This window comes from Paramormyrops kingsleyae, chromosome 7 (genome assembly GCF_048594095.1).
Source record: "Paramormyrops kingsleyae isolate MSU_618 chromosome 7, PKINGS_0.4, whole genome shotgun sequence".
Lineage (NCBI taxonomy): Eukaryota > Metazoa > Chordata > Actinopteri > Osteoglossiformes > Mormyridae > Paramormyrops > Paramormyrops kingsleyae.
Window position 1 is genome coordinate 1,742,742 of NC_132803.1, and position 60,948 is coordinate 1,803,689.

The following is a 60,948-nucleotide window of genomic DNA, read 5'->3' on the forward strand; positions in this document are numbered from 1 at the left end:
CAACACTGTAGATATATACTATTTATTAGCACTTATGCATTGTGTCTCATTAAATTAGTCATACACAAAGTACTATCCAACCTCTATTTGCAGTCATGTTGCTATGGTGTTTGTATGGGCAAAATACCATATGATGCATTATCATCAACAGGTATTGCTAACAATGGTTAACAATGAACTTGTATAGAACTGGTTTTGCTAAATGCCTTTCCAACTTCTTGTTCTGAAATACAGTTAGCTTGGGTGTGACATCAGTCCCAGCTCCAACTTTTGACCTCCAAGGTAAATGGAACGCAGCATTAGCACAGAGTGAATCATGGTACACACCATGGGAACAGTAGATAGGCGCTGCTTCGGTTTTACATCACAATTGCTCTCAAAACTCAGCAATGCCTTTACTGAGCTGACCCTTCTGTACTGGAAAATCAAAACAAGCTGGAACTGCACTATAGCTAGTGTCTGTTCGTGGCATGGGTCGGGTATGGTCTGGTTCCTGTACGTCAGTGGAAAAGCACCATAACAGAGCAAGAATTCAGTAACACTGTACACAGCACTAGATATCTGTGCATGATGCAGCATGTTGAATTTTCTGGATGGTAGAAGATTTTTCTAGTCACCTGGGTTTGGAGGTCTGACACTCCCATCCAGCTTCTCCTCAGTCACGTCCTGAAACACTGTTTCTTCTTTCACCTCCCCATTAAAGACGGGACACACTGTACTCTCTGCTTTCTGAGGAAAGGAGAATACAGTCAAAAATTCTTCTGTAAAGAGTTCAACTGGTCTATGGGACTGAAAGCAACATTTTTCAGCATCACACAAAGAAGCAGGGCCAGATCTACCAATGTCTTTACCAGGTATCATACAGGACACATTTTTCCTGACTGATACTGAACACAAGCTGCCCTCAAGCTGCTGCTCTCTCTCCACTCCTAATCCATCTAAGCAGCTCACTGCTGAAGGTACTACAGGGTAAAAGCACAGGTGACATGACAGCAGGCCTGTGAAGGTGTTTAGATGCAGATTCACTGTCATAGTTACACTGCAGGAGGCAGGACACACAGAGACTGTGTAAAATCCCAGATGACTTCAGAAAGGTCAAGGTTCATGCAGTTGCCTGGATACTAACAAGCAAGACGAGCAACCTGTGAGTGCAGAAGGCAGCTGGGCCCCACACCAGCAGCGCTCCATTTCGCCTTGTCAGGGCTGCTGTGCCCGGCCCCGTCCACATCCGATATGAGGACGTCCTGTGCTTCCTCCTTCACATCTGCCACACTTAGCTGGGGAGGTTTCTGGTCCATGCTGCAGCTGGCCACAGCCCTGCAGGTGGACGTCTGTGAGCAGAAAGGGAATGAAGGACATGCTTCGAACCTGTTCAAAACTTGTCCTGTCTAATGTAGCCGTGTGTGACTACAGGATTGGACTCTGTGTCTGTGATCAGAAGGTTGCCAGTTGAAATCCTTTTGTCCACACAGTGTATATTCTCATTCAAGGAATCCAAGACTAAGAAACCCATAGTAACAATGGAAGGTTTAAAACTGGCTGCCGATGAGGCTGGTCTACAGGGACAGATCTAAGGGATCATCCCACATCAATAAACCTGGCTGATCGATCCGCCAGCACTGATCTCCCACCTCATCGGTCACACGCTGATTAACAGATTACTGATGTTATTTCGTCTTTAATTCTCCCTCGTTTCTCTTTTGGCTAACAATAAACAACAGACCCACCCATGGCCACCCCCAGAAATATAACTGGCCCCTGATGGACACCCCAATAAAATTTTCTGCAGGCATCTCTGCTGCGTTATATTCACTAAGGATGTACAGATCAACAATGAAATACTGATTCTTTCCATTTGACTATTTAATTCCAATAATTGATTCTAAAATTAAAATATCGATATGTCACCAGGTAATTAAAAAGTTTTTACAATACCAAATTAGCAGCGTAAACTTCTGTTCCAGAAACCAAGATTAGACTGAGCATCATGCAATCACTGTGGCAACTAATTCTGGAAATTAACCCTTTGGGAGTGCAGGGTCAGCTGACAGAAACGTTGCTTTAAGGGGCTGCCACAGCAGGGTTCGGTGGTTGGAATTGGCGTGCTCATATCTCCACTTTGACATTCTGTCATTTCCTGGGGAAGAGCACCGCTTCTCATCCCAGTCCAGGGGTGTCGGTACGATTTTAGCTCCCTCAAATAAATGACATTTATTGGCTTAAGTCATGAATAGTTTGCCATTTGCCCCACAGTAAAGATTCAGCCCCCTGTACATTCATCTCTAATCATGCCCCTGTCCTAGTCTATGTCTATGATTTATTCAATAATTTTCACCTGCCATCAGTCAAATTTAATTTGATTTGATTAAAGTTTATCATATATCTGAGCACTTATTCTCAGCCTCTCATTTCACACATCACACACCACGGATCTGTACTCATACCTTCACAAACTCTATTCATTTCCCTCCATTTTTTCCTGCTGGAAGCCAGATATATAATTCGCATTTATTGGACTACTATATATTTCTGTCTTTTTCCCTTGACATAAACCTCTGAGAATAATTAAAAGATAGTTCCGCCAAATTCCAGGTTTACCATTTATTACAGAAATGTTTAATGGTGACAGCCCTGAATTATTCAATGAATTAATTAATATAATTCCCGAAATTCTGCAGGACTTACTACTACTTTGAATGCCTAAATGCAATTCGCATTCCAATCACTGCTCCTTTAGTAAAAAAAGGAGATCGTGTGAACAGCGCTGCCCGCACTTCTGACGGGCGACAAAAAAAAAAAAAAAAAAAAAAAAAAACTTCTGACGGGCGACACCCACCTGTGAAGCTGGCCTATTCTGAATAAAAGTTAACCATAAGACAAAATCTAGTTAAACAAATGTTGGGATTCGTTAAAAATCTCCAGTAATATTTCTACAATTTTTAACTATGTTAGACATTATATTAGGCATTGCTGTCGGCCACACGGGTCTATTGAATTTTAAGTTGAGTGATCTACCTAGGCTTTGACTAGTTGCACTTCTTTGCAACGCCGTCTCTCTCTCCTTTGCTGCAGTGTTGCTTTTTTATTTAAAACTAAATTATAAACGGCGTACACAGTTGTTAATCTCTCCATTTCCAGACACGGAAAGCACGGGTCTGTACACATTTTAGCGTCCGTTTCCATGGCGAATCCTTTTTCAGCGATCGGCTGATGATGGCTTTTTGTTGTTCCACGAGGCATTAACACTCAGAGCTGAATAAACTCAGACCCCTAAGCAGTAATCAGCGTTTCTGGAACCGATAATTATGCTTACGTCATTCTGGGGGCATTGAAGTGATAGTTAAGGTTTAATCCCCAACTCGCTTTCAGGAATACAACCCCAGTATATAACCTCCAACCAGGCAGGGGCGCCCTTAAAGAAAGCAAGCCCGGCGGTGTCCCCCTCTCCTCTCCTCCCCGCTCGGCAAATTTCAGGTCAGTTCTTTGTTGTTGTTATTGTACATGACAACACAATTAGAAATTAGTCGGCAACTCCCTGAACGGTGCAAACAAAGACATAAGAAAAAACGTAACATGTGAATAATATACACAAAATAGTCAATAAATATTTGCACAAGTATAAATGTGATAAAGTGTAGCGGTGTGTGATAGTCCCTCAGTGCCCGGAGTGGCTTTTATCCCCCGCCGCAAATTTTATCCGCCCACTAGCCAAATGTTGCTTTGGTCCCCGAAAAGGTTTGGGTGGCACCGAATATTGGCATCGGAATACCAACCTTGGTATTATTTGGTATCGCTCGTCTTAAATCTCCTCAGCCTACATCCCTCACATTCCTCCCCGCTACTCCGCTGCCGTGCAGGATTCGCGTCTTGACGTAACGCAGCGTAATGCGTTTAACCACATGACGTCTCCCAGCTGTGTGGTTGGCCACGCCCCATTCCTGCCGAACTGCATGTGTCAAATAAAAGTCAAGATTTTAGTTTGTCATATCCAATATTAGTGAAGTTCAACCGCAGTTAAATAATTCCATATATTTTTACCATTACTGCATGGGCTTTTGTACGGTTCTGCATTTTAGTAAAGACATATATTTAGAAATTGTATTCCTGGTTTATATGCATTTAAACCTAGACATATTTCTGTTAATATTGTGCAGTGAACTGAGCCAGATGACATAATAATGAACAAAAGCTTCTACGTTGTTGAGATTAACGCAAGAAATCTTGCGGCAAATATATGTTATTCCATTATGAACAATTAGGGTAATATAAACCCTATTATTATTATTATTATAAAAATTAGCTATATCAAAAGCGTCGGGGTACAGACTATTTGCAAGGTATAAAACTGATACATACATGTAAATGCATGTGCATGTGTGTGCAGACTTGCCTCGAATTGAAAATCTCTCGCCAGCTCACTGACCAAAGATGACCCGGTCTTATCGAGCTAAATATACGGTTATAATCGATAAAGCAATTCGCGATTGAGCTGAATATACCTTTCAATGTAGTGGAACACGTCGGTTAAACTATCAAGCGAAATGTAAACGACTTTTTACAATAATAAAAATCGCCTTTGTAAAACATTCGTAAACGCACTTTATTGATGTGAATGCTTGGAGCAGCGGTAAAAGTGAACTTGAAAGTACATCTGCCAAAGAGCACACCTTACTTGAATTTTTGATGCTGCTTTTCGATTGATGTAACGAGATTGTATGTGCGTACTTCTTGTTTTTTGTCTTTTTTTTTTTTATCCTTATATGATAGGTCACTTTACTGTACCTGTATGCTGCCTTATAGTATTCCTGGCCTATACTATTCTTTTAATGCTCTTTTTTTTTTACAACTGCCTTGTTCTTAACCATTTATTCTTGTATATTGCTTTTTGTTATATTGTAAATGCACTATATTGTTATCTTGTTTGACAAGTTTAATTAAAAAAAAGAAAAAAAAATCTGCTAAAGAGCCCGATGGCTGCGCATGCGCCGATGGTAGGGTGGCGATAAAAGAGCAGGCACAGGAAAGGCATCCAGGGCCCTGATGGATTTCGTGGAGCGTCGGCGGGCATGTTAACTTCGCCCCGTATCAGCCCTTCCGTTTGCTTATTTGGTTTGGTATGTATTTTTTTGTGGGATTGGAGCTTGTAATGATAATGGTGTGTGTTTAAGTGGTTAAGGTTTGTTTTGGAGTTCATCATTGACACAGATTATAAAGCTTGCTACACTGCAATTATTTAACAGGGCTGAGAAGAGGTGAGCGCTCTCCTAGGCCTAGTGGCTAAAGGAGTACATTTTCCCTAAAGCAGATATAATGCGTGGTGGCGTCATTGCTTTTAAACCACAGCTTAGGATAGATGGAACAGATCAAATCATTTTGCTCATTTAATATTCAGATTTTTAAGCTAAATCTTTAGATACCAAGGTTTATTATCTGGACACCTACCACGATCAAGGATGGCATATGCCACTCTTATTAATGTCTACCACATTTTATTATTGTTCAGTGGCTTTTGGCTTGCCTGAATTGATGTATGCCAGTTTGCTTGAGTAGTGTAGTGGTCTTGGTATATGTGCAACTCCAAAGATATTTGGATGGGTTCTCTTCAATGGGTCAGGTATATTAAGTCCTGTTTTTTTTCCCCGGAGGGGTGCCAAGGTGAAGGTGGGAGAAGAGACAGGATAATCAGTTCTCCATACAGGGTACACTCGGTCATGGAAAACCTGGAAAAGTTTTGGAAACTAGCCTTAATTTTTGTTTCCCGCTTCGTTCCGCAACGCTCTAACGGAAATGTGCAAGCGGAAGTCAGTAGTTGCGTACCTTGGTAAACATCCGCTTCCGGCACTTTTACCGCGCAGATTTCGCGTGTTTGAGATCGCTGCTTTTTTGCTCGCCATGCCATTATTTTATTTATTTGCATTTTATTGATCACTCCGTTGCCTCTACCAATCATAAGGTACGTATAATTATTTTAATATTGGGATTAATTTTCTTAATTGAACGTTATTTGCACATTGGCGAAAGTTGTCCACCGTCTGTGTTTATTTGGTAAGTAGATTGGCTGTTATCGTACCGAAAATTGTAATATTATTATCTGAAACTGCATGATCATCAAATCAAAACAAACCTGTGGGTTTTGGAAAATTCTTGTGGTACTGGAAAAGCCATGGAAATTTATTCTGCCAGAATTGGGGGAACCCTGTCTATACCATTTTTTAACACAACAATGACATCTCTCTCCTACCGAATGTTTTTTTTTTCCCCAGCTGCTGGCTAGTACATAACAGCAGATCCCACCAAGATCCATTCCTATAGCTGTAATCAACAGCAAACATCTTTTAGTTCAATCTGGCGTTTTTGTTTTCTTGCTTCTCTCTGCCTGCATGCACTGTACTGTAAAGCCTGCAGTTGATTCCTCCTCAGTCAGCACCTCTACTTTGGCCAGGAGCAGCATGGACCACGGCAGCTGTATCCACACTGTAAGTGTCCCCAGGGAGCTCAGAAAGCACTCCACCCTGTCTCCAGGTGAACAACTTTTCATTGTGAATCAGGTTCGTGATTTTTCTGCCCATAGAATACTGTGGTTGCTGAGGCTCGAACCCAGCTGAGTAACCCTGCTATCAGCTACCCACATCCAGCAATCCCTCACAGGGCTTGGACAGGATCAGATCCAGAAGAAACATCAGGCAAGCTCACGAGATGCAGGCCATCATCTGTGGCTACAGTCTACACGTAATCCTTCTTCAGAGCTATAGAACTGTTCATTAATGACCTTATCACTACTTCCTCTGAGTCTGCTTGTCTCTCATGTTCTCCACATTGACTGAAGCTCCTCCCATACTGGGAGCACTGGTAGGGCATCTTGCTTGTATGAGTTCATTGGTGTCGCATCAGTTCTGATGATTGACCAAACGTCTTCCAGCACGCTAAGCAATGGTGTGGTCTCACCCATGTATGAATCCACTGGTACGTCTTTAGGACTCACTTCACTGAATCTCTTCCCACACTGGGAACTTTAATGTGTCTAACTCAATTAATTGGCAAAAACTCTGCCTTTGCACACTCTAAGCAATGGCAATGCCTCTCCTCTGTGTGAATCCGCTGGTGGATCTGTAGGTGACTGACATGAATAAAACTCTTCCCACAGTGAGAGCACTGGTAGGGCCTCTCCCCTGTGTGAATCCGCTGGTGGATCTGTAGGTGACTGACATGAATAAAACTCTTCCCAATGTGAGAGCACTGGTAGGGCCTCTCCCCTGTGTGAATCCACTGGTGGATCTTAAGAGCTCCTACTTGGCTGATCTTCTTACAGTAGGAACGTAGGTGCTGCTTTAGTTTCTCTAAAACGTTTAAGCCCACTGGGAAAATTTTCTTGTTTGTGTGAATTTCCAGCTCTTCCAACACTGGGAGCACTGGTAGGGTCTCCTGTGTGAGTTTGTTGGTGTGTCTTTAGTGGTACCACATTCCGAAGTGGTAAGGCTTTTCGCCCGTGTGACTTTAATGTCTGTAACTCATCTGATTTTATCCCCCCCCCCCCCTGCAAATTTAATACGCCTGCTTTTCAAACTATGTTAAGGGTCCTGAAACCGCTTGGGCCAGTACCGAATATCAGCATCGAGATACCAATCTTAGTATTATTTGCTACCGGATTAAAAGGGAAATACGTGATATTGCCGTCCTTAATACTCACCATGCATCACTCTGCTGCAGTAATGACTGTTATGATGTACCATGCTATATGTTTACACCACGGTGCTATGCCTGCTGGCCCTCTGCTTGGCCACGCCCCAATTCTGCCGAATGTATTTCTTATGTTGTACGGAATTGTATGTTTTTGTAGGAGTGCCATAGAAAAACTGTCTGTAAAAGAATATGGAAATTAATGAATTCATATAAAAATGAATAAGAATTATTTTCTTTATTGCTTTTTCCTTATTGCTTAAATCACAGCCAGAGGAATTATTAGCAGAGGCCCCTGGGTTTCAGAGTAGGTAAGGCTGATCTATATTCAGTAACGTAAGTACAGCATAGCCATGAACCCCACGCCGTAGCCTTGCATGTGCCTCCTCAGAAATGTAACTACACGTTGCAGCAATGCATGTCGCAAGAACTGTGATTAGACCACTTGGAAGCATTAGTTTTTGTTATGGATACAAAGAAAGCATACATACCTGTGGCCTGTACTACAAAGCGTGGGTTACTGGCTTATCGGGGTAACTTGTTGGATTTAAGGTAGCACCGTTTAAATGGACCTCATATTCATTCATGTACATTTTGCCCAGACTACCTTAAATCTGACACGTTACCCCGTTAAGCCAGTAACCCCGCTTCGTAGTACAGGCCACTGATGTGCTCCTATCGCTGATTGAAACTGGCGTGCTATTTATATCTAGAAATAAATAACCCACCCTGGGCTTCATAGCAACAGATCTACAAAACACTCAGGATGGCTATGGCTACGCCACCTTCACTTATCACCATCATTTTTCCAAATTCGTCCACGGCATGTTTAAATGTAACCAGGACTTGATGAATGGGTACTTTGTTAAATGTTTTTTTTTTTTCCCCAGTTTCAATTGTTATTCAACAACTGATTGTTGCAGGGTGGGAAGACAATAAATGCAGCATCCAAAACTATGTATGACCTGGCATTTTGATCGTGCGATTGTGGTGCTCCCTAACACTGGGGCACAAATATAAATGCTTGCAATGGCATAGGCTCAATCCAGAAGTATAGTTCAGGCTTTAAAGTGCCCCTGGTTGTCATGGCGATTGCCATTTGGAGAGCTGTGTACTGCCTAGTGCAATAGCAATGGGCAAACATGTGCACTGACCTCACTTCCCATCATCCTGTACAGCTGAGTGTCCGTGTACGAGTTCTGCAAGTATGAAAGGCCCTGACTGAGCGAATCATCCTCTAATTAGTAATATAATTAGGGAGCTGCGGCGAAAACCCGCAAACACACCGGCCCTTTGCGGATAAGATTGGCCACCCCTGTGCTACAGTATTATACATCTCGTTTCCTGTAAATTATCCAATGTTATGGCTGAAAATCTACATTGTACACGAACCCCAGGCACCTTGATGAAAAGGTCAAATCTGATGGAGATTTTGCCTGTTACCAGCTGTCAGGGTGGATGCACTCCGATTATTGAAGGATGGACATTCACATTGTTGTTTTAAGTTTGAAATGATATTTAAACAAAAATTCTGGGGTATACCCAATGATAGGTGACCTGTGTTGGACTTATTTATATTATTGTATGATGTTTGCTATAAAAAGGTGTAAGGAACACTAGAGAGTTAGAGGCAGAAAACTTTGACTCTGGGATGTAACATCAACTTTATACTGTCATAACTTCCCTTCATTATGCAGATTGGAAGCAAGAAACTTTAAACACTGCTGCAAGTAGTTTTATACACTATGAATCAGACAAAGATTTGTATATAGGTGCCATTTGTAAAATGGTCCACTTTGACCTATGCAGGCGGGAGCCCCCCCTTACGATCCCTGCTGCTGTCATCAACCAGGGGTGGGGGCAAAGGTCCCTTTTTATAGGAGCCCCCTGGGCTTCAGCCTGGGTAAGCCTGTGCATTTAAACAACCTTGCACCCACCTGAATCATAACTGCCTGTGCTGTGTGTATATAGCTTTGAGTTCAAACCCAGCTTTGTTTTAGGCAAACATTCATTATGTCCAAACTGGGAAAACATGCTGTTGCACGCTTGTGATTTCCAAGAGACTGAAATAAATTATGTTTTGAAACAAACGTGGAACTGAATTGGAATGAACTGAATGATTCGAATGCGAATCAGAATTAAATTGAATCAGGGCATCTGTGTCAATACCCAGCCCTAATACATGGTAACCAAGTGCAAAATAAATTCCTTTTATGGTCGTAACAAACATTCATTCAGAACAAAGGATCACGCAATAAATGAGTAACAACACACTTCGCAGTCCGCCTCATGATCTCTTTGCCACATAAAAGCCACAATATTTTATTTATTCAACCTGTGACATATACTTTATTAAACCTGGCCAGCGGAATGATCTTTTGTTTCTCACAGAATAAAAAAACTAAGCTTATCCCGCTAATAAGCTGGGAAGTTGCTTCACTGTCAGCTCTGCCATTATTAGACAATCTCAGTTATGGATTGAATTTTCTGGGTATATGGAAGGTTTGTCTGGTAGCCTTTTGGTGATGGTACAGTGCCACATTCTGAGCCCAGCTTTTCTGTGACGCCATGCTGCAACCATTTTTTTCTGACCCAGGGCCATTTATTTGCGTTGGAGACGCTAGGAACCAGTGCCGGACTCTGAAAAAATCCGGCACCAGACTAAACATGCAACTGATACTCCTTGTGGTCCAAACGGAGCCCTGGAGGGACCATGGGCAGTTCTTACAGTTACATTTATCTGATGCTTTATCCAAACACACCAGAGGGAAGGGCTACAATTCATACACACTCCCAGGGATTTCAACATGAGCACTGCACTGTTTACATAATGCTCTCTTTTTGTTTAGTTACAAGCACATGCAGCAATGGACCAGTGACAAAATGGACCAGCATTCCTCGTCCAGAGCATAGAATTATTTGTACTTTTATTCATTTTTCCTGTAACTGTACAGCTTGACACATACATTTGAAATCACCTTGGTAGAAGGTTCTTTAAGCTTCCTCATATGGTTCAAAGCTCTGCAGCGGCAGCACACCGTCACATCCCGTCTTACACCATGTGACGTGACCCATTTGGCTGCTTGGCAGAACCGAGGTCCACAAATCTCACTTCCTGTATCGAAACAGTACAGTGTTGCTTCCCTTCCACAGGGGTTCCTAAGTGATGCCATACACTCTGTGGCCAATTTGGCATTTTTGTTACTTACACTGGTGTCTCTACAGCTCCTGAGTGAGTGAAATTCCTTCCTCACTGCGTAGTGGTAAGACGTCTGTCCTTGTGTTTTCGTTGGTGTTTCTGAATCTCTCGTAAACGACCAAAACTCTTCCCACACGGAGCACAGACATAGGGTTTCTCTCCTGTATGAGTCTGTTGGTGAGATTTTAGGTTTCCTTGGTGAGTGAAGCTCTTCCCACATTGGGGACACTTGAAGGGTCTCTCTCCTGTGTGAATGCGCTGGTGCGTCTTTAGGGCTCCTAACTGAATGAAGCTCTTCCCACACTGGGAGCACTGGTAGGGCCTTTCCCCTGTGTGAATCCGCTGGTGCATCTTTAGGGTTCCTACTTGACTGAAACTCTTCTCACACTGGGAGCACTGGTAGGGTCTCTCCCCTGTGTGAGTTCGCTCATGTGCCTTTAGAGTTCCTACTTGACTGAAACTCTTCCCACAGTGGGAGCACTGGTAAGGCTTCTCACCTGTGTGAATTTGCTGGTGCATCTTTAGTTCTTCAACGCATGTGAACCTGTGACCACACTGGGAGCAGAGGTAGGGTTTCTCTACTATGTGACTTTGTTGATGTGTTTTTAGGTCTTTGAACCAAGTGAAGCTCTTCCCACACTGGGAACACTGATATGACTTCTCTATTCCATGGGTCCGCATATGCCTTTGTAATTCACCTGACCGAGTGAAATTTTTCCCACATTGTGAGCAGTGATGCGGTCTCTCCCCTGTGTGAGTCCGCTGGTGTATCTTTAGGCTTCCTAACTGACTGAAACTCTTCCCACACTGGGAGCACTGGTAGGGCCTCTCCCCTGTGTGAATCCGCTGATGTCTTCTCAGGTCTTCTAAATGATTGAAAGTCTTCCCACAGTGGGAGCACCAGTGAACTTTCAGTATCACACCGGAGCCAAACTCCTCAGGATGGAATTTCTTAATGTGTCTGTGAAGGTAAGTCTCTAATGTGTAGGACGAAGGACAATGGGAACAGGGGAACTTGTCCACTCTCTTTCCTGGTACGAGAGCTTGGACTGAATAAAGAGGCATGGAGAAGAGCAAACATAAGCTTGGAATTGGGCAATGGGAACAAAAGTGATGGATTCAGGAGAAATAAAGTCCATGGCAGTGGAGTCTAATAGAGCAATAATTCAGTAACACAGATTGCATACAGCACTAGGTATCTGTGTGATGCTGCATGTGGAATATTCTGGAAGCTGGAAGATTTTTCTGTAGTCACCTGGGGTAGGAGGTCTGACACACCCTCTTCTCGTTCTCCGTCTCCCTTCAGTATCGTCCACCTGAAGAGGGACAGTCACCTTCTCCTCAGTCACATCCTGAAACACTGTTTCTTCTTTCACCTCCCCATTAAAGACGGGACACACTGTACTCACTGCATTCTGAGCAAAAGAGAACAGAGTCAATAACATTATTCTGTGAAAAGTTCAACTGGTCTATGGGACTGAAAGCAACATGTTTCAGCATCACACAAAGAAGCAGGGCCAGATCTACCAATGTCTTTACCAGGTATCATACAGGACACATTTTTCCTGACTGATACTGAACACAAGCTGCCCTCAAGCTGCTGCTCTCTCTCCACTCCTAATCCATCTAAGCAGCTCACTGCTGAAGGTACTACAGGGTAAAAGCACAGGTGACATGACAGCAGGCCTGTGAATGTGTCAGATACATATTTACTGTCATAACTACACTGCTGGATGCAGGACACACAGAGACCGTTTAAAATTCTCATCTCATCTCACTCCATTTCACCTTGTCAGGGCTGCTGTGCCCGGCCCCGTCAACATCCGATATGAGGACGTCCTGCACTTCCTCCTTCACATCTGCCACACTTAGCTGGGGAGGATTCTGGTCCATGCTGCAGCTGGCCACAGCCCTGCAGGGGGACGTCTGTGAGCAGAAAGGGAATGAAGAACATGCATTGAAGCTGTTCATTATGCAGATGATGTATCTGTCCTGCACCATCAGGCTTTGAGCTCTCAGTTCTGCTCTAACTGGGTCATCATGATGAAGGTCCGAAGCATCTGGAAACTTGTCCTGCCTAATGTAGCAGTGTGAGACTCTGCAGGATTGGACTCTGTGCCTGTGATCAGAAGGTTGCTGGTTCAAATCCCGTGACTGGCTGATTGGTCATATCAGTGTTGGGCCCTTCAGCAAGGCCCCTAATGTCAAAAAATGCTACAGAAGCTTGCAATTAATGGCTAACGATGGCATCGCAGAGACAGAGGACATGTGTAAAAACTGCAGAATTCCTTTATACTTGTGCAAATGGCAAATAAAGTCCAGTTCCACCATCATGGCTGGATGGACTTCTGAAGAGGATGCAGTCCTGGAGGTTGGAGCTGCCTCTATTCAATATGTCCATGGCCTGATCTGAAATAACAAAACTAAAACTGATCTTACCTGCTAGGGGTTCAAGTGCAGCCAGTCTTACTGTGGCTTCGGTGAGAAGCCCAAGGTTCACGTTCACGCTGCTCTGTTAGTAAACACTTTTCATCTCCTCTGTCTGTGGTCATGGGTGGAACTAAAGAAAAGTAAACTTGGTATGACATACACACCAAACTAAAAACTATTAATTCATAGTTAGATATTATTCCTCCAATGCACTAAACGAACCAGAATCCCTAAAACAATGGATGCTGTGGAAATGACAACAGTATAGGTCAATTCCCTGGATGGCTCCTTTACCGGGTGGTAAAGTGGGTGTGCTGCCGCTGCAGAGCTTTGAACCATATGAGGAAGCTTAAAGAACCCCATACTCATTCCACACCCCCAAACTAGGGCTGGGCAATATCATATCCATATTATATCACAATTATTACCAGGGCTTCAGATGATGGGCGAAGCCAACTTTTCGCTACTATACGGACATTTATTTGCCCCCTGTTTGGTAAGTGGATTAGAAGTACACTTAAAATATTAATGAGGTAATATTAATGGCCAAAAAAAATCAACATAAATTTGGCATATCCTTATGTTTCATAAGCATGTCAGACTTTAAAGTGCAAAAAGTACCACCACATCACCAACTCTTTCTTGTTTATCCACAAGATCTCCCGTTTTAAGATGTCATAGCTGCTGAGCTGCTCCTTTCTCCACTACCACCTGTGGGCATCATCCTGAAGTATACCAAACCATAGTATACCAACAGTATCGTGGTGTGCTCTGCTACAGTGCATATCGCCCTGAAGTATACCAAACCATAGTATACCAAGAGTATCGTGGTGTGCTCTGCTACAGTGCATATCTCCCTGAAGTATACCAAACCATAGTATAACAACAGTATTGTGGTGTGCTGTGAGCACTACAGTGCATATCGCCCTGAAGTATACCAAACCATAGTATACCAACAGTATCGTGGTGTGCTCTGCTACAGTGCATATCGCCCTGAAGTATACCAAACCATAGTATACCAACAGTATCGTGGTGTGCTCTGCTACAGTGCATATCGCCCTGAAGTATACCAAACCATAGTATACCAACAGTATTGTGGTGTGCTCTGCTACAGTGCATATCGCCCTGAAGTATACCAAACCATAGTATACAAAGAGTATCGTGGTGTGCTCTGCTACAGTGCATATCGTCCTGAAGTATACCAAACCATAGTATAACAACAGTATTGTGGTGTGCTGTGAGCACTACAGTGCATATCGCCCTGAAGTATACCAAACCATAGTATACCAACAGTATCGTGGTGTGCTCTGCTACAGTGCATATTGCCCTGAAGTATACCAAACCATAGTATAACAACAGTATTGTGGTGTGCTGTGAGCACTACAGTGCATATCGCCCTGAAGTATACCAAACCATAGTATACCAACAGTATTGTGGTGTGCTCTGCTACAGTGCATATTGCCCTGAAGTATACCAAATCATAGTATAACAACAGTATCGTGATGTGCTCCGTTACAGTGCATATCGCCCTGAAGTATACCAAACCATAGTATACCAACAGTATTGTGGTGTGCTCTGCTACAGTGCATATTGCCCTGAAGTATACCAAATCATAGTATAACAACAGTATCGTGATGTGCTCCGTTACAGTGCATATCGCCCTGAAGTATACCAAACCATAGTATACCAACAGTATTGTGGTGTGTTCTGCTACAGTGCATATTGCCCTGAAGTATACCAAACCATAGTATATCAACAGTATTATGTAGTGTGCTCCGCATAGTGAATTTAATAAACATAAAGACACGCCCAGTTTTGGGTATGATAAAACTACCATAGATCTGTTTACTAATCCGCTTAACAACTTCCGAGTGAAAACCTCCATATAGCATCGGAAAGCTGGCATCCAGCCTAATGTTTCGCCTGTCATTTGAAGCCCTGCTGATTATTGCGCATGTGCAATATAATATCATTGTATCACACACACTACCCCAAACAAGCTCTATCCCCCCTACATGCTCTCCCCCTCTCCAAAAAATCTGCATCTCTGGCTGTCTTTCATGTCCCACCAATCAGTGAAAATGCTTTAAGTGCATTTTTAGTGCGATTTTTCTCCAAAAAAAAAAAGTTTCAGATCTTCCCCCATACAACGCATGTGTTACCTTCAAAAAAGATCCATCAAATAGTTTCTGAGTACCACACTAACGGGATAAGAGTCCACATCGCTGACTGTTCCCAAAACCATACACAGTGTTTCCATCCCCATCTCACAAAACTCTTTGTATTGTGTCATGTGTCCGTCCTTAAAACGCTTAGCTAAATTTGTGGCGTTTGCCCCCTTTGTCAGTATTATTCGGTGACACAACTTGTACGCAGGCTTACATATGATATGTGCTGTGGTTTACTGTCTTTATATGGCACACCACCAAAGTATTTCCAGACACCACTCCAGCTACACTGTTTATCTATTAAGTGAAGTGATCATCCTAGTGGCTGCGTTCACATTACCAGGCTGAAGTGACTCAAATCAGATTCTTAGCTTTAATGTGACACAGGTCGTTCTTTTTTCAGGGCTGTGTGAAAACAGAAATCTGATCTCTTCAATTCAGATTTCAGTCACTTTCATATGTGGTCCTAGATCGTTTAGATTCGCGGCCATTGCCACATGAATGAGAACGGTCAGATCACAATCCATGTGTTTTGTTTTCATTATTAACATACGCTGAGCGCTGTCATTGCTAGCCAGCACGGGCAGCACAGCTAAATAACAATGGGGGAAAGTCACAGCTGTGATAACACGTATCCGACCTGAGCAAAAAAATGCCATGGTAGTTAATACACGCTGAACGCCTAACCTGTTATGAACAAGTTTAAGTGCAGGATTTGGGCTTAAATCGCTCTCACCAAACACACATATACGGCCTGCCTGACGAGCGGGGCATGTATTAGTCTGGGTATGTGAAACTCCTTTGGTAGTACACCACTAAGGGGGGGTTTCAGTGGCCCAGCAGCAACCCCCTCTCCTCCCATCGACAAATTTCAATTCAATCCAGTCTTTATTGTTGTAAATGTATGCGTCCACACTTCGAGCCCGAGTCACAAACTCGCGGAACGGTGCAAAGACACAAGACGAAACGTAATTTATACATAATATATACAGAATAGCCAGTAAGTATGTGCAAAATTCCAAATGTGACAAACAGTACGTAGTGGTGCGGCGAGTGCGGATATGGGAGTCTTTCAGTGGCCGGTTCATCTTTTATTCCCCCGGCAAATTTATTCCGCTTAGGCTTTTATACCAAACATAATATGAAATGTTTGGGTCGGCACGGAATGTCGACATCGGAATACCAACCCTGACATTATTTGGTTTCGGATTGAAAAGAAAATCAGTGGTATCGTCCGTTGCTATACTCACCCCATATCCCTGAAGTTCCATCCAGCTCCTCTGCTGCCGAGCAGGATCCAACGTCATGATGTAAGGACAATCACTGCGTATTACGCTAAACGTTCAACGCCATGACGCTTCATTTGCTGCCGCAATGTGTGGCCACGCCCCATTTCTGCCGAATATGTTTTGTCATATTAAGTGCTGGGGCTTGATATTGTAGTACTTAAGTATTACAATAATTCTGGATATTTTATCATTACTAACGAGGCTTCTGTACGCTTCTAAATTTTAGTAAAGGCATACATTTATTAAAACTGGTTACTTTTTTATTAATTCAAACCGAAATCAATATAGCACTGTTTTAACCACAGGGTTTACAAACATCTTTACTCTTTACTGTCTGGCCCGGTCCCATGTGTCTCCCTGTTTGGCCAGCACTTCCCACTGGCTGTCGTGCACTTCCCACTGGCTGTCGTGCACTTTCCACTGGCTGTCGTGCACTTCCCTCCTGTCATGAGTTTGAGGCTGGCCTGAGACCTGCCTCATCTGTGTGTTATATTTTGGTTTTATTTTATCCCCTAGTGTCTGCATGGTTAATTTATGCCTTGCTTATGGTTACCCTGCCTGTGCTTTATCAATCGTCTGCTTTACTTGTGTTCTTTGATTCCTCCTAGCGTGGATTAGCCCTCAGTGTATGTTCCTGTTTCCTAATCTCTAGTATCTGTTAATCGTAAATTATTTCACCTGTTCCTTTTTGCCTCATCCTATGTGGATCGTCTCTTCCTCTCTCTCATTCCCTGCCATAACAGGCAGCATGTAAAGGTTAAATAATATAGGTGCTAAAATTGAGCCTTGGGGGACTCTGCATGTAATAGATTGATACTTTGAGATGTAGGTGTCAAAGTGCAGCAGAATATTCATACCACTTGGGTATGATCTGAACCAGTTTAAGACTGTACCAGAGAGGCGAACCTAGGTATGCAGCTGGTTTGGCAGAATTTCATGGTGTACCATGTCAAAGGCACCAGTGACATCCATAAGAACAAGAATGGAGAGGTTACTTGAGTCTTCAGTTAACCATATATCATTTAGCACTTTAGAGGAGTCATTTCAGTGCTGTGACTCGCCAAAAGCCAGAGTGAAATATTTCATGGAGATCATTAGTGTTAGAATCAATCAACTGAATAGACATAACTTTATCAATTATTTTATCAAGAAATTGAATTTCTATCTAATTCTAAATTGGATTCTGAGTATTAGATGGAATGAAATCTAACCTACATTTTTATCTATCCTAAATAGTATCAGTAGGCTTTGTGTGCTTCCGTTTTCTTTCTGTGTGCCTGCAGTCTCTTGTGAATTTTAAAATTGGATTTGTGTTCCTCCATGGGGATCTCTCTCTGATACAGTCTGTTTTCAGTGGGGCAATAAAATGTACAGTATACATTCTGTAACTCTGGAGTTAAACCTCTATAAATGCATTAGATGGGAGGGGGAGTTCAAGAGGAGGAAGAGAGAGCCTTAAGATAGCGTTTAATAACCTTCCTCTTATCATTCCAGCTCATGTTGTACACTGGCATCTCAAAGAAGACGCAATAATGATCAGAAACCAAACCATCTTCTATGTGAGAAACCTTGTCCAAACGGGGCGAGGATCTTTTCCACTTTGGATGCCTCCAGTAGATTCTGGCAGATTACACTGTGAGCCAGCTGTAGAAAACAGACCACAATCATCACACCAGTAGGAAGGTTCTGTTTCCGCTATCTTCTGTTGGGAATAATGTCAGCTCCTGAGATCTTCCAGCAGGAGATGAGCACACTTTTAAAGAACCATGAGGGCACAGTCACTGATGGACAATGTGCTACTTTACGGATGGAATGAGGAGGAACATAACTGCAGCCTCAGTGCAATGCTGCAGGCCATTAAAGACTCAGGCCTAAAGCTGAACACGGACAAGTGTCACCTAGGAAAATCAGAGATTCATTACTTCTGGTGCATCATTGGAGTGGACGGGATGAAGCCTGACATCAGCAAAGTGAAAGCCATCTCCGAGGTGCTAAGTCCCGCGAACATGAGTGAGCTGCGGTAAGTGCTGGGACTCGATAACTACCTGTGTAAATTCATACCTGACCTGTCAACCACACTGCACCCGATCACAGAGCTGTTAAAGGAGGACACTGCTTGGATCTGGGGTGACTGGCGAGAGCAGTCGTTTACTAGGGTCAAAGCTATGTTATCATCAGCGCCCTTACTAGCATACTCTGATGGCCGCAAACCAATAGCTGTCAGTGCTGAAGCAAGCAGCTATGATCTCGGAGCCACACAGCTACAAGCACATGAAGGTGAGCTTAAGCCAGTCACCTTTTATTCACGTACATTAACCGATGCAGAGAAAAGATCTGCTCAAATGGGAAAGAGTGCCTGACAGCAGGCTGGGCATGTGAGTGATTTTCTCGTTATTTATATGGCATAGGCAGTTTCTGCTTACGCACAGACCACAAGCTGTTGCTTCCACTGATCAACACATATGACCTGGACAAAGCACCAATCAGGTGCCAGCATTTGTTGATGTGCCTCATGCGTTTCAATGTAAAAGCCGTGCACATGCCAGGTACATGTGCCGACACACTTAGCAAAAACTCACTGAGGGGAGAGACAACGTCCAACACAGAGGAGGATGTTAAGGTGTTTGTGGAAGTTGTGGTGACAAGCAGACCAATGTCAGCTCACAGACTGGATGACATCAGGAAGGCTACATGTAAAAAAAGCAGATCTCCAGATGGTCAATAATCTCATCAGGACAGGCTGGCCGAAGGGAATGGCGCAGTAGCCATCACTGCAGGGAGTACACAGTGAGAGCACACAGTGAGAGCACACAGTGAGTGCACACAGTGAGTGCACACAGTGAGTGCACACAGTGAGAGCACACAGTGAGAGCACACAGTGAGAGCACACTGAGTGCACACAGTGAGAGCACACAGTGAGTGCACACAGTGAGAGCACACAGTGAGAGCACACAGTGAGAGCACACTTATCTGAGTCCAATGGCCTTGTACTGTACCAAGACAGGATTGTTGTCCGAGCCACACTAAGAGCAGAGATACTGCAACGGACACATGAGGGTCACTAGGGGCTTACAAAGTGCAGGGAAAGAGTCAGGATGTCAGTTTGGTGGCCAGCCATAAGTACGCACACTGCAAAAACAGGTCAGTTTGGTGGCCAGCCATAAGTATGCACACTGCAGAAACATGTCATTTTGGTGGCCAGCCATAAGTATGCGCACTGCAAAAATAGGTCAGTTTGGTGGCCAGTCATAAGTACGCACACTGCAGAAACAGGTCAGTTTGGTGGTCAGCCATAAGTACGCACACTGCAAAAATAGGTCAGTTTGGTGGGCAGTCATAAGTACGCACACTGCAGAAACAGGTCAGTTTGGTGGCCAGCCATAGGTACGCACACTGCAGAAACAGGTCAGTTTGGTGGCCAGCCATAAGTACGCACACTGCAAAAACAGGTCAGTTTGGTGGCCAGCCATAAGTACGCACACTGCAGAAACAGGTCATTTTGTTGGCCAGCCATAAGTACGCGCACTGCAAAAATAGGTCAGTTTGGTGGCCAGTCATAAGTACGCACACTGCAGAAATAGGTCAGTTTGGTGGTCAGCCATAAGTACGCACACTGCAAAAATAGGTCAGTTTGGTGGTCAGTCATAAGTACGCACACTGCAGAAACAGGTCAGTTTGGTGGCCAGCCATAAGTATGCACACTGCAGAAATAGGTCTGTTTGGTGGCCAGCCATAAGTACGCACACTGCAGAAACAGGTCAGTTTGGTGGCCAGCCATAAGTACGCACACTGCAAAAATAGGTCAGTTTGGTGGTCAGTCATAAGTACGCACACTGCAGAAACAGGTCAGTTTGGTGGCCAGCCATAAGTATGCACACTGCAGAAATAGGTCTGTTTGGTGGCCAGCCATAAGTACGCACACTGCAGAAACAGGTCAGTTTGGTGGTCAGTCATAAGTACGCACACTGCAGAAATAGGTCAGTTTGGTGGTCAGCCATAAGTACGCACACTGTAAAAATAGGTCAGTTTGGTGGCCAGCCATAAGTACGCACACTGCAGAAATAGGTCAGTTTGGTGGTCAGCCATAAGTACGCACACTGCAGAAATAGGTCAGTTTGGTGGTCAGCCATAAGTACGCACACTGCAGAAATAGGTCAGTTTGGTGGTCAGCCATAAGTACGCACACTGCAAAAATAGGTCAGTTTGGTGGTCAGCCATAAGTACGCACACTGCAGAAATAGGTCAGTTTGGTGGTCAGCCATAAGTACGCACACTGCAAAAATAGGTCAGTTTGGTGGTCAGCCATAAGTACGCACACTGCAGAAATAGGTCAGTTTGGTGGTCAGCCATAAGTACGCACACTGCAGAAATAGGTCAGTTTGGTGGTCAGCCATAAGTACGCACACTGCAGAAATAGGTCAGTTTGGTGGTCAGCCATAAGTATGCACACTGCAAAAATAGGTCAGTTTGGTGGTCAGCCATAAGTACGCACACTGCAGAAATAGGTCAGTTTGGTGGCCAGCCATAAGTATGCACACTGCAGAAATAGGTTAGTTTGGTGGCCAGCCATAAGTATGCACACTGCAGAAATAGGTCAGTTTGGTGGCCAGCCATAAGTACGCACACTGCAGAAATAGGTCAGTTTGGTGGCCAGCCATAAGTATGCACACTGCAGAAATAGGTCAGTTTGGTGGCCAGCCATAAGTACGCACACTGTAAAAATAGGTCAGTTTGGTGGTCAGCCATAAGTACGCACACTGCAGAAATAGGTCAGTTTGGTGGCCAGCCATAAGTACGCACACTGCAGAAATAGGTCAGTTTGGTGGTCAGCCATAAGTACGCACACTGTAGAAATAGGTCAGTTTGGTGGCCAGCCATAAGTACGCACACTGCAGAAATAGGTCAGTTTGGTGGCCAGCCATAAGTACGCACACTGTAAAAATAGGTCAGTTTGGTGGTCAGCCATAAGTACGCACACTGCAGAAATAGGTCAGTTTGGTGGCCAGCCATAAGTATGCACACTGCAGAAATAGGTCAGTTTGGTGGCCAGCCATAAGTACGCACACTGTAAAAATAGGTCAGTTTGGTGGTCAGCCATAAGTACGCACACTGCAGAAATAGGTCAGTTTGGTGGCCAGCCATAAGTACGCACACTGTAGAAATAGGTCAGTTTGGTGGTCAGCCATAAGTACGCACACTGCAGAAATAGGTCAGTTTGGTGGCCAGCCATAAGTACGCACACTGTAAAAATAGGTCAGTTTGGTGGTCAGCCATAAGTACGCACACTGCAAAAATAGGTCAGTTTGGTGGTCAGTCATAAGTACGCACACTGCAGAAATAGGTCAGTTTGGTGGCCAGCCATAAGTACGCGCACTGCAGAAATAGGTTAGTTTGGTGGCCAGCCATAAGTATGCACACTGCAAAAATAGGTCAGTTTGGTGGTCAGCCATAAGTACGCACACTGCAGAAATAGGTCAGTTTGGTGGCCAGCCATAAGTATGCGCACTGCAGAAATAGGTTAGTTTGGTGGCCAGCCATAAGTATGCACACTGCAAAAATAGGTCAGTTTGGTGGTCAGCCATAAGTACGCACACTGCAGAAATAGGTCAGTTTGGTGGCCAGCCATAAGTACGCACACTGCAAAAATAGGTCAGTTTGGTGGTCAGCCATAAGTACGCACACTGCAGAAATAGGTCAGTTTGGTGGCCAGCCATAAGTACGCACACTGCAAAAACAGGTCCGTTTGGTGGTTAGCCATAAGTACGCACACTGCAGAAATAGGTCAGTTTGGTGGTCAGCCATAAGTATGCACACTGCAAAAATAGTGTAAACATGTAAGTTTTTTGTGGAGCATAGATCAACTCAGAAAAAAGAGCCACTTAGACCAACACCCTTACCTAAAGATCCATGGCAAAAGGCCACAGCTGATTTGTTTGAACCCGAATTACCTCATCACTCCTAATCACTGCAGAAATATCAAAACAGCCCAGCTACCTACCACCACAAGCCAGCAGGTCATCACACAACATAAGCCATCCCCCTGCAACCGATGACTGACAACGCTATGCGGTTTACACCGGCCGAATTCCAGGAATTCAGACAGTAGTATGGTTTTACTCATACCACCTCAAGCGAATGGGACAGCTGAGAGGGCTGTACAAACAGCCAAGTGCATCCTCAAGCAACCGGATCCTCATCTTGTTCTGATGTGTTATCGTGCGTAAGTGCAACTGGAACAGGTCCAGCACAACTTATGACTGAATGTCAGATCAAAATGATCCTCCCTACACTGGATGTGAAGCTGCAGCCTAAGCACATCAGCCATGAGCAAGTACTTCAGAGGGACAGCAGACTTAAAGAAGCCTACCAGTTCTTCTTTAACCAGAGTCACCTTCTCCAGAAACCCCAGATCAGCAGGATGGAGGTGATGCAGAACCAACTGGAGAGACCAACCCACCAGCTCAGCCTGAGATCCACTCAACTACAAACACTCCACCAATCGCTTCTGGGCCGCCTGGAACTCCTAAAGCAGGGAAACGTACCTTGAGAGGTAGAGAGATTAAAACCCCTCTCAGGTTCAAACACACCTAGAAGGGGAGACCTACTTTCAAATGTCCCTTCTGTTCTGTAAAGTGGAAAGACAAAAAAGTTGAGGTACAGGAACATAATCATAAAAAACCTTTTTTGTTTGTGTTTGAAAATGCCAGGTTTCTTAGTGTTCAACAGCCTGGAGGAAATGTTAGTTGGTGGGGGGGGGGGGGGGGGGGCTGACAGAACATTCTTTATCTTTTGTCTTTGGAAAAAGGGAGATGTAGTGATGCCTAATTATCATCTTAATCTATCTGGGCTCGACTGATTGATCACAGTATTTTATGTGACATCACGCTGAGTTACCCACACTTTACTAAAACTGTGGTATGTAATTGACTCGCGGACTGCGGTTATTCTGTGTTGTCGATCTGTTAATAAATAGTGTCTTCAGCAATGAGCTCTGGCAGACAGATTTTTTTTCCTAACAAGATATTCAATAAATCCCCTGAATTTACTTCTACTGCTGTATAATTGTAAGAGAACATGCTGTCTCCTAGTCACTTTTATGTCTGTTGTGTTTGTGCCAATATTTAATTTAGGAAATTCAGGCTGTGTTTGGAAGAGATGACAGGGTGGAGCAGAGTGACAGGGGCAGCATAGGGCACCCCAAGGTGAGGTCATTTTCACACAGTGCAGGGCCTGAAATTTGTGGCAGGATCTTGTGATTTGTGCACATATAATTTTTATTTTAAACACATTTCATACGGAGAATGATGGCACACCTAAAAAGCAGGGCAAGAATTTGTACGTCATGTTTTCTCATTTAAACTCATTATACAGTAAGAAAATGGCTTAATGTGGCACGTTAAAAAAAATCTACCCCTAAGCATGTAATGGGGGGGTTTGATGAAAGCACTTTGATGAAAGGCTTCACCTAGGTTTTAGAAAGACGTGTATTTATTATTAATGAGATGAACTGCACCCTGTTTAGTAGGTTCATATATTATTGACTTGTCACCTAGTCAGGTATAGCGCAAAGAGCAGGAGAAAGCGCAAATGCAAAGAACAGAGAAGAGATTGCTGCTGGCAGCAAAAGAGGTGAGAATGGTGTGTCAAGCATGTGAAAAAGTGTTTAAACTGTTAGTTTTGGTGATGTTTTGTGTGCCGTAGGGAAAGGGCCAACACGGTAGGGAAGCCAGCATTAATAGGGACAGCTTCAGCAACACAAAAACACTGGTTGAAATTGCTGATCTGAGCCAAACATTAACTGACAAAGAAATAAACAGTCAGTAGGTTCCTCTGTACAACTCCACAACTCCAAACACTGTGCAGAAGATATCACCAGGGTGCTCATGCTCGTATCTTCAGTGTAGTGATACGTTTGGTGTGTGGAGTTTGGTAGAAGAATATAGTTCCTACATTAAACTGCTTACTACAAAGTCTGTGGATTATCTTGAGTAACCAGGTCATAATTTCTGGTAGGAGACATTGCTGTTGAATTTTTCAAATGTATCTTTTGGGCGCTTTAATCACCACAGAAAGAACGCCATTCACTTCCATTATATTCGAGAGAAGCGCGACATTTCTATGGCCGATATCTTCATAACTAGGCAACTCCCAGCAGGGCAACCTAGATGGATAGATAGCACTAAAGCCCTATTGAAATATATCTTTTTCAGTTCTGGGATGAACTGCCCCTTTAAGTTTTCCTCACTGAAGATCCTCCCACACCGGGTGCACTGGTAGGGCCTCTCGCCTGTGTAAGTCCACTGGTGTCTCATTAGTTATGATGATTGACCAAACATCTTCCTGCTCTCTGAGCAGTGATAGGGCATCTCTCCTATGTGGGTTTCCTACTTCACTGAACTGCTTCCCCCACTTAAGAAAGATATGGCTTTTCTCCCATGTCAATCCACTGGTGTTTTTAGTCTCCTATCCCAACATTTGTTTTTCATATTGGGAGCACTGGTAACGGATCACCCCTGTGTAAGTCTGTGTGACTTTAGGTCTCCAAAGCGGGGAAGACTTTTCCCAAAATGGGAACACTAGCAGGGTTATTCCCCAGTGTGAGTTTGTTGGTGTGTCTTAAGATCTCTTAATCGAATAAAAGTCTTTGCACAATGAGAACAGTGATAAGGCCTTTCTCCTGTGTGAGTTCGCTGGTGTGCTCTTAGACTGCTTGACTGGCTGAAGCTCTTCCCACACTGGGAGCACTGGTAGGGCCTCTCCCCTGTGTGAGTCAGCTGATGAATCTTTACATATTCTAAACGACCAAAACTTCTTCCACACTTAGAGCAATGATAGGGTTTTTCTCCTGAGTGAGTCAACTGGTGTGACTTCAGGTAGCGTAGGAGACGGAAACTCTTCCCACACTGGGAGCACTGGTAGGGCATCTCACTTGTGTGAGTCTGTTGGTGTCTCTTCAGTTCTGATGACTGACCAAACGTCTTCCTGCACTCTGAGCAGTGGTAGGGCCTCTCCCCAGTGTGGATACGCTGATGAGCTTTTAGGTTTCCTACTTCACTGAACCGCTTCCCACACTGAAAGCAGAGATATGGCTTTTCTCCTGTGTGAGTACGCTGGTGTTTCTTTAAATCTTTTAATAAAGAGAAGCTCTTCCCACACTGGGAGCACTGATGTGGCCTCTCCCCTGTGTGAATTCGCTGGTGTTTTCTTAAGTCTCCTACCCGAACAAAGGTTTTTTCACACTGGGAGCACTGGAAGGGCCTCTCCCCTGTGTGTGCCTGCTGGTGTGACTTTAGGTTTCTTAAGCAGGTGAAACTGTTCCCACACTGGGAGCACTGGTAAGGCCTCTCCCCTGTGTGAGTCTTCTGGTGTGACTTTAGGTTCCTTAAGCAGGTAAATCTATTCCCACACTGGGAGCACTGGTATGGTCTTTCCCCGGTGTGAATTTGCTGGTGTGTCTTAAGATCCCTTAATTGAATAAAAGTCTTTGCACACTGGGAGCACTGGTAAGGCCTCTCTCCTGTGTGAGTTCGTTGGTGTGCCTTTAAATTGCCTAACTGACTGAAACTCTTACCACATTCTGAGCAGTGATAAGGCTTTTCTCCTGTGTGAGTTCGTTGATGTGTCTTTAAGCCAACTAAGTGGCTAAAACTTTTTCCACACTCTGAGCACTGGTAGGGCCTCTCTCCTGTGTGAGTCCGCTGGTGCGTCTGTAGGACTCTCAGTTCAGTGAAGGTCTTTCCACACTCTGAGCAATGGTGTGGCCTCTCTCCTGTGTGAGTCCGCTGATGTGTCTTCAGGTTCCCTATCTGACTGAATCTTTTCTCACAGTGAGAGCACTGGTAGGGCCTCTCCCCCGTGTGAGTCCTTTGATGAACTTTCAGGCTAATTGAATGTCTGAAGCTCTTTCCACATTCGGAACATTTGTAGGGCTTCTCATCTGTATGACTCTGCTTGTGCTTCTTTAATTCTTCAACGCATGTGAACCTGTGACCACACTGGGAGCAGAGGTGGGGTTTCTCTACTATGTGACCTTGTTGGTGTGTTTTTAGGTCTTTGAACCAAATGAAGCTCTTCCCACACTGGGAACAATGATAGTTCTTCTCTATTCCATGAGTTAGCATATGCCTTTTTAAGTCACCTGACTGAGTGAAATTTTTCCCACAATGCGAGCACTGATGGGGTTTCTCACCTGTGTGAGTCCGCTGGTGCATCTTTAGGCTTCCTACCTGACTGAAACGCTTCCCACACTGGGAGCACTGGTAGGGCCTCTCCCCTGTGTGAGTCCGCTCATGTGCTTTTAGGGTTCCAACTTGACTGAAGCTCTTTCCACAGTGGGAGCACTGGTTGGGCTTCCCACCAGTATGACTTTGCTCATGCATCTTTAGTTCTTCAATGCCTGTGAATCTATGATCACACTGGGAGCAGAGGTAGGGTTTCTCTACTATGTGACCTTGTTTGTGTGTTTTTAGGTCTTTGGACCAAGTGAAGCTCTTCCCACACTGTGAACAGTGATAGGGTTTCTCTATACCATGAGTCCGCATATGCCTTTTTAAGTCGCCTGACTGAGTGAAATTTTTCTCACAATGTGAACACTGATGCGGTCTCTCACCTGTGTGAGTTCGCTGGTGCACCTTTAGGCTTCCTACTTGATTGAAACTCTTCTCACACTGGGAGCACTGGTAGGGCCTCTCCCCTGTATGACTCAGCTGGTGTGCTTTTAGGTTTCTTAAAGTAGTGAAAGTCTTCCCACAAGGGGAACAGCAATGAACTTTCAGTATCACAGCAGAGCCAAGCTCCTCAGGGTGGGATTTCTTCACGTGTCTCTGGAGGCAAGTCTCTGATGTGTAGGACGAGGAACAGTGAGAACAGAGGAACTTCTTCACTCTCCTCCCTGGTATGAGAGCTTGGACTGAAAAATGAGGCATGGAAAAGAGCCATGGAAATAGGTTTGGAAATGGGTAATGAGAACAATAGTGATGGATTCATGAGAAATTAAGTCCATAGCTGCCAATACCAAGAAACTAATAATTCAGTAACAGACTGTGGAACAACATGCGGAATTTCTTTGAAGCTGAAAAATGTTTCTATAGTCACCTGGGTTAGGAGGTCTGACACACCCTCTTCTTGTTCTCCGTCTCCCTTCAGTATCGTCTACCTGAAGAGGGACAGTCATCTTCTCCTCAGTCACGTCCTGAAACACTGTTTCTTCTTTCACCTCCCCATTAAAGACGGGACACACTGTACTCTCTTCTTTCTGAGGAAAAGAGAACAGAGTCAATAAAATTCTTCTGTAAAGAGTTCAACTGGTCTATGGGACTGAAAGCAACATGTTTCAGCATCACACAAAGAAGCAGGGCCAGATCTACCAATGTCTTTACCAGGTATCATACAGGACACATTTTTCCTGACTGATACTGAACACAAGCTGCCCTCAAGCTGCTGCTCTCTCTCCACTCCTAATCCATCTAAGCAGCTCACTGCTGAAGGTACTACAGGGTAAAAGCACAGGTGACATGACAGCAGGCCTGTGAAGGTGTTTAGATACAGATTCACTGTCATATTTACATGACTGAAGGCAGGACACACAGACTGTAAAATCCCAGACGACTTCAGAAAGGTCAAGGTTCATGCAGTTGCTTGGATACTGCTAATCAATGCAGTAGTGGCCACTTGTTTCAAGAGTGTAACTATTACACCTGTACACAATAAGTCTAGATCCATTTCAGTTTAAATGCAGAGCTTATCGCTCCACTGAGGATGCAATATCCACTACACTCCATCTCATTCTGACCCATTTTGAAAACTCAAACAACTATGCCAGAATCCTCATCATCGACTTCAGCTCAGCTTTTAATAATCGTATCCCAACAGCTGATAGAGAAGCTTGCAACTGCAACTGAATTCTGGACTTCCTGATGCTGAGGCAGCAGAAAGGCAGAGTTGGCAACCACATATCAAGACCCACTTCAGTGAGCATAGGCTCACCTCAGGTCTATGTCCTAACCCATGACTGCATTGCCAGATTTAGCTCCAACCACATCATCAAGTTTGCTATCGACACCAAAGTGGTGGGTCTCATCAATAATGGAGACAAGTCAGCATATAGGATAGAAGTGGAGCAGCTGAAGGCATGGTGCAAGAACCATGATCTCGCACTCAAGCTCAAGAAGACCAAGGAGATGACCATCGAATTCAGGAGAGCTTGCTTGCGATAGCATCCTCCACTGCGTTTCCTTGGGTGCGCTTCCCAATAAAGATCAATCTTAGTGAATAATGAGCAAAATAACAAATGATGTAGGTAAAGAATGAGTGAAATTTGCAAGTGTTTCCCTAAAGCCTTTATGATTCCAGATTTAACAAACAAACTTAAAGTAGTTCTTTGTTGGCTCCTCCCCAGCCTCTGTGTGAGAAAGTACAGATTATTAATAACAGGAACATCAGGTACATGTACTTCAATAGTGAGATGTATGTTGTATTATTGTCATGTCACATTTGTGAATGCAAAAAAGACTAATTTCAAAACAATAACAAAATATGTGAAAGCACACGAAGTTAAGACCAACGTATACATACAAATACACAAAAAAATTACAAAGAAATCTAATCTAATCCAACATGTGAGTGCAGAAGGCAGCTGGGCCCCACACCAGCAGCGCTGCATTTCACCTCGTCAGGGCTGCTGTGCCCGGCCCCGTCCACATCCGATATGAGGACGTCCTGTGCTTCCTCCTTCACATCTGCCACACTTAGCTGGGGAGGTTTCTGGTCCATGCTGAAGCTGGCCACAGCCCTGCAGGGGGACGTCTGTGAGCAGAAAGGGAACGAAGAACATGCTTTGAACCTGTTCATTTGCCAGAATCATGATACAGACGATATATCTGTCCTGCAGCATCAGACACTGAGCTCTCAGCTCTGCTCTAACTGGGTCGCTGCTCTGTTAGTAAACGCTTTTCATCTCCTCTGTCTGTGGTCCTGGATACAGCTAAAAAGCAGAAACTTGGTTTGACGTCCACAGCAAACTAAAAACACTCAAGTCGTACCTAGATATTATTCTTCAAATGCACTAAATGAACCAGCTTCCCTAAAACAATAACAACATAGATGCTGTGGGAACAACAATATAGGTCTTTTCCTTGGACAGCACCATCACCCCCCCTCCATCTAATGCCTACTCCTCCCCCACCCCCAACCTCTATAAGATCTAGCCCCCCCCCCTTTATGCTCCTCCCAAAAAATTTTTATCAAAAGCCTAAATTTGGCTTGTCTCAATGTAATCAGGTTCACCAGTGTACATGCGTCTCTGGCTATCTTCTCACGTGCCACCATTAAGTGAAACTGCTTCAATTATAGTGGGATTTATCTAAAGATTTGAGCAGTTCCAGATCTCAGGCAGGAGGAGGGGTCATAATGTAAAATTGCCCCTTCATTATAGTACTGTGGCCCCTCATCATTCCATTGCAGTTTATCTACCACAAGGCTATACTCGTTATTTTTTTTAATTCTGTGGTTCTGATTCACATCCATCTTGTAACGCCGGGTGCACACTTTATTTGCGCCTTGATAAAGGCAAACAGCGATCATGTACGCAGATCAGAACACATCCCTACAGTTGACAATGTTAAGTTCTAGTAGTGATGTGTCTGGCACTGTGTCAATGGCTGGCACTGCAGCTCAATAGAAGGGACAATACCTAACCACCGACATTCCCCAGCATGTTACATGTAATTGTAACAATATGTTACAATTACAGAAATCTAAAACATGAATATAAACCACCAAATTAATTACAGTCTGACAGCCGCAAAACATGCTGGGATGGGTCGCTTAGTGAGTCCGCAGCAGCTTACCGGTCCCAAAACCATATGTATTCCCAACCCAACAATCTAACAAATCCATTCTAACAAGGGAAGCTTTAATCAAATGTTCAAACTGGCTGCTAATTCAAATGCTCTACAGGGGAAGATCTAAGGGGTCAACCCTGATTAGAGCCGTCCTGATTATTTGATTAAACTGGATTACTTGATTATTAAAGGCAGCAATTAAAATTTTCCTTGTCAATTACTCGGTAATATGGCGGAAAGAATAGACAGCATAGCATAGTGAAATAGCCATTTGGCTGAACATCCAGACCTGTTAGAATCTTATATACCTGGATCATGTCCCCCATAAGAACATAAGAAATTTATAAACGAGAGGAGGCCATTCGGTCCATCAAGCTCATTTGAGGAGAACTTAACTAACAGCTGGTATGAGGGTCCAAATGAAGAGCCAAAGCATCAGTTGTGTGGAAACACTTCCCATTGAATGCAAATGAAACTGCAGTCGTCTGTCAGTATTTCAAAGCAGAACTTTTTCACCATGGCATGACTGCAATGCAAATACATCTTAAAATAAAACAGTTTGACAGACTCACCCAATAAGAAAATGGGAGATTAGCCATAGGTATGTGCTATTTGGCAAAATAATCACTGCTAAAATGAAAGTTAACCTGTCGCTTAGTCACACCACCTTACATAATGCAGTCCATAATAACCATATAATAGTATCTTTTTTTTTTTTTTTTGTGAATGTATTGTGTGTTGGTGCTGAATGTTTTTGGTAAAAAAAAATCACATTGTGATATCTGACATTTTTAGTATTTAGGAGTTAAAAGTGAACTATATACCCACATAGAACTTACCATCTACCAGCAGAGTCTGTTGCATTGGTTGGTGGTGTTGAGACACAAAGCAGATGCCGACAAATCATTTGTTTTTGCTCAATACTGCCTCCTACTGCCTCCATTGAATACAAAATATTTTTTATACCGCCCTAGACGCATGTCTTTTCGTGATCAGTTCTTGCCCACTTTTCTCCTATTCGATCATTGTTTAATTTCTCACAAATATGTTACATGGTCTATGAGTGAGTCCAACAGTATATTAGATAATCTGGAACCACCATTAAAATTGCAAAGCTTGCTAAGTTTTGTTTCCTATCACTGAGTAAAAATATTTTAGTGTAACTTATTGATAGTTTAAACCCAGCAGACTATCACAATCCTTGAAATGTGACAATTGCATGTGCATTAAGTGTCATGTCGATAATAGCACTGTTTTGTTTATGTGGAGTTTGCATGTTCACTCTGTGTATGCATGGCCTTTCGGCGCATTCTCCAGTTTCGTTCCACTGTCCAAACATGCAACTTACTGTAAGTGAATTGGAGTGCTTAAATTGCCTGTATTTGTGACTAAGCGTGCTCCCTGCAATGGCTGTCTGGTTACTGCCTTGTGCCAATTGCAATGATTATGTTATGTATAAACGATTATTCGACAAATCGTCAGATTAATCAGTACATTACTCGATTATTGATATAATCAATAATCGATAGTGACAGCCCTACCCTTGATGGCACTCAGCATTGATAAATCTGCCCGATTGACCGTCAGTACGGATGTGGATTATTGCAGTTACATCATTTTTGTTTTTTCATTCTCTCATTTCTCTTTTGGTTAATAATAAATAATAATACCCAGGTTACCCCCCACAAATATAACTTGCCCCTAATGGCCATCCCAATCAAAATTTTCTTCAGGCACCACCCCTAAGTTTGTGCAGACAGATACTAAAATGTTGATTCTTTCGATATGAATGTTTAATTTTGAGAATTGATTCTTACGTTAAAAAATATGAATTTATTACCTGGTAAGTTCAATGCTTGTATTATTACAATAACAGGACATTAACTCCTACCAGTCAGTACCACTTATAGGTGGGAGAATGGAAGGACAGGGGACTTTCAGGGACCCGTGGACACCCCCCTCTCGGCAAATTTCAGTTCAATTAAATTCTTTATTACTGTCATTGTACATCAGCACAACGAGTGTGGTAGAAATTTCACTGAAGTCGATTGTTTAAGAGCCTGACAACACTTCATAACCGCAAAGCTTTGGCGCAACAGACACTCAGCAGTCTTTCATGCGTCTTGTGACCTGTTCTCTGAGCAACAATGGCATACATCTTTTATAACAAAAAAGCAACAGTTTACAGACAGTCTGAGGAGGGGCTGCATGGTATCCTTGGACACCAGCTGCTTCTGCTTACAGGGGCCTGTTATCAGTTCGAGGTAAAGTCAACCTGTTAGAAGCCCATTGTTCTTATGGTTTCCCAACCCCACCTTGACAGGCTGTTTTCAGTTACTTTCTTCATCTTCCCTTTAAAGTGAAAACCCATTACTTAAGCCAGCTTGCATTATTACTTTACATGTTCCGTATAATAACTATTTCAAAGCAGAAATTAATCATTATAATCATTGTAGTTAAATCAAGTGTCATTATGAATTTCTTTGGTAATTAGTGATTGGAATTACAATTGTATCTGCATTATCATAGATTTTCTACCACACGAGACTTAGTAACTTTCTAAACGGTGCAAAGACACAAGACAAAACGTAATATCTAAATCAGGGGTGGCCAATCTTATCCGCAAAGGGCCGGTGTGTTTGCGGGTTTTCGCTGCAGCTCCCTAATTATATTACTAAATAGAGGATGATTGGCTGAAGAGTCCTCACACCTGGGTTTGAACAGCTGACCTACAGGTTATCCCAAAAATCTGCATACACACCGGCCCTTTGTGGATAAGATTACCCACCCCTGATCTAAATAATACGTACAAAATGGCAAATAAATATGTGAAAAATACAAATGTGATAAATAGTATGTGGTGGTGCGCGGGGGATATGCGTGAGAGTCCTTTATTGTCTGGTTTAGCTTTTATTCAACCCCGCAAAAATAATCCACTCATCCATCCATTTTCCAAAGCCCCAAAAAGCTTGGGTCGGCACCGAATATCGGCATCGGGATACCAACCTTAGTCTTATTTGCTATCGATTCAACAATAAAATCAGTGGTATCACCCATCCATAATATTCATTGGACATCCCTCATATCCTTTCCTGCTGTTTTTTGTATCCTTTCTGCTACTCCACTGGCGAGACTTAACGATCATATCGACGAATTACGTCATACGTTCGACGCCATGACGTTGCACCAGCTGCAGCTGAGCTTGACGACGCCCGTTTTTATTGACTATTTCTTCGACGACGTTGGATTGCACGTGTCAGAAATTCGTCGTTTTAATCTGTATTATCAAGTATTAGTGAAAATGAAACGCAGTTATGCAATTCCATATACTTTTATTACTATTAACCGGGCTTCTGTACGCTTCTGTAGGGCTGGCAACTCACGCATCTGGCGTAACACACACGCTTTCAGACTCACGCTCCCGCAAGATCTCGTCTTATGACGAATCTATATTATTCCATTATAAACCTAAAATTAGCTACATCAAAAGCGCTAGGGTAGTTTGCAAATATTACAAACTATTTAAGGTAATGAAACGGTTACATACACGTAAAAGCGTGTGCAGACTTGTCTGGAAAATTTCACATCAGCCAGCTGACCAGAGCTTCTTGCTTCTGCGTTTTAATAATGGCCTACAATTATCAAAATTGGTGACGTTTTTATTCATTTAAACCTAAAATATCTCTGTACAAATAACTAAGCCAGGTATAATAATGAGCAAAAGCTTGAACGTTTTTGAAAGCATATATGCAATAATTAAATGTTGTCAAAACGCCGTAGCCCTAAAATCTAACTAGTCATTTGCATCGTTAATATTTCAAAGGTGTAAAAATACCTAAAATGGTCTTCATTGCTGAAAACCACTTAATTAAAAAAATACAATTTTTGAAATTTGCAATTGTGTGTGTGTACACACACACCCAACTTGCGCCGGGTTTCTCTTCTCTCTCCGTTTACAGAGATCCAGTATTGCTAAATGGCAACCCTAAATAGCCTACATTGTGTGATTATGTGTGTGACCTGTGACGGACTGGCACCCTGCCTAGGATCGGCTTCAGCGCCCCTACACCTGCGTCCCTGAGCAGGATAAGCGGCCGGAAGATGGACAGCATGCCAAATGAATACCAAGGCTGGCCAATAGAGGGCGTCCGTGTAGCAACATTAACTTATATTTACCTCAGGATTAAGTTTTAAGCTATAGTATAATGCAGTCTGTCGTTTGTAGTAAGTTAGTATTTGAGAATGACACTGACTTATTCGTGAGTTGAAAAACAAAACGCAAACTTTATGTGTAATGTTTGTGGAGAATGGAAATTAGAAGAATACTGAATAACGAACTTCTTTGGAAAGAAACCATTTGGATGTACATTTTATTCATTCATCAATATAAAGTGGAAATCGCTTATAGTGATCACGTCTGTCTGGGTGAAACTGATCACTATAAACGGGTTATCATTAGCATAGACATAGATTTAGGGGGGACAGGCGGACACATATTTGTTACATGAATATAAGGTAACAAAACGAATAGCATCGCTATTTACTTGATTTTAAAATTTTCAAAATATACTATTTTAAATGCTTTTTCAAATTACAGTATTATACAAATTGAACTGAACTGTGTATAATTCAAATATTCAATTTTATTCATACAATGTATTTTCACAATGTTACGTTGTCTCAAAGAACTTTTTTTGTAGTTTCGCTGCTGCATCCCGGTGGCTCATTTTTGGTGGTTTGATAAATATATATTTGAGAGAAAATGACTTTTTTTTCCTCTCATGTTTTCTGTGCACGCATTAGCCTCAGGCAGCTAGCCAGAAGCAGACGGGTTACCACAAGGCAAAGTAGGGCTATCAAAGTAAAAAAAAAAATACTGCAGTTTTAATTTTATCCACATGTTGTCTTGTTTAAAAAGACCCAAAATCAACACTGAGCGGACTACTGGATTACTATAAGCAAATTATTTAAACAGTATTTGTACAGGAATGATTCTATGCTAAGCTTTTTGATCCATATAAGTGGATGATCAGTATAACCGTGATCACTCCAAGTGATTTCCACTGTATTTATAATTTACCGAGCGCTACTGTATGGGAAGTGGATGATGCATTTGTAATTACCTTTCCCATTACTGTAGACCAGGGGTGTCAAATCCCAGTCCTGGAGTGCCGGAGCCCTGTGTAACTTAGTTCTTTCCCTGTTCCACCACAAATGATTAAGCTCAAGAGTGACGTGGTAATTAGCATGAGTTGAATCAGGTGAGTTAAATTAGGGGAAACCCAAAAATATGCAGGGCTCTGGCCCCCCAGGACTGGAATTTGACACCCGTGCTGTAGACTGTTAGATTGTCTGTCAGAATGCAATTCAACTTAAAACCAGATATTAACCAAAACTGGAAACAAACTGCATGAGATCATGAAGGGATAAACTACATCAGCCTATAACAGGACATGAAGCACATGGACAGCCTGAGTGTGATTCCCACCCAGGGATCAGGTATTCCTGGAGGACTGTAGGGGGGGGGCAGTAGTTAAGGCCTCACATGTATATTATTGATATTACCAGGGCTTTACCATCAATGCCCAGTTTGACCAATAATAAACATGACTACTCCTGGTCCCATTCAGATACCCCAGCAGGACTCTGAGCATAACCCATCCAGCCTGCAAACCCCCCTGATTCAGAGAGGGGCTTCCAGCAGCCTGAACCAGCCTCTGCTACAGCAGCATTTCATCATGTGTCAGCATTAGGGTCCCTTCCGGCAGCTTCTCTCTGCCTGCATGCGGTACCTGCCCTGTAGGCGCTGTCAAACTGTGGTCGAGTCCCTTCTCAGTACCCCTACCTGGGTCATAAGGAGCAGCATGGACCACGGCAGCTGTATCCACACTGTAAGTGTACCCAGGGAGCTCACCACAGAAATGTCTATAAAGCAAACTGTCCATTACTGATACCATCACTGCTTCCCCTGTACTTGTGATTGACAGAGGTTCTTCCCACAGTGGGAGCACTGGCAGGGCTTTTCACATCTGAGATACTGCTGGTGCATCTTTTTCTCACACAGTTTTCACTAGGAGCAGAGGTAGGGTTTTCCTACTGCGTGACCTTGTTGATGTGTTTTTAGGTCTTTGAACCAAATGAAGCTCATCCCACACTGTGAACAATGATATGGCTTCTCTATACCATGAGTTAGCATATGCCTTTTTAAGTCACCTGACTGAGTGAAATTTTTGCCACAATGTGAGCACTGATGGGGTCTCTCCCCTGTGTGAATCCGCTGGTGCATCTGTAGGTGTCCTAACTGACTGAAGCTGTTCCCACACTGGGAGCAGTGGTAGGGCTTCTGGCCAGTGTGAATGTGCTGGTGCTTGTTTAAGGCTCCTAAATGATTGAAGCTCTTCTCGCACTGGGAGCACTGGTAGGGCCTCTCTCTTTTGTGAGTTCGCTGGTGTGCCTTCAGGTTGCTTGACTGACTAAAACTCTTACCACATTGTGAGCAGTGATAAGGCTTTTCTCCTGTGTGAGTTCGTTGATGTGTTTTTAAGTCACTTAATTGGCTAAAACTCTTTGCACACTCTGAGCACTGATAGGGCCTCACCCCTGTGTGAATCCGCTGGTGTTTCTTTAGGGCTCCTAAATGATTGAAGGTCTTCCCACACTGGGAGCACTGGTAGGGCCTCTCCCCTGTATGAATCCACTGGTGGATCTTTAGGGCTCCTAATTGACTGAAGCTCTTCCCACAGTCGGAACACTGGTAGGGCCTCTCCCCCGTGTGAATCCTCTGGTGTGTTCGTAAGTGTCCTAGTTGACTGAAGCTGTTCCCACACTGGGAGCACTGGTAGGGCTTTTTGCCTGTGTGAATTTGCTGGTGCTTGTTTAGGGCTCCTAAATGATTGAAACTCTTTTCACACTGGGAGCACTTGTAGGGCTTCTCTCCTGTGTGAGTTCGCTGATGTGCCTTTAGGTTACCTGACTGACTGAAACTCTTACCACATTGTGAGCAGTGATATGGCTTTTCTCCTGTGTGAGTTCGTTGATGTGTCTTTAAGTCACTTAATTGGCTAAAACTCTTTGCACACTCTGAGCACTGGTAGGGCTTCTCGCCTGTGTGAATTTGTTGATGCTTCTTCAGATCTCCTGCATGACTAAATCTTTTCCCACAATGGGAGCACCAATGAGCTTTCAGTATCACACTGGGGTCAAACTTCTCAGGGTGGGATTTCTTGATGTGCCTGTGAAGGTAAGTCTCCAACGTGTAGGATGAGGGACAGTGAGGACAGGGGAACTTGTTCACTCTCCGCCCTGGTATGAGAGCTTGGTCTGAATAGTGAGGCATGGAGAAGAGCAAATATATGTTTAGAAATGGGTAATGGGAACAAAAGTGATGGATTCAGAGGAAATATATCCATAGCAGCAAAGACTAAAACAAAGAATTGAGTAACATACAGCACTAGATATCTGAGGGATGAAGCATGCAGAATTTTCTGGAAGCTGATAGATGTTTCTATAGTCACCTGGGTTTGGAGGTCTGACACTCCCAGCCAGCTTCTCCTCAGTCACGTCCTGAAACACTGTTTCTTCTTTCACCTCCCCAATAAGGACAGGACACACTGTACTCTCTGCTTTCTGAGGAAAAGAGAACAGAGTCAATAAAATTCTTCTGTAAAGAGTTCAACTGGTCTATGGGACTGAAAGCAACATGTTTCAGCATCACACAAAGAAGCAGGGCCAGATCTACCAATGTCTTTACCAGGTATCATACAGGACACATTTTTCCTGACTGATACTGAACACAAGCTGCCCTCAAGCTGCTGCTCTCTCTCCACTCCTAATCCATCTAAGCAGCTCACTGCTGAAGGTACTACAGGGTAAAAGCACAGGTGACATGACAGCAGGCCTGTGAAGGTGTTTAGATACAGACTCACTGTCATAGTTACACTGCTGGAGGCAGGACACACAGAGACTGTGTAAAATCCCAGATGACTTCAGAAAGGTCAAGGTTCATGCAGTTGCCTGGATACTAACAAGCAAGACGAGCAACCTGTGAGTGCAGAAGGCAGCTGGGCCCCACACCAGCAGCGCTCCATTTCACCTCGTCAGGGCTGCTGTGCCCGGCCCCGTCCACATCCGATATGAGGACGTCCTGCGCTTCCTCCTTCACATCTGCCACACTTAGCTGGGGAGGTTTCTGGTCCATGCTGCAGCTGGCCACAGCCCTGCAGGGGGACGTCTGTGAGCAGAAAGAGAGCGATGAACATATTTTGAACATTCATTTAGAAGAATCATGATAGACAATGTATCTCTCTTGCAGCTTCAGGCTCAGAGCTCTCAGCTCTGCTTGGAATGATTCATCAAGATGAAGATCTGAAGCCCAAGGAAGCTTGTCCTGCCTAATGTGGCGCTGTGAGACTCTGCAGGATTGGACTTTGTCCCTATGATGCAAAGGTTGCCAGTGCAAATCATATCACTCTTGGGCCCTTCAGCAAGGCCCCTAATGCCAAAAACAGTTCTAGAGGCATTTGTTTGATGGCTACCAATAGCATATCTGAGAGACAGGATATGTGAAAACTACGGAATTCCATTATACTTGTTCAAATGGCAAATAAAGTCCAGTCCAATTATCATAGCTGGATGGACTTCTGAAGATGCAATCCTGCTAACTGGCATCCCTAAATAACCGGCATTGTTTGATTATGTGTGTGACCTGTCATGTGTGGGACCGGCACACGCTCCGTGCCCCGCGCCGCCTGTCATGTGTGGGACCGGCACACGCTCCGTGCCCCGCGCCGCCTGTCATGTGTGGGACACATTGTATGGAGGAGGACTTGGAACTCACTTCAGTTTTTCATAACATTAATTCACATTTACTTCAGGCTTAAGTTAGAGGCTCTGGTATAATAGGGCCTGTTGTTTGCAGTAATGTGGGTGTTTGATCTCAGCTTTTCAGAATGACACTGAATTATTTGTGAGTTGAAAAACACACAAATTTAATTTTGGAAATGACAACAGTCTACGTCTATTCCCCAGACAGCACCATCACTGCCTCCCTTGTGAGATTTGTCCCAATGTAATCAGGTTCACCACTGTACATGTGTCTCCGGCTGTTTTCTCTGGAGCCACCACTAAGTTACACTGCTTCAATTTTGGTGTGATTTGCCTCAAAAATTATGAAAAACTGAAGTGAGTTCCAAGTCCTCCTCCATACAATGTGTCTGTCAAGTTTGATGGAAAAAGACCCATCAAATACATTCTGAGTTTTCACACTAACAGGATACGCACACCAGACCCATCCCAAACCCTTACGTATTCCCATTCAGGGAATCCAACAATAACAAATCCAAAGTAACAAGGGAAGCTTTAATCAAACGTTCCAACTGACTGCCAATGGAGCTGCTCAAGAGGGAAGGATCTAAATCCTGAATCTTTCAGGCTGCAGATGATCGTGTCGAGGAATCTTGTGATCATACAACATTTGGCTGTGGGCGCGGTGAGAGCATGCATACACAGTGATATTCCACTAGACCAGGAGAGGGCAGATGTATTGCAACAAACACAAACAGAACAATGTAGTGAGACAGTAATGGCTTTTTATGAACACTTTTAAAGATGTTAGTCTCTGTTTTGGCGGAATTAAAGGAATATGACATACTGTGGCATTTTCAAGTACCAAATTATCATGAAAAAATTAACTGGGGCTGAATTTGATCATCATGATTTAAAAATGCAGGAACAGTGATGATGTTATAAATACCGTATACTATAATGTTTAGACAGTATAAATGATCTGGACAGTTAAAATGACATTGGCATATAAAGTGCATATGGAAAGTTTACAGACCCCTCAAGTTCTCCTTATTAAAGACTCATCTTAAAATGGATTAAATTCATATTTTTAAGAATAAGTCTGCACAAAATACTCCACAATGACAAAGCAAAAAACAGGTGTTTCAAATGTTTTGTTAATTTATTAAAAAACAAAAAAACCTGAAATATCCAATTTAAATAGGTATTCAGACCATTTGGAATGACACTTGCAACTAAGCTCTGTTGCATCCTACTTTTTTCAGTGGTCCTTGAGAAGCTTCTCCAACTTGATTGGGACTCTACCTGTGCCAAACTCAATTCTTTAGGCACAATTAAGAAAGGCACACACTTGCCTATGTACAGCCATGACCAAAAGTTTTCAGAATGACACAAATATTAATTCACAACGTCTGCTGCCTCAGTTTTTATGATGGCAATTTGCATATACTCCAGGATGTTATGAAGAGTGATCAGATGAATTGCAAAGTCCCTCTTTGCCATGAAAATTAACTTAATCCCAAAAAACCCATTTCCACTGCATTTCAGCCCTGCCACAAAAGGACCTGCTGACATCATTTCAGTGATTCTCTCATTAACACAGGTAAGAGTGTTAATGAGGACAAGGCTAGAGATCACTGTGTCATGCTGATTGAGTTAGAATAGCAGACAGGATGCTTTAATAGGAGGGTGGTGCTTGAAATCATTGTTCTTCCTCTGTTAATCATAGTTACCTGCAAAGAAATATGCGCTGTCATCATTGCTTTGTACAAAAAGGGCTTCACTGGCAAGGAAATTGCTGCTAGTGAGATTGCACCTAAATCAACCATTTATTGGATCATCAAGAACTTCAAGGAGAGGGGTTCATTGTTGTGAAGGAGGCTCCAGGGCACCCAAGAAAGTCCAGCAAGAGCCGGGACCGTCTCCTAAAGATGATTCATCTGTGGGATCGGGGCACCACCAGTGCAGAGCTCCCTCAGGAATGGCAGCAGGCAGGTGTGAGTGCATCTGCACGCACAGGGAGGCGAAGACGTTTGGAGGATGGCCTGGTGTCAAGAAGGGCAGCAAAGAAGCCACTTCTCTCCAAGAAAAACATCAGGGATAGACTGATATTCTGCAAAAGGTACAGGGATTGGCCTGCTGAGAACTGGGGTAAAGTCATTTTCTCTGATGAATCCCCTTTCCGATTGTTTGGGGCATCCGGGAAAAAAAATATTCCGGAGAAGAAACCATCAGTCCTGTGTCATGCCAACAGTAAAGTATCCTGAGACCATTCATGTGTGGAGTTGTTTCTCAGCCAAGGGAGTGGGCTCACTCACAATTTTGCCTAAGAACACAGCCATGAATAAAGAATGATACCAAAATATCCTCTGAGAACAACTTCTCCCAACCATCCAAGAATAGTTTGGTTACGAACAATGCCTTTTCCAGCATGATGGAGCACCGTGCCATAAGACAAAAGTGATAACTAAGTGGCTTGAGAACAAAACATTGACATTTTGGGTCCATGGCCAGAAAACTCTCCAGACCTCAATCCCGTTGAGAACTTGTGGTCAATCCTCAAGAGGCAGGTGGACAAACAAAAACCCACAAATTCTGACAAATTCCAAGCACTGATTATGCAAGAACGGGCTGCCATCAGTCAGGATTTGCCCCAGAAGTTGATTGACAGCATGCCGGGGCGAATTGCAGAGGTCTCGAAAAAGAAGGGCAACACTGCAAATAATGAATGTACTTAATGTAATTGTCAATAAAAGCCTTTGACACTTATGAAATGCTTGTAATTATAATTCGGTATACCACAGAAACATCTGACAAAAAGATATACAAACACTGAACCAGCAACCTTTGTGAAAACCAATCATTCTCAAAACTTTTGGCCACGCCTGAAAAGGAGGACAATGCCATGTGGAGACGTATTCAGCACCGATTCTCCGCACCCCGAAAGGATCACTGACGCTAAATTATTTACTTCTCTCTCGATTGTCTTTCGGCTGTTAGACGCAAGAATCAATAAACCTGCCACAGCCCACCCCAAAAAGTTTAACTGGACGCTGATGGTCATGCCAATTTAAATCTTATGCAGGTGCCGCCGCGGCGCTATAAAGTGGTTTTCAAACCGATTGGTTTTGCGCTGCGCACTGTTTTGGCGCATTGTCGCACGACCAATACAAACAAGGCACCGAAGTGGGCACAGAAATCGAAATGGAAGAGAAACTTATACTGGTGTCTGAGTACCAGGAGCTGAATGACACAAGCTTACCATCTTTAGCATACGAAATATACATGGTCGTGACTGACCGCGAAATGACAGGAGAAGGTTCTGAACCACGCCTGCTTTTGGCGTTCGACCCCGCGGCGAACGCAGCGCGCGCCTCCTTCGGTCTTAAAGCCCCTCGTGCGGAATGATACTGAAATATTGATTCTTTCAATCTGAATGTTTAACTTTGAGAATCGATTCTATCGTTAAAATATCGATTTGGTAACTGGTAATTTAAACATTGATATTGGCTATTTTAACAACAGGACATGAAATCCTACCAGGTGGGGCTGCGCGTAACGGGGAAGGAAGGAAGGAAGGAAGGAAGGGGGACTTTCAGTGGCTCGGCGACACCCCCTCTCCTGTCTTCCCCCGCTCGGCAAATTTCAGTCCAGTTCTTCGTCATTTAATACAACAGTACAACGAGACTTAGACTTAGGGAGTTAGTAACTCCCGAGACGGTTCAAACAAAGGACTAAAACGGAATATGTAAACACAAATAACCAATAATTATGTGCAAAATTACAAATGTGATAAATAACACGTAGTGGTATGGCGGGGGGAATATGTGTTATAAAGCTTTTATTCACCCCCGCAGATTTAATCCAACCAATATATAATTTTGGCTTAGAACCCCGAAAAGGTTTTGGCTGGCACCGAATATCGGCACACCAACCTTGGTATTATTTGGTATCGCCTGTCCATAATACTCACTCTACAGCTCTTATTCCTCCCTATTCCTCCGCTGCCAAGCAGAACTAAACGCCTAGACGTAGCGACCATAACAACGTATTACGTAATACGTTAAACGTCGTGCTGTCCGTTTACTGTAGCCGTGCTTGGCCACGCCCAATTTATACTGAATATATTTTTTCTGCCGGACCTGACGTTGGATTTCGCGTCACAGAAACTCGTTGTTTTAATGTATCATATCAAATATTAGTGAAAATCAACCGCAACCGAATAATTCCATATATTTCAATTCCTATTTACCTTGCGCCATCTATGAGAATTTTAGTAATAGCATACATTTATTTAAATTGGTCAATGAATTTAAACCTTAAAAATCTCAAATAACTGAGCCAGATGATAATAATGAACAAAAGCTTGAACGTTGTTTAAAGTATATATGCAACAATTAGGCGTATATGTTGTTAAAACACCAAACATATAAACAAATGTGAAGTTAATAACCCATCGTTTCAGATTCATTCGCATAACAGATACATGTTCTTTCAGTTGAAAGAGCCTAAATAGCCCACATAGTGCGATTATGTGTGTGACCTGTGACGGACTGGCACCTTGCCTAGGATCGGCTCCGGCCTCCCTACACCTGCTACACTGAGGAGGATAAGCGGCAGGAAGAGGAACGGAATGCTAAATGAACACACACCGGCACCGTCAATCCACATAGAATAAGCCCAGATTTTAGCCTAAACATTTTTTCAAACACTTATTCGATGATTCTAAGGTAGCAGGCAGACAATTTTGTCTTTAATAATGAGTGAATTTAGTAGCTACAAGGACAAAAAATATTAAAATGCTTCCCGAATTGATGGTAATTTAATACACACGAAAAGACAACGTTTAGGGTGGTTTTGCTTATTCTGGCGGTCCAGACTAGTGCCTGTGTTTTCTGTTCACGACCTCGTGCATAGCACTAGTGCCCCTGTAGTAGTGATGTGCGATGCCACTGATTTCCTCTCCGATCCGATACCAAGTAAAATTCAGGCTGGTATCGACACTACTGATCCGATACCGATAGTGTGTACAAAAATGTTTGGAAAATCAAAATAAAAAGTATTGTATTTCAAATTATAGCTTCATAATGAATACAGGACATCAGACTACTTGCTCTTATTGTTTAATTATGAAGAATTACCATAACCAACATTTCAACAAAAACATTGAAATTTCACACTTTTCCTCATTCACAGGTTTTTGTTAAGGAACAGCAGCATATTTACAGTTTTCCCTTTGTCTGCTCCGTTTTTTGCTCACAACCTCTCCTGCCTTTGAAAAGATTCTCTCTGCAGGTACAGAAGAAGCAACGATTCCCAGGTATCTCACTGCAAGTCTGCTTAGGGCTGGGAAGGTTTGTTCATGCTCTTGCCACCAAACCAGTGGATCCTTATCTCGGGGAATCTGAGTATTTCAATGAGTACACCTGAATGTCAAAATATGTCCATATCCCTCCTTTTGTTACAGCTGTACCTGATGGTGCAGGACTCTGGCTAAACCCTGAGGTAGAAGGCCCTGAGGTAGAAGGCCCTGAGGTAGAAGGCCCTGAGGTAGAAGGCCCTGAGGTAGAAGGCCCTGAGGTAGAAGGCCCTGAGGCAGAGCTAACAGTAGGTGTTGAGCTTGGAGTTAGAGTGGGCGCTGACTGTCCTGTCTGATAGACTTCCTGCATTTCAGTGTAGATGTTTTTTTAAGACCTCAAAATTGGCTTTGTCTCGAAAACCAAGGTGTTTAAACCTAACATCCAGAAATGTACTGGCAGCTAGACAGTGAATGCTCTCAATCCCCCTGAATCTGCACCGGCATTGCTGTGCCAGTTGTGTGGCAAGGAAGCTGGCCTGACGTTCACATGCTGCTTCAGCCCTTTGAATGAGCGACACAAGGGGAATCACTTTGGAGACTGAAACATGTTTTTCAGATGACACTTCCCGTGTTACTTCTTCAAACGGCCGTAGTGTGTCGACTGTTTGCTTGATGAGGGATAATTCTCCCACATTTAAGCACAATGCATTCTTTCCTAAAAGGCAGAGGGCTGTGGTCACAGCTTCATTTTGCTCACAGAGCCTCTCCAACATGTGAAAAACAGAGTTCCAGCGAGTATCTACTGACTGAATTAGCTTGTGTTCTGCCACTTTCAACTGTTGCTGAATATCCCTGAGCTTCTCTGAGGCCTTTGTGCTGTGGTGAAAAAAGGAAACGATCGCACTGCATTTTTCCAGCACCTGCATCACTTCTGGGACAGCTTTTACACTATCCCTTACAACTAAATTCAGTGTATGTGCCAAACATGGATGATGCCTCCATCCAGCCTTGTGCACTGCACCAACCATATTTGCACCATTGTCTGTCACAACTGCAACCACCTTCTCAGTTACGCCCCATTCTTCTGTGATTCACTTAAGCGCTGAGCTGATATTATCTGCTGTATGCTGCCCATGGAAAGTGTGGGTTTCCAGAACAAATTCCCTCATTTGCCAGTTTTCAATCAGATGACATGTTACGGTCAAAAATGCTTCTGTGGACACTGAAGTCCACATTTCAGTGGTAAGTACGACACTAGAAGCATTTTGCAAAGATGCCCTTACTTTGCCTTTGCATTCATCAAACATATTAACAAGATCAGTCTGTCAGTTTTTTTCTTCTTGGGAGTTTATATTTTGGGTCAAGAGCTCTCACAAACCTCTGGAAACCTTGGTCCTCCACTATGGACAGAGGCTGGAGTTCCTTCACAATCATCTCTACAAGGCATCTCGTCAGTGTTGCTGCTCTTGGGGAATCATCTACAAACAATATAAAATACACAGAGCAAAACAAGTGATGGGGCTACACTGCACTGAATGTTTAATAATATTTAGATTCAGCTACTGTATGCAGACTCTCAAAATACCCTACACTAAGGGGAAAGGAACTGATAGTTTACATACACTAACTCTTTTATATAGAGTGTGATTAATTGAAATTGAGTAAAATAAATAAATACCACATAAGTATGTGGTATTTATTTTCCACATAAATAAATACCACATACTGCATAAGTTTGTCAAAATCTACATTTTAAAATATTCAATTAGCCATCAGTCAAAACAAATGAGACAGTGAAAATAATACAGCTGAGAAATATTTAATAGATACATATTATCTATCTTATGTATGAAATATTTTTCAGTTTTAAAGCCAACAATACCTGTTTTACTGCAAGTACTCTGTATATTTTAATGACACCTAGCCTATGTAATCCACTTTAAATGATCTACTCTACAGACAACCTTACCTGACTAATCTAGTCCTACTGAATTGATGTGAGGTGAACTCAGGGACACATATTAATCCAAGCTGAACTCATACAGCTATTTATTGGAGCATATATTTATTTCATTACTTATTTCATAACCATATTTATTAATATAATATATATCTTCTCCCTCTGTACCTGGATAGTGCCTGCCTGCAGCACCAAAGGACTCCGCAAGAGACTGCTGTCTGACCCTAATGGCACCTGTCCCTCTCTTCTCCTCCTCTTCAGTTCGCCTCAACATAAGCTCGTCATATTCTGTGTTATGATTTACTCTGAGGTGCGTGACGAGGTTTGTGGTGTTGCCACAACACCTTACTGTCTTGCCGCATGTGTCACAAACCGCGTCTTGGCTGTTTGTGGAGGTGAAATAGCTCCACACATGACTCCGTTTACGCTCAGCCATTGTTGCGAGGGAGCACACCAACGCGCCGCGATGCATTTAAACAGCCGTATTACGCATATGACTGTGACAGGCGGAAGAGAAAGAAGTTCCTTCCAATTTACACGATCCCAATAATATAGTTACTTTCCACTGTGTTCCTGTTAATGATAAACTACACATTTACCCCAAATGACTAAAATATCGATATTTTAATATGAGAATCGATTCTAGAATATAAATAACTGGTACTGGAGGAATCGATATTTCAGCTTCGATCCGCACACCACTACCCTGAAGTATGTCGTCGAACTTTGCAGTGTAGAACCACCTTCTTGTTTTGTGATAATTCTAACTACTCCCACAATTACAGTGATATTAAAAGAAAACATTTATTATAATGAATTGAAGCGTTTTAGAAATCAAAACAGGTGTTAGAATTCGAACAGGTGTTATGCCGAAAAAGGCATCCCTGCCTTAGAATGCATGCCGGTGTTCCGACGAGTTCAGCTTTTAAGGGTTTTTTAGGGGTTAGGGTTTTAGAGGTTTTTGGGGGGTTAGGGTTAGAGTTTTACGGGTTTTTTGGGGCTATTGATTAGCACTACGCTAGCCTTACTCGACAAAGTAGCTCAACTCGTTTCAGATCAGCGACCAATCGGTCATTTAGAGACAGGCATGCATTTTTCGGCATAACACCTGTTACGTGCTCGTAATCCAAAGCCCTCGCATATCAAAGCGAATTTTCCCATTAGAAATAATGGAAACTCAGATGATTCGTTCCACAACCCAAAATATTCATATAAAAATGATTAATAGAAAATATAAAGTAAAAATACATAAAACAAATTAATTTTGTAATTACCATTCCCATTACCGTCCCTACAAAGTAATGGCATCGCTTTTCTTTGGATTGTCTGTGAGAACTCAATTAAACTGAAGCTTAACTAAAATTGGAAACAAACTGCGCATGAGAACATGAAATGGTAAACTACACCAGCCTATACTAGGATATGAAGAATAGGGACAGGCTGCCTTTAAAAGCCAAAAGCAAAGATCTGTGTGGTACCCATCAGGTAAAATATGACAAGAGGATGAGTCTGTGATGGACTTGAGTGCCCCAGGGTGCTTCCCCCCAGGGATCAGGTATTCCTGCAGGACAGTAGGGGGGGCAGTAGTTAAGGTTCACCTGTCTATTATTATTATTACTGATATTACCCTGGGCTTCACCCTCACTGCCCAGTTTGATCAATAATTAACATGACTACTCCCTACCTGGTCCCACACAGATACCCCTGCAGGACTCTGAGCATAACCCATCCAGCCTGCAAACCCCCCTGATTCAGAGAGGGGCTTCCAGCAGCCTGGACCAGCCTCTGCTACAGCAGCATTTCATCATGTGCCAGCATTAGGGTTGTCTCATCAGTTCTGATAATTGACCAAATGTGTTCTATGCACCCTGAGCAGTGGTAGTGCATCTCTCATGTCGATATACTTATGAACGTTTAAGGTTCCCCACTTCACTGAACTGCTTCCTACACATAAAGCAAACATACAGTTTTTTATTCATGTGAGTCTATCATTGTTGTCACAAGTTTCCAATCGCAACAAAAGTTTTATTCATACTGGGAGCATTAGTAAGGCATCATTCCTTTGTGAGTCTGTCTGACTTGGTCTCCAAAGCAGGTAAAACTGTTCCCACAACAAAAACACCGGCTGCGTCATTCCCCAATGTGAGCTTGTTGGTGTGTCTTAAGATCTCTTAATTGAATAAAAGTCTTTGCACAATGAGAACAGTGATAAGGCCTTTCTCCTGTGTGAGTTCGCTGGTGTGCCCTTAGGCTGCTTGACTGGCTGAAGCTCTTCCCACACTGGGAGCACTGGTAGGGCCTCTCCCCTGTGTGAGTCATCTGATGTTTCTTTAGGTATCCTAAATGACTGAAGCTCTTCCCACACTCGGAACATTGGTAGGGCCTCTCCCCTGTGTGAATCCACTCGTGCTTCTTTAGGTCTCCTGCATGAATGAAGGTTTTCCCACACTGGGAGCACTGGTAGGGCCTCTCCCCTGTGTGAATCCGCTGGTGCTTCTGTAGGGCTCCTGCATGAATGAAGCTTTTCCCACACTGGGAGCACGGGAAGGGCCTCTCTCCTGTGTGAGTCCGCTTGTGGATCTTTAGGGATGATGATTGTTTGAAGCTCTTCTTACAGTGGGCACACTGGTAGGGCCTCTCCCCTGTATGAATCCGCTCGTGGGTCTTTAGGGATGATAATTGCTTGAAGCTCTTCTTACAGTGGGCACACTGGTAGGGCCTCTCCCCTGTGTGAACCCGCCGGTGGTTCTTTAGGGTTCCTAATGTATTAAAGCTCTTCTCACACTGGGAGCAGTGGTAGGGCCTCTCTCCTGTGTGAATCCGTTGGTGTGTCTTTAGGGTTTCTGATCGACGGAAGTTCTTCCCACAATGGGAGCAGCAGTGAACTTTCGGTGTCATACTGAGGTGAAACTTCTGACGGTGGGATTTCTTGAGGTGTCTGTGGACATAAGTCTGTGACGTATATGGCAGTGTCACGATGTGACGGTATGGCTCTGATGTGTAGGACGGCAGAGAGTAAAAAAAGGGGAACTTCTTCATTCCCCTCTCTGGCACAAGAGCTTGGACTGAATAATGAGGCACAGAGAAGAGCAAACATAAGCTTGGAAATGGGTCATGGGAACAGAAGTGATGAATTCAGGAGAAATAAAGTCCACTGCAGTACAGTCTATAGCAGGGGTCACCAACATGACAGGACGCCCCCAAGGACCACGAGTCCGTGGAAATTAAAAATAGCACAACTCACCAGTGAGCAGCATCTAAAATTTAATTTTATCCTGTTGGTATTCTTCTTTAATCACATTTGGATTTACAGTCGAACCCGGTTATGTCGCCGGCCTAGGGGATTGCCAAAAAGCGTCGAGATAACCGAAAACCAATTTGGCGGTAATATACTGTATTAATATATGCTTGAAATTTATTTATGTGCGTTAATAAATGAGAATGTGCATGCACGGGTTTTTGGTGTTTTTTTTTTTTTTTTTTTTTTACACAACAGCGTTGCCGCGATATGTTTGATGACGCGATCGGCATGCTATAAAAATGTACATACATGTTGGCTAATGTGCACCAACTAATGTGCACCAACTAAAAGCAGAGATTTTCCAGTATACAATAAAAACCACCATCGATTCTCGATACAAACCTTTAATTGTATTATCCAACAATGCAAACACAAAGATCGCTCACAAAATCACAAAAAAAACCTGCAGGGTGTAATTCGTTGTTACAAAAAGCAAACCAGTGTCAAAATTAAATTCACAAGTCATTTCACTCTGACAGCTCTGAAAAGTATTGTACACGCAGTTAATGTGGTTTCTTTACAAAGTCTAAAATGCTTTGTTGCTTTTTGCCTTTGACAGTCTGCTTGAAAACAAATGCTTCGATATTATTTATGCTGTCTAAAACAGTTTCATCCCCTACAAAAGAACCATACCGTCGAATTTTTTGTAGCATTTCTATCACCTCACCGGCAGAGGGAATTGGTTCCAAATCTTCGTCCGCATCTTCATCTTCGTTGTCATTGCCGCATGCAGATATGCTTGGCTGTGCTGACTGCACACTTGATATAATGTCTTCATCGGTGATCATGCCATCAGTACATGTAACAACGTCTTTGTCGATGTCTATGTAATCTCGGAATTCCTGGACAGTGATGGCTAACTGCTGTGCCTCCTCTTCCAAGACAGCATCTGTAAGGCTTGATTTTTCCACTACTTCCGCGAGTTCTTCTGCGGCTGCATGGCACTGTGCCTGAAACTCATCATCGGAAATATCCTGAATGATGCAGTGCATCCAGCAGTTCGTGATAGTTTCCTTCTTCACGTTATTCCAGGCTGATCTCAGGAAGTTCATTGCATCTAGAAGGGAAGGGGTGTACTGCGTCTTCTTTTCATCATGGAGCAGGTATTGGCGCATCAACATTTTCCTGTAGTACACCTTAAGCACCTGGTCCATTGGTTGGAGCTTACTCGTTGTGTTAGGTGGGAGGTAAAAGATCGTAATAGCCTTGAGACCAGGAACATCTGGATGAGCTCTACAGTTGTCCACGATTAGTGCCACCTTCCTTTTTTCTGCTTGGAACTTCCTGTCCCACTTTTTCACCCATGTGTAACCGGTGGATTTCTGCCTATACTCTGCGTTGTGTTGTGGGTTTAGACAGGTGTGTGGGGTGCAGAAGAAAGGGGATGAAGCAGACGTCGCTGTCGTTCTGGGGGTTTATTGAACTCTGTTTGAAACAATTAGAGGGGGGATAAACCACATGTGCTCAGGCCCTCTCGCTCTCTCTCTTCCCGCGTGTGCGGTACAACAAAGGGCGAATGCACACGTTATTCGCGCTGAGCTTAATACAAAAAAAATGATATTAATAAAGTAAATTTATACAAATAAAGACATACCTGTTTGAAACAATTAGAGGGGGGATAAACCACATGTGCTCAGGCCCTCTCGCTCTCTCTACACAAAGTAAAATAACAGATATTCATATTATATATGGACATGTCTTTAACCCCTATTCATATTATAGAATGAATTAACTGGTTATAACAAATAACTGATTTATTAACCCAAGGGACCCTGCCACTAGATCCTCACCTCTTCCCGCGTGTGCGGTACAACAAAGGGAAGAGGAAACGAAATTGGGACCCTTATAAAGGAGAAAAGACAGTGGGAGGGGCAATGCAGGACAAGAGCATCATGGGAAAAATTAAGGGATATTGTACCCATTAGGTTAAACAGAAAAAAGAAAACAGAATCTTGTATAATTATAAACAAAATTAAAATAACAACCTGTTACACATGCACTGAATAGATCTCCTGTGATCCAGGCTCTTGACTGGCCATCGTAATCGCATGGGAGAACTTTGGTCTGCTTAAAGCATCTGGGAGTCTTGGACTTTCCTATAACGTAGAGTGGGAGTTTTTGGCTTCCATCCATGTTAGCGGCAACTAGCACTGTAAGTCGATCCTTCGACTTTTTTCCACCATGACAAGCCTCCCCACGAAACGCCATAGTTTTGTCTGGAAGGCATTTCCAAAACACCCCAGTTTCATCAGCATTAAAAATGTTCCAAAAGTCTGCTCATTTCAGTCTTCAGCCATGAATCCACCTGCTTCTGTTGAACCGCAGTGTTCTCTCCTCAAATTGCTTTGAAGACGATGTTGTGCCTCTTTTGGAAATGATCCAGCCACCCCTGACTTGCTTTAAAGTCAGGGTGTCCTAGCTTTGCAGCAAGGATGTCCGCCTTCTCCATGAGCACGGGACCATTGACGGGAAAGTTTGTCGCTCGCGTATTCGTGAACCATTGAAACACTGCATCGTCGACATCTTTGTGCACAGCAGCTCTAAGTCTTTTTCTTTCTGGATCAAAAACAGACTTCTCGTACATTTGCTTTATCACGTCAGCCTTCTTTTTCCATCCTGAAATGGTGTTCGCTGGAATGCCATGCTGACGACTAAGGTCAGCCGGTTTTGTTCCTTTTTCTAGCTGCAGTATGATTTCATACTTTTTCTCTAATGACTGATTGTCCAGGTCTCTTAAGACCTCCAGACATTTTCAGAAGGAAAAAAATAAACAGAATAGCAACAGCGTGTTATCCCTCAGACAAGATCAACAAGAATGAGTGAACTGTCATGGGAGTGAACGATCAATTTAGTGGTTAGTCCAAAGCTAGCATACACCTGGCCACATTCCCCCCCCCCCTTTTATGGTTTTGATGGGGATTTACCTAGATCGCGTTTCTCCGCTGCGTTGTTCAGCAAATTACCATGCGAATGCGATTTGAATACGCGCTAATGCAGCTGTTTAGCACTTGTGATACATTTTAAAAAGCCAGCGATTAGTCACGGGGATCGAGATAACCGACGTTAAGTGGCGATTTTGGCCCTCTTTTGTGCTCGAGATATTAGGGTTCGGCGACATAAAAGAATCGACATAACTGATGAGAAATGCTAATGCAAAGAGGGAATTTGGCGGTTCCACTTCAAAAACGTCGACTTAATAGGGTTGGCGAGTTAGCCGAGGTCGAGATAAGTGGGTTCGACTGTATATGGATTTCAAAATGACAATATCTTAAAAAAAAAAAAAAAACATTTAAAACATGTTTATTATACAAGAAGTTTAGATAAGTTTAGTAGGGCGTTTCAAACTGGTAGCCCTTCGTATGGCTCAGTACCCGTGAAGTAGCTCTCAGTTTCAAAAAGGTTGGTGACCCCTGGTCTATAGGCTAATTCATACTTCACTTTTCTGCGTGCACTTTCAGTCGTGCACAGGGTGACATGATGTAAATTTCATCATCAGAAGTTTGCGCAGGATGGCTACCGAAGATGCCGGAGTAGGGGCAGAAATCATGTGCGTCTGCGCACACTGACTGTGCATGTGCAAGGACACTGACTAGGTGTTTGCTGTAGGTGAGCAACAGTGACTTTCATAGAGCAGTGGTCAACCAAAAAATAGTGGAAGAATAGTCGCAGGACTTGTGGAGATGACCGCATATCTAGTTTTTAATGTCCACATCATATGTACTGTTCAGGCGTTATACCGCAGTATAAGGTATTTTCAAAACGAACACCATTCCTGCATTTTGAAATCTTGGTTAATTCTGTCATTGAAATTTGGGTTTTGAAAATGTTGCTGTATCCCAAGCCCAGACTAACAACTTTAAAACTGTTCATAAAAAGCTGTCACTGTTTCACTGCATTGCTTGTATCTGCTGAAATACATCTGCCCTCTGCTGGTCTGGTGGAATATCACCGCTGTATGCATACAGCGACCAAGACCATCAGCATCCACAGCCAAATGTAGTGTGAATACAAACTACTGTGTGCATGACTGTCCGCAGCCCAAAAGTGATATGTGGAAAAGTGAAATATGAACTAGCCTTAACAGAGCAAGAATACAGTACGAATCAGAAACATAGACTGCATACAGCACTAGATATCTGTGATGCAGCATGTGCAATTTTCTGAAAGCTGGAAGATGTTTCTATAGTCACCTGGGTTTGGAGGTCTGACACTCCCAGCCAGCAGCTCCTCAGTCACGTCCTGAAACACTGTTTCTTCTTTCACCTCCCCATTAAGGATGGGACACACTGTACTCTCTGCTTTCTGCGGAAAGCGAAGAGTCAATTAATTTCTTTTGTTGAGAGTTCATCTGGTCTATGGGACTGAATGCGACACGTTTCAACATCGCACAAAGAGCCAGGGCTGGGTTACCAATTAGAGATGCACTGATCGATCGACTAGGGACCAGAATCGGCCAATTTTCAGCGTGCTTGGCCCAGACCAGAGACCGGCCGATCGGTCTCATGTATTTCTAATACAAAACCAGTTCGTTTTATGCATGCACCACAAGTCATACAGTCATAGGCTTGTAAAATACTTCAGGAAAGGTCCACACATTTTGTAAAACTTTTTGCTGGTGTCGCTAATAGAGTAGCAGATCTTTTCAAGGCTTAGACAGGCGTAAGACGTAAGACCACCCGCTTGGTCAAAAGGAAGGCAAAGAATAAGGTACGGCATTTCACTGGGGTCAGATGTGCATCGAGGAAGCTAACACAGGCGGTGCCGAAAAGGGCAATCAGAGGATTAGGTTTTATAGGGTGTTTGAGGATTGAAGATAAAGTTTGAAATACATCCCTCCGGTATCTTGCGAGGCTGGAATATGACATGGATGAAGGAAGCATCTTCACCCCCACATTTATCACAGCAGGGATCCTAATCTGGGTAAATATGAGATGATTTGCTTTTGAACATATGGACGCTTAAACTGTAGAAGACAATGTCGGGCACAGAAGGATGTTGAATTAACCAACTTAAACATTAAGTCCCACGTGTCCTCGGATAGTGACATGTTTACATCTGTCCCCAAGCAGTTTTAATTCTATCAATAGAAGGGCCTTTCATGCCAGCCAGTTTATCATATACAACAGATTCCTTTACTAATTGGATGCAAAGTAAGAAACTTATCAGCTGTATTCATAACTGGTGCCTCAGGAAAATTTGGAATCCGAGATTGGAGGAAGTGCCTAATCTGCAGGTATCTGAAGAAATGCATATATGGAAGATTAAATATTTTAGATAGTTGATGGAAAGATGCAAAGTTATCAATAACCAAGTCATTGAAACACCTGATGCCCCTACTGTACCATTCATGAAATACAGGGTCAGACAAAGAGTTGAAACAAATGATTTCATACAACTGGACTCAAAAGAGAGAAATCTGTTAAACCAAAGTGTTTTCTCATTTGAGCCCATACTCTCATACTGTATAAGACAAGCGGATTATCAATTGACTTGCTTGAGGGTAACGGAAGTGAGGATGTAAGATGTGCTAAAACAGAGAAGTGTCCAATTCCATCGACACCCACGATGGATGATTGTCATCGTTTTGGAAATGGAATCAAAACGTAATACAGCGTATATTAGCAGCCCAATAGTAACAGCGGAAGTTATTCCTAGATTTCTGGAGATGGGTTTTATTCAGACAGGGACTTTTGCCTCTCCATATATAAGATATCTAAAAGATTTAGGAATAAAGGTAGGTATTGACTGGAACAAATACAGAAATGAAGGTAAGATGTTCATTTTAGCTGAATGAATGCTCCCCATCAAAGATGTAGCCAAGGGAGACCATTATGTCAGGGACTGTTTTGTATTATTTAACAAAGTGAGAAGGTTCTCTTTCAAGAGACATTTGTGCTTCTTTGTAACTGTTATGCCTAAGAATGTGAACTGATTTTCTGCAATTTTGAATGGAAAATTAGAATGACCCAAAGCTGACATCAATAGGGAACAGCTCACTTTTATGCAAGTTCAATTTGTATTCAGAAAAACCACCAAATTTGGTAAGTATTGATAGCATGGAGGGTGTGGATGTACTTGGGCTCAACAGAAAAATCAACAAGTCATCTGCATAGAGACACTTTATGCTCAACGCCTCTCCTCCAGATCCCCGAAATGTCCCGATCACTTCGGAGTGCAACAGCCAGTGGCTCTATAGCCAGATCAGAGAGTAATGGACTCGGGGTGGGGGGGGGGGTCTCAGGACAACCTATGATGTGATCCCAGCTGTGGACTTTCTAAGACGAATAAAAAAAAAGAGAAAAAGGTCAACGTCGTATCATCTGGTGAGTTTAATCATACAGGAAAATGATAGAAGTAACTGACATTTGTTTTGTTACTTAAATCTGTTGCACCTGCTCTTGTTTGGTTACGCTTCCTGCTCCTGTCTCAGCTTCCTGCTCCTGTCTCAGCTTCCTGCTCCTGTCTCAGCTTCCTGCTCCTGTCTCAGCTTCCTGCTCCTGTCTCTTATGTTAGACGGGTCGGTGCCGACCCCAACACCAGAGCTGTTATAATCTTGACCAGAGCATTTGTAATTTAGTGTTTTTTTTTTTTTTGTTTAAATAAAAGTTCCCAAAAAAGTCAAAAAGCCTTGATGCAGTACACAAATTTATGTGGTGCTTTTATGTATTTTAAACTTAAAAACGGGTCGGTGCTGATCCTAACACCACAGGAAGGTTAAGTAAAATGTCAGATAAAGTCGGGTGTACAGCAGCTCATTTTCAGGTAATTGTTATTTGTACCTCATTCCAGATACAGAGCACATTATTTTGAGACATTTAAATAAGAAGATCCTGTAACTTAGTGCATTTTATGGGAAATTGTAATTTTGTTGAGAATAAAAATTTGCATTGAACAAAAGTTGAATTTTTGTTTGTCTATGCTGTCAATTATACTTTTTAGAAAGAAAATTGAAATCAGCAAAAATTGATATTAACCAGTCACACTTGCAAAAAATAAAAAATAAATAAAAATCGAAATTGGCCAAGAAAATGGCAATCAGTGCATCTCTGCTACCAATGTCTTTACCAGGTATCATACAGGACACATTTTTCCTGACTGATACTGAACACAAGCTGCCCTCAAGCTGCTGCTCTCTCTCCACTCCTAATCCATCTAAGCAGCTCACTGCTGAAGGTACTACAGGGTAAAAGCACAGGTGACATGACAGCAGGCCTGTGAAGGTGTTTAGATACAGACTCACTGTCATAGTTAAACGGCTGGAGGCAGGACACACAGAGACTGTGTAAAATCCCAGATGACTTCAGAAAGGTCAAGGTTCATGCAGTTGCCTGGATACTAACAAGCAAGACGAGCAACCTGTGAGTGCAGAAGGCAGCTGGGCCCCACACCAGCAGCGCTCCATTTGGCCTCGTCAGGGCTGCTGTGCCCGGCCCCGTCCACATCCGATATGACGATGTCCTGTGCTTCCTCCTTCACATCTGCCACACTTAGCTGGGGAGGTTTCTGGTCCATGATGCAGTTGGCCACAGCCCTGCAGGGGGACGTCTGTGAGCAGAAAGGGAATGATGAGCCAGCTTTGAACCTGTTCATTTACCCGAGTCACACAGACGATATATCTGTCCTGTAGCGTCAGGCTCTGAGTTCTCAGCTCTGCTCTAACTGGGTCATCAGGATGAAGATCTGAAGTATCTGGAAACTTGTCCTGCCTAATATGTGACTCTGCAGGATTGGACTCTGTGTCTGTGATCAGAAGGTTGCCAGTTCAGAACCCATGGCTGGCAGAGTGATCATATTACTGGAGTTGCTTCCACTCAATATATACATGGTCTGACCTGAAACAATGAAACTAAGACTGAACTTACCTGACTGGGGTTCAAGCTGCTTTGTTAATAAATGCTTTTCATCTCCTCAGTCTGTGGACCTGGATGGAACTAAAAGGCAAACTTGGTCTGACATACACACCAAACTAAAAACAATCATAGCTAGATATTATTCCTCCAATGCACCAAACAAAACCAGCACCTCTAAAACAGTGACAAATTAGATGCTGTGGAAACAAGAACAGCATAGGTCTACAAGAACAGCCTCCCCCCCCCCCCTCAAAGGCTACTCCTCCCACAAGGAGTGGGCAGCTTGATGCACTATTTCAAACCATGTGTTGAGTTTTCAAAGCAGTAGTGCTTTGAGGAAGCGCATCAGAGCCTCACTTCACATGACATAAAAGCAGTACAAAAGCTAATGAGAGACCGATGGTTTCAGAGTAAAGGACGGGCTGGCAGTGAAGCTGGTACAAGGGGCAGGCGCCAGATGGATCAGTACACATGTGTTGCAGACACATTATGGCCTTCGTGAGCCCATTGGGGCTGCTTAAGCCAGTATTACCACTGAGGTCATGCCATTGTCTTACTCTGACTTTGATGTCATTAATCAGTATCTTGGAGAACTGGCACCATTCAAATGTGACACCAACTCCGCCATAATAAATAGTAAAAGCAAAATAAAGACATTAAAAGAATCAGTATAATATCATAAATAAGGAAGTTATACTGTAAAAAAAAATAAAAGACCATAGATATATACAACACGATGAAGTTCGACGCACAATGTACGCAGTTTCTCTCTACTATTTAAAATAAATTCATACCCGGCATACGCAGACGTTAATATACAGCACAGACATTACCGACTGCGAAGATCGCGGAGCTTTACGCGTTTTAGCGTCCGTTTCCATGGTGAATCCTTTTTTCAGCGATCGGCTGATAATGGCTTTTTGTTGTTCCACGAGGCCGCGCCTCAGTTAGCATTAATACTGAGAGCTGAATAAACTCAGACCCCTAAGTAGTAATCAGCGTTTCTGGAACCGATAGTTATGTTTACGTCATTCTGGGGGCATTGAAGTGATAGTTAAGGTTTAAACCCTAACTCGCTTTCTGGAATATAACCCCAGTATATAACCTCCAACCAGGCAGGGGCGCCCATAAGGGGGGAGAAAATAAGGAAAGGGAATTATCAGGGGGCCGGCGGCATCCCCACTCCTCCCCTCCCCCGATTCGCAAATTACAGGCAAAAGTTTGCAATTCGCAACTCAGACTCAGTTGGCTTCTCATTTGCAGTCTTATTTATTTTGAAAATACAAAATGACGTATGAATAAAACGTTTAAGCTGTAACACGTCCATGTATTTCATATATGCATGTCACACATCTACCTGTAATGTTAATCGTCGGATGGCAATAAAATAGCAGCATGGCATGGTGAGCAACTACATTTAAACGAGAAGCCACATTTCCAACCGTAATCTGGAGGTCTTATTCGTCTTTGGCCAGGCAAATGTGAAATGCATAGTACACAGTAGGTATGCCACTGTTAGGAAACACTGAAATTATCCTGGGCCAAGATGAATAGGATGAATCCCCTGTTTCCAGCTGGACAAGGCTAATTCCAGTGTTCCCTAACAGAGGCATACCTGCTATGTACTTTGCGAATAAGAAGCCAAATTAACCGGAAGGTGCAGATAAGCAGCCAACTACAGCCTTACTGGCAAATATAAATTCAGTTCAATTCTTTATTGTTGTCACTGAACAAGACGGAACAAGTCAGCAATTTTGCACGGTGCAAAAAGACACAAGACAAAACATAATATGCAAATATTATAATATATAGGCCTACAAAATATTATAATATATACAAAATAGCCAAAATGCGCAAAAGCACAGTTGTGATAACCAGTATGTAGTGGTGTGGCGCGTATGGGATATGTGTGAATTTTAACTTTTATCTCTGCCCGCAAATTTAAAACGCCCGCTATTCAAAGTTTCAAACTTTGCTTGGGGTCCTGAAAAAGTTTGGATGTCCGAATATCGACATCGGCATACCAACCTTGGTATTATTTAGTATCGCCTGTCCATAATACTCGCCTCAAATCCTTCATACTGCTGCCCGCCACTCCACTGCAGAGCAAAACTTACCGGAAGAAGTAACGACCGCAACAAAGCATCGAGCGACACGTTTAAGCATATATATCTATTTAAGGTGCTGACGCGCCCGCTGCGACGTGCGTGGCCACGCCCATTCCTGCCGAATGTATTTTCTACTGGACAGCATTAAATGCATAGTCAAAAAGTGATTATTTTAATTTGTCATATCAAAAATTTGTAAAAAATAAACTGCAATTGAATAAATTCCATATATTTTTACCATTACTAACTCATCTTCTGCATTTTAGTAAAAGGCAAACTTTTATTAAAATTGGTCATGTTTTTATTACTTTAACCCTAAACATATTTTGGTCAATATTGTTGTCAGAACTGAACAAGATTTGTGCAAGAATCAGATTACCTCAAAACATCAAAGCCCTAAATTATATTTACTATTCATTTCAATTCTTAATATTTCACATAAAAGATGTTAAAATACCCCTAAGGTTCCTTCTGGAAAGCAATTAACCAAAAGCTGCGATTTTCTAAAATTTGCATTCAATTATATACAGTAATTGGATTAAATTATCATTTGTTTCAGTTTCATTTGGATAACAACACTGATGCAGGTTCCCCCCCCCCCCCCCCCATGATTTCTCCCACAGTTTAGAGATCCAGTTTTGCTAAATAGCCACAGTATCAGGGGCATAGATTTCATGTTCATATTGTGTGTGTATGTGGGGGGGGGGGGGGTGATTATATCAGAGTGAGAGGTTTATTTATTTATTTGTTTGTTTGTTATACTTAATGTAAAGCTTTACCATATATTTAGAATACATGGGAAGTGTGCAGGAAGTGGATGACCGATTTGTTATCACCTTTCCAGATACTGACCCTGCAAAATTAAAGCATCCTTTTTCTTTGGGTTGTCTGTGAGAACTCAATTAAAGCTACATCTTAACCAAACTGGAAACATGAAATGGTAAACTACACCAGCCAATAAAGGACAGGAAGAACATGGACAACCTGCTTTTAAAAACTAAAGGTAATGATCTGTGTGACGCCC

General features: G+C 43.0%; 4 protein-coding genes and 1 long non-coding RNA gene across 12 annotated transcripts in view; 1 reads left to right on the top strand and 4 right to left on the bottom strand.

Moving 5' to 3' along the window:
• Nucleotides 1–3,936, bottom strand: part of LOC140577542 (uncharacterized) — an 8,433-nt gene extending 4,497 nt beyond the window's left edge. Inside the window, exons 1-3 of one of the 3 annotated variants that reach the window (XM_023797325.2) lie at nucleotides 3,774–3,936; nucleotides 1,194–1,331; nucleotides 618–729 (exon numbers count right to left, since the gene is read on the bottom strand). In XM_023797325.2, coding sequence (XP_023653093.2) covers nucleotides 618–729; nucleotides 1,194–1,298 — 217 coding nt within the window. In that variant the 5' untranslated portion in view covers nucleotides 1,299–1,331; nucleotides 3,774–3,936. Of the gene's footprint in view, nucleotides 1–617; nucleotides 730–1,126; nucleotides 1,332–3,773 lie in introns of all 3 variants that reach the window. The other 2 variants (XM_023797323.2, XM_023797326.2) reach the window with 2 other exon arrangements.
• A 666-nt stretch (nucleotides 3,937–4,602) lies between these two features.
• On the top strand, nucleotides 4,603–7,909 carry LOC111836250 (uncharacterized). Of its 3 annotated transcripts, none has more exons than XR_011992296.1 (3): nucleotides 4,603–5,953; nucleotides 6,399–6,476; nucleotides 6,572–7,909. It is a non-coding gene; the product is annotated as an uncharacterized lncRNA (long non-coding RNA). The 3 variants fall into 3 exon arrangements; XR_002836375.2 differs by having other exon boundaries at nucleotides 5,909–5,953; nucleotides 6,264–6,476; XR_002836374.2 differs by having other exon boundaries at nucleotides 5,915–6,476.
• Nucleotides 7,910–10,578: 2,669 nt separating this feature from the next.
• On the bottom strand, nucleotides 10,579–16,858 carry LOC111836243 (uncharacterized). 4 transcript variants are annotated; one of them, XM_072713948.1, is made up of 5 exons: nucleotides 16,725–16,858; nucleotides 13,316–13,436; nucleotides 12,665–12,802; nucleotides 12,132–12,291; nucleotides 10,579–11,925 (listed from the first exon to the last, which is right to left on the bottom strand). In XM_072713948.1, the coding sequence occupies exons 3-5, from the start codon at nucleotides 12,767–12,769 to the stop codon at nucleotides 10,928–10,930; spliced, it is 1,263 nt and encodes a 420-aa protein (XP_072570049.1). In that variant the 5' UTR covers nucleotides 12,770–12,802; nucleotides 13,316–13,436; nucleotides 16,725–16,858; the 3' UTR covers nucleotides 10,579–10,927. The 4 variants fall into 4 exon arrangements, with proteins under 4 accessions (XP_072570049.1, XP_023653096.2, XP_023653098.2 ...); XM_023797328.2 differs by lacking the exon at nucleotides 13,316–13,436 and having other exon boundaries at nucleotides 10,579–10,792; nucleotides 10,887–11,925; nucleotides 16,725–16,800; XM_023797330.2 differs by lacking the exon at nucleotides 13,316–13,436 and having other exon boundaries at nucleotides 12,132–12,192; nucleotides 16,725–16,800.
• Nucleotides 16,859–23,414: 6,556 nt separating this feature from the next.
• LOC111836242 (uncharacterized) lies at nucleotides 23,415–33,783 on the bottom strand. The gene is given in 4 exon segments (XM_023797319.2): nucleotides 23,415–27,672; nucleotides 27,858–28,017; nucleotides 29,430–29,567; nucleotides 33,611–33,783. Coding segments are annotated over 4 exon segments (2,751 nt in total). The 5' UTR covers nucleotides 33,662–33,783; the 3' UTR covers nucleotides 23,415–25,270.
• A 1,174-nt stretch (nucleotides 33,784–34,957) lies between these two features.
• LOC111836239 (uncharacterized) lies at nucleotides 34,958–59,949 on the bottom strand. The gene is made up of 11 exons (XM_072713860.1): nucleotides 59,845–59,949; nucleotides 57,829–57,897; nucleotides 57,323–57,511; nucleotides 54,157–54,268; nucleotides 48,797–49,730; nucleotides 44,906–44,996; nucleotides 43,380–43,448; nucleotides 42,947–43,042; nucleotides 38,646–38,834; nucleotides 38,119–38,230; nucleotides 34,958–37,924 (listed from the first exon to the last, which is right to left on the bottom strand). The coding sequence occupies exons 3-11, from the start codon at nucleotides 57,476–57,478 to the stop codon at nucleotides 36,675–36,677; spliced, it is 3,009 nt and encodes a 1,002-aa protein (XP_072569961.1). The 5' UTR covers nucleotides 57,479–57,511; nucleotides 57,829–57,897; nucleotides 59,845–59,949; the 3' UTR covers nucleotides 34,958–36,674.
• Between the last annotated feature and the right edge of the window lie 999 nt (nucleotides 59,950–60,948).

Bases quoted from the DNA above. Each gene is read 5' to 3' on its own strand.
- LOC111836243 (XM_023797328.2), bottom strand. From the start codon at position 16,781: ATGACGTTGGATCCTGCTCGGCAGCAGAGGAGCTGGATGGAACTTCAG. The intron at 12,803-16,724 runs GTGAGTATAGCA...TTCTGCTCACAG, and splicing joins TGGAACTTCAGGGATATGGG to ACGTCCCCCTGCAGGGCTGT. The intron at 12,292-12,664 runs GTGAAATGGAGT...TCTTTTGCTCAG, and splicing joins GGCACAGCAGCCCTGACAAG to AATGCAGTGAGTACAGTGTG.
- LOC111836239 (XM_072713860.1), bottom strand. From the start codon at position 57,478: ATGGACCAGAAACCTCCCCAGCTAAGTGTGGCAGATGTGAAGGAGGAA. The intron at 54,269-57,322 runs GTTGCTCGTCTT...CGCTTTCCGCAG, and splicing joins GCTGCCTTCTGCACTCACAG to AAAGCAGAGAGTACAGTGTG. The intron at 43,043-43,379 runs GTGAGTATTATG...TGAAATTTGCCG, and splicing joins GGAGGAATAAGAGCTGTAGA to AGCGGGGGAAGACAGGAGAG.